General features: G+C 36.2%; 3 pseudogenes across 2 annotated transcripts; all 3 read left to right on the top strand.

Annotated features, from left to right (window-relative positions):
- Positions 1–16,801: 16,801 nt before the first annotated feature.
- On the top strand, positions 16,802–24,670 carry LOC149851359 (signal peptidase complex subunit 1 pseudogene; annotated as a pseudogene). Its single transcript, XR_016433386.1, has 2 exons — positions 16,802–16,883; positions 24,186–24,670. The product of XR_016433386.1 is annotated as a signal peptidase complex subunit 1 pseudogene (transcript).
- A 14,468-nt stretch (positions 24,671–39,138) lies between these two features.
- LOC149851358 (uncharacterized protein At4g15970 pseudogene) lies at positions 39,139–41,972 on the top strand (annotated as a pseudogene). Its single transcript, XR_016432248.1, has 3 exons — positions 39,139–39,336; positions 40,235–40,600; positions 41,484–41,972. The product of XR_016432248.1 is annotated as an uncharacterized protein At4g15970 pseudogene (transcript).
- An 8,392-nt stretch (positions 41,973–50,364) lies between these two features.
- On the top strand, positions 50,365–62,067 carry LOC149851357 (ATP-dependent Clp protease proteolytic subunit-related protein 2, chloroplastic-like; annotated as a pseudogene).
- Positions 62,068–72,089: the final 10,022 nt, after the last annotated feature.

Here is a 72,089-nt window from a genome sequence, read left to right as displayed (position 1 = left end):
ATCACTGATTGAAATTAGTTTCACTTTTATTTGAGAGTCGTGAAATCTATCGCAGACTTATTTTATTTGATAACTTGATTTAGGGAGAATTGGCCTAGAACTACCTTCTTTACAATTTTTTTCTTAATAAAAATTCCAATAATTGTTTCTTCATTTCAGGATCAATAACTTGTTCTAAAATTTTAAAACATCCTACTGATTGTTGGTTAAAACATTTAAGTTATTCATGTCTAATATTGCTTTCTAATAGTTACTTTTATTTTTGCATTCACAATCTTCAGGTTCACATTTTGATTGTGAATCAAAAGATTCAGATGAAATAATTTCATTTAATTCATTTGATATATTACTTTGAGACTCTTATTCTTCTTCATAAAAGTTGTTTAACATAAGCTTTGCTAACTGATTTTTTAAAGAATCACCAATTTATAATTCATTTAGCTTTCTTCTAGTCAAACATCTAACAGCATAGTGGCCAAATTTGCCACACTTGTAACATTTTACATCTCTATACTTAACTTTTCTTTTAGCTTTCTTTTTAGGAAAATCTTTCTTTTCACTTTTCTTTTAGCTTTCTTTTTAGGAAAATCTTTCTTTTCCTTATTTTTTCTTCTATGATATTTTTTTAGAAGATTTATACGGTTTTAAAGAATGTTTCTTCTTTTTTGTTGAACTTTCTAGTTCCAGCTGCATATTATATGCAAATTGATCATAAAATTCTCTTCATTGGTGTTTTTTTGTGAGTCTTTATTTATTTAGTTGATTTTTTAGCTTTAAGTCATTTCATAAAGCTAACCCTTCTTGGACACAAATATTGATTAAATGTTCATAAGTATATTAATTGCAATTTATAGAGACATCATCATTTTTATCCCTAAGAGTTCTCATAAACTTTACTGCAAATAATGAGGTAACCCATCTATGAATTTTAATTTCCAATGTTCATAATTGAAATTTGCCAATTGCATAACTCTGGATAAACATGTATCCTTATACCATCTAAAATGTACAAGGGTGTATAGTTTTAATTCTCTATCCTAAGGGTATTATATACCCTATAAATTTTTATAAGATCATAATGTATAGATGACATCCTGCTCATTGCTCTGAATTTGGGCACTAGTTCCTGGTTCAATTTTGACTATAACCTTTTTATGAGACCAAATTTATGTTCTTTGCCTTTTATTAAGATAACTATCCCACCAACCGCGTAATTGGCCTACAAAGCTAGTGGTTATGAATTTTGCAATTTCATGGTTGCCACGTTGTTTGCAAACAATAGAATATATCATTATTCAATGTATTGTATCAATTTTTTGCTTATCATTTAAGCCATCAATGTTTCGTTCATAAATTGATTTTTCATAATAAGAATTTTGGATAGGTTATTGTTCTTCATATAAAAGATCATGTGGGGATGGTCTTTTATAATAATACTTTTTAAGGGATTAAATCATGTCAAATTTTATTTAAATCAAATTCTTGGTGATACAGTTGAGCTAATTCATCAAGATTTCCTAATTTTGATTTGTTTTCATATTCGGTTTCAAGCTTATTTGAAACCACTCAAAGATGTATATTTTTGAGTTTTTGTTTCAAGTATTGTTGCAAACTCGTTAGTAGATTTTAATTTAAATCCCTTAATGTCTATAGGTGGTTGAATTATGGTAGGTTTCATAAGTTGTTCTTCAACTACTTTTTTGTTTTTTAACTCAGCCAACTGTTGAATATCATTTTAACCAACTCATGTATTTGAGTTATTTTCATTTCAAGATCCAATATTTGATCTCCTATACATGTTAGAAATGCATTTGTATAGTTTTGTGATTTAATTAAAGAATTTACTTCTTTAATTAAAATTATGCATTTTCTAACTTGTGTAAATTCAAGTGAGCACATGTTTCAGTCGATTCTAGTTTAATTGATTATTCAGGGCAAAAGGTGATATTATTTTATCATCTTTTAATGTTGTGCATGTTTTCTGCACAACTAAGATTTCATTTTTTTAGGTAAAATTTCACAAACCAGGAAGCAAATCTTTTTATTTCTTGTGTTTCATTGAGATCTTTGTAATATTGATCTTTATAATATTTAAGTTTTTATTCAGGAAATTTTTTAAATACCATTCTCTAAATTTCTTATATTTTTTTAGAAAGAATTCTTTATTTAGAACCCTTCTTAATTAATTGTCTTCTGCTAAATTCATGGTAGATGAAAACTCATTTCTGATTGAGTAAGTGAATTCCTACTTTCTTTTTTCAGTTCTTTATGGTGGATTTCATAAGGGACTTGGTTTTGACTTAACCTGATTCCTTCCACAACTTCAATTTCTTTCCTTTTTATTTGGGATGTGGAAGCCTTGGATGGGAGAATAGATTGAAGTTTTGTCATAAAAGACTATAATGACTTAGAAGAATTAGACCTAGTTATATTGGGCATTCTAATTCTTTTACTGAAATTGAACATCATTTCTAGGTCTCCTTATGTAGTACTATTTGATTAATGTTTTGATGAACTACAGTCATAGTGACAAAAATTAAAAATAACAAAATCTTGGTAGAAAAAATATTTGGGAGATTTTGAAAATTTTCATAAATCTCGCATTTTTTGTCAAAATCTTGGAAATAAAAAATAAATTTAAAATATATATAATATAAATTTTATAAGAAAATAAAACTATAACACATTTAGAAATAAAAATCTCAGAGGTTTTCAAGATAAATATCTTTTGAAAATTTAAATATCGCGATATTTGTCATGGTTTGAAAATCTCGCGAGAAATTGTCGTTATAAACTTTCAAGAAATTTCTCGTGATATATCAGCGAGATTTTTATAAATATCACGATATTTATCACAGTGACTACAGGTTGGGTGTTACTACTTGTTATAGAGCCCATGATTCTGGAAAGTTAACTTCTTCTCATCTAATATTCTTATTTGTTGCAACATTAGATGTCAACAAATAGATTTTGTGAAAACGTAACATGCCTTGCATTAGGGGTTAAGGTTTTTAAAATCTTATAATGAATCATATAATAGATTGCTATAGGTTCAGATCCCAGATAAAAATTATATCCATTTGTATGAACAAATAACTATACTGCTTCTAATATATTTTTATTTGTGAGAGAAATATTCAAGTTTGGATAAACGTTGAAATAGACTCGTCTGTGACATACTCATTTCTATAATGGTTGCTATAGAGGGTTGAAAGTCCATACATCTTTCATCACTGACATAAGCTAGTATACTAGCATTAAGACTAAGTGCAATTAAGGGTTTAAAGGCTACTTGGATCATTTGAATGAAGATTCATACAATCAAGGAATTCCTATATCAAGAAACTTATATTTTACATAATAGTGTTGTAGATCTCTTAGACATAGAAGTCTAAGGGTCCGTGAAGATTCAAACAACTGAATCGTTTGTTCTATAGTTTTAATAGTCATTCGATACGTATAGTCGAATATTCCTATATTATAAATATGTTTAGGACTAACATGCTAAATTATTCATTTATTGAAAGTTTCCAAATATTTTCAAGATTCAATTACCTTATCATTTTTTATTAATGAATTCTTATTGTTTTCATTGTCAGTTGTGGTGACTTTCATAGAAGAGTTAGGTGTGTGATGTTTATTCATGTTACTTAAAAAAATATTTTTATAAACTTCTAATATTCATGCTAGAACTATAGAAATACAAATGAATTCTTGAAATGTTCATTGTATGTAAAACAAATCGCTCATTTCCTATGCAATAATGATTCCTATTGTAGCTACAATGTAGTTGAATACAGTTTTGACATAATCCAGTGACTACTACCAGTAGCCTCATCATTGAAGGACTTAGTGATCATAAAGCATTATTCCCCAAACCATACGATGTGTCTCCTAGCAAAGACTCCATCAATAAGTCTATCTTGAAAGTAGTCATAATACACCGAACACATGCGATCCCGATAAAAATAGGGCAAAACATGACCATCCTAGTAACTCAGTCTTGTTGACTAGATTAATGTCATCATTTAATGACACAATCTTACTATGAATATTTCAAAGCTTATAAATTTACTTTACTAGTAACATGAAGACATCACCAAACCTACTTAGCCAAACATTGTTGGCTCTAATACCAGTTTTAATCAATGAACTATTTCAGTCTGACAATCTAAGCGAAGAGTAACCCTTCTTGCTTTACAAGTCAAAGAGTTTTCATATACTTTCCTTATAGGTCTTTTATTGGCTTTGATACCAAGACAACAATAAACAACTTATACAACAAACAACTTATAGTAAAGCAACAATTATGGTGTGGAACTTCAGCGTGAAAAAGAGAGAAAATAGTAGAGAATAAGGGAGGAGAGGAGAAAGATGCCCCAAAGAAACTTCAAAAATATATTTTTCAAAAGAAGTATGCTTGAACAAAGGGTTGAGACTCTCTTATATAAACCTAAGACATAAACTAATTTAAATAAGTTTTGAAATCCGAAGTATAATAATTGCAAAAGTAAAACACATTAAGGACAATGCATACATAGAACAAACTACTTTATCAAAGTAGGGACACCTAAGACAAAATACAAAAAAGTAAAAGTGACTTTATAAAAGTAAAATTGACAAAGCAAATAAAACTAAAAAGTATAATTATTACAACACGACAATCGACTTTAAACAAGTAAAGTCAATATTATACAAGATGATAAAAAACTTTAAAAAAGTAAATAGTAAAAGGAGAATCTTTGTGACACATCGAGTGCAATATTTGGGCCTCATCGACATGTATGTCTTGTCAGATTCTCCTCAATTATTTACTTATATAAAGTATATTCTTTTGTTGTTTAGCAGCAAGTGGAGTGTTGCACTGACAAATTCTTTATTTTTTATAGAGCAATAATTTTGCTTTTTATAAAAAATGATTCCTTTTTATCATATCCTCTTGTTGTTTTGTGGCAAGTGGATGGTTAAGTCATCCCATTGACTTTTTTTTTATGTCCTTTTGGGAAAAAAATTCAGTCATAGTGTACACTCCAGATTTTCAAAACAACACTTTGTCTAAATTTCATGGATTATTATTATTTTTTTACAACGAAATTTAGAAAAAACTTTAGCAGCAAAAATAGACGATAGTTAATCGTCAGTTTTAGAAAATGTCGAGCAGGTCACAGGTATGTGGTCAATCACTCATTGTCCACCAAATATTTCATTTAAGCAAATCAAAATGAGTTATTTATTACAAACAGTATTGCTCATTAAAGCAATACTAAATAAACTGAATTTGTAAACAAAATGTCTAACGAAGTCTGGAGAAACTCTGGATCTTAATATCACCTTACTCTGTATCTTGCACCACAGGTTCACTAAATATATCTCCCATAAAGCGGGGCAAGAACCATTTTTGGTCTGGTAGAAAAGCATTTTAATTCTAACAAGTATAATATATTAAAGACATAAAGGGTCACTCTAAGGCTATAGTTGAAAACATCGTAGCTCAAATCTTCATGAATTAGCATATAGATATCAATGGACTGAAGCAAGAGTTCCTCAAACCTAGCTTAGCTATACAAATACAATTTGGGTTATTCACCCAATCGGTCAAATAGTGTACCAAGATCAATACCTTATATAAGGTGATGCATGAGTAGTACTAACATGCATTTATCCATTCATTCATTTGTTAGTGTACCTATGACTAATGCATTGCTTCGATAATTATAAGTTCACCCCTGGTACACATGAGAACCTAACTTCGACATCAAACGAAGCCATCTGGGTGTTTCTTATACTATGTATTTTTTTACCCAGACACCTGAATAACCCTTCATAGTAGGGCAATAGATTTTTGTTGGGATAATCCCATACAATCCAGTTTGAATGCATTCTACTACTGCAGTAGCGGGTTTAATCCTTAGGTCTTAGGTATAACCCGATCTCCGAACCTTCGAGTGACTGACAGATCGCCTGAACTCTTTGGTTCATAAGATAAAGTATCTCACTCGAGGTGGTATCATCATCATCTTTATCGATAGGCATAAGTCCTAAAAGGGTTCGATAACGTAATTTATATTATTAGAACATAGAGTGCCACATAAGCAACCAATGCATTATGCACAAAGGAAAATATAAACCCAACCCCAACCAATTTTTTGAAGTATGGGTTGGTTCCTGTGTGGATATAGACTATCATTATGTTTGTTTTTATGCGTGTAGACATCACTCTTGGTGCCTACGACCTTCACAAGCATTTCACTCCTTGCTGGTGGATAACCAACTTTGACACAACGACACTTACAAGTACTATTATTGTAATAGTAGTTTACAAAGGTAGGATTACTTTTGTTCGACTACTTGAATGTATTCAACCGCAATGAGCACCATCCTAACAAGGCGCAAACTCTGGCGTAACGGCCCTTACCAGTACAATGCTTTTGAAGGCAAAAATGGAACATGTCATCCTAGCAGGGTTAAAATAATGAGGGCATCATTGTGCCATCCATACTAGCTTAGCTGAGTATTTTGCTAGAATTTTTGACAGCATCTCTCATGTTTAACGGAGAAAACATCACGCTTGTTCAAGGGCACAAATATACTATTTAGGATTCAGATAATCATTTTTCAAAATTTTTGGAAGCATCTCCCATATTTTAACGAGAAAAATGTTGCCTTCATTTTTTGATAGATGTGCACCATTGTGCATACGTTGCATCTCTCATAGTTTATCGGAAATATAGGCCTTACGCTGGTGACTTAAATGTTTACGTAAATATGGTTTTGCTTAAATTTGAAACATTTTCAATAAGAATTTTTTCACCAAACAATATTTTGAACGCGACAAGGCTTTTGAATCACTTTGAGCGATAGTGATCAGTCACCATTTGTACGCTTATTACAACACAATTATATTTATTAAATGCAGGAGCCTGTGCACATAACAGTACGACGACAAAATAAATAATGTAATGCAAAAGCATGTGCATATAACAACGCGCCGACAAAGTAAAATGCACAAAGCAAGGCTCGATGAATAAAACCATGTATCAGGCCAAGTAACTTGCATAAAAGAACACACACACACACACACACACACACACACACACACACACACACACACACACACACACACATATATATATATATATAGTAAATGAAAGAAATAGTTGCAAGGATACGTGCGTGAAAACTGAAGCAAGCTTGTGGCAAAATAGAGGGCGTGAACCAAGGATTATGACCCTATGACACGTAATTCACTATAAATATCGAGAAGTAGTCACAAGAATACACACATAAACACCAAAGCAAGCTTGCGGTGGCCTAGTGGGCATAAACCAAGGATTAAGACCCGATATCATTTAGAAAAGTATACTATAAGAAAAATCTCACCGTACATGACAATTATTTCAGCAAATATAACTTGAACTAGGAAATGACGTGCAAACCAACAAAAATCTGTTAGAAGTGGTTTATAGCAAGCGTAGAGGTGCTCCAAAGTTGTGGTTGGCACGTCCAGTATGGTTACAACTAAGAGTGTCTCATGTAGAACTCATTAGTGCAAAGAAACACGAAAAAAACTAAAGAGAGCTCTTCTAGAGAGAGAGCAAGACTAGATAAATGAGAGAAGAAAGAGAAATATAGAGAGAGAGGGGGCAATTTCTCTAAAGAGGGAGGGGGTCCTATTTATAGAAGATTTTTTTGGTGTAGGCTCTACCTCAAGGAATAAGCATGCCCTTCTTTTCTTGATTTTTCTCTACTGTTTTTGGATAAGGATAGACATGTCCCTGGTAGGGCTCACATAGATATTTATGTGGGATCTATGAGATATTTTTGCGGGGCCCACAATTATTTTGTAGGACCCATATATTTTTGGGGTTTCGTCGACATTTTTTATGGAAAAAGTGAGTACGCCATTCTCTTTGTCTCGACGCGACGAAACAAATTTTCTCTACAAAATTATATTATTTTACCAAATGAGCATGATATGACTTTCTGAATGTTTTGAGTATATTTCCTTGAGGATATACGCGTCCTAAGTATAATTGGCTCTACAAAATTTCTTTGTTTTGCATTTCAGATCAATACAATAAAATTACATAAAAATACCTCATATTTTATTCAAAATTTTACTAAAAAATTACGGATCTTACACATAGTCTCACGCATCAACAATAATAGTCACTAGCTCATCATCACTGTAAGGATTTTATGATTCGCCAACAAGACATGAATAGTGATTTTCATGATTTTCATGATCTTTCTGAGTGGAGTCGCTAGAATCAAAATTTCCAAATTTTTTGGTATAACTTGATATCATAGTAATGTCTTTAGGAAAATTGAAGGAGCCTAAGAATTGATTCTTAACGTGGTCTATGCATTTGACCAAGTTTTTGTTCTCAAATGCCTAAAAAACTTTTTAGAAAATATTTTTTCAATTTGACAATAAAATTATTCTCATTGGATTGAGGGGATGAAACACAAGAATTTATGCTTTTATGTTTAACAATTGTGCTATTAATGGTTTTTTTTCAGCTTTTCATGTGGAAAGCCTATCCACCATTTATAGCAATTTTTTTTAATACTGAAATATGAAATTCATCAAATCCTATAGAAATTAACCATCTTCATATCCATGGTAACTTGAATTTTATGAAAAACATCATAGGACACTGACCAAAAAGGATTTCATGGTCCTTTATGTTGGAAATGATAGGATGTTGAATAACCCATTTATCCTATAAATTTCAAATTTCTTTTGGAAGCATATCCAAATTGAGCTTAAATTTAGACCACCATTTGTAAAACCATACATGAATAGTTTTCTAGAGTACATCCGGATTGATGTGAAAAAGACCAAAAATGTTTTTTCTTGGAGTTTTTATAGTAAAATGCCCATGTAAATGCATTTACATAGTCCTACTAATTAAATGATACTATTTGTTCTTTGAATTAAAAATGCCCGCCTTTATTAGGGTCAAGTCCCCACTCTTGAGTAAGGATGATCTTATTTATAACACATTTGCTATAATTGATATGAATGTTTACAGATTCTATTAAAATCAAAAGAACTTCCATAAACAACCTCCATTTATCATTTAGACTAACATAACTCAATTGATCAAAATATTTTTGACATATAAATCAAGGGCCTTTCATCCATTGGATATCTGTATCACCTAGATGAATAACCTTAGCTGTTTTCTTTTTTGAATAAAATTGTTCAGAAGTTGATTCTTGAACTACTTCTTTCATTGAAGGTTTCTTGGAGGATGATTCTTCCTTAAAACTGTTAGCAAATTATTGTTGCTTTTTCTTGTTTAAAAATATATCATAATCCATAAATTATGGCACTAATTCCCTGTGAGGTAGCATATTGTTATGTCCTCTTCCACTTTTGAATGCAGAGAATATGCCTTTTCATCTTCCTCTAGAGGATATTTTCTCTGCAAAATTTTTTGAGTCAAATAATCAACAAGAGAATTATTTTTGCCTTTAATATGTTCTATATTAAAATCAAATACAAATAATTGGGTTTGCCATCCAACAAATATTTGCTTTAAACAAGATTCTTAACATCCTTCTCACTGCAATTAATGAGTAACAAAAATAGTTGATTTAATAAATCATCTTGGATTTTATAAATATAATTCACAATAGAAAGCATTTCTTTCTTGACAATGGAATATTTTTGTTGAGTATTATCTCACTTTTCTAAAGTAAATCTTACTAACACTTCTCTTGACATGGTTGGATCTACTTGCTCAAGAATACCTCCATAACCTAAATTAGAGGCCTTAGTTTCAACAATTTTAAACCAGTTCAGATTTGCTAAGGATAAACAAGGCAATCTTTTTACCTTAGCTTTAATTTTCTTTGTCTTATTGATATACTCTTCACCCCAGGGAGAAGGATTCTTCTTTAATCTTAAATATAAAATAGCAATGCCCTATGCTAAATCTTTATAATAGTCTGAAATATAATTCAGAATGCCAAGAAATCTTTGTAATTGTTCATTGTTTAAGATTTTATCTTGAAATTTAGAAGCAAATTCAATACTTCTGTTAATGGGAACTACTTTTCCTTGATTAATTATATGACCAAGAAATCTAACATTGGTCTAAAATAATTTCATTTTAGGAGTAGATAAAACTAATCTAATATGTTTAATAATATATTTAAACTTTTTTAAATATTTAAAATATTGATGGATTGATATGGTGAATATTAATACATTATCGATGTAGACTATAATATATTCTCAATAGAAATTGAATATATCATGCATAATATTATGAAATTCAGAAAGCACATTTTAAGACTAAATGGCATTACATTCCATTCATAATGTCCAAAAGGGACCATAAAAGTAGTTTTATACTTGCCGGGTTTATTTGAATATGCCAAAATCTTAATTTTAAATTAAATTTTGAAAAGATTACTGCATTGTACAGTCTATCTAATAAATCTTTCTTATTGGGAATTGGATATCTTATCTATTTTAAGCCTTATTTAAAGGTTTATAGTTGATTACTAACCTAGGGGCACCTCGTTCCTTTTCTACATTTTTATTGACATAAAATGGTGTACAACTCTATAGGATTGAGACTTTTTTATTAGTTTTTTAGCTAGAAGGTTAGTTGTTTCATTTTTACATAGTTTGAAATATTCTTGATTCGTTTGAGTTGGTCTTCGCTTAGAATATTTTTTTCATTGAAATCATCTTTGTAAGGAAGACTAACATGTTTTTTTCTAATCCAAAAAATATTAGGAAGTTCATTACAAATTTCTAATTTAAATTGATCTTCTAGCTTTTTCATTTTTTTGTTGGTAAAACTATCTTAAAGTTTTTTTTATCAATGTCAAGAACAAATATTTCTTGTTGAAGAAATTTATTTCTTTTTCTTTCTTAATTAAATTTTTTTTATCTCATTCAACATTTTTATTTGCTGATCTATAACAAAGCCAAACACTATTTGTTTGCATTTTCTACAAGAATAAATTTATGTATGATCTATCTTATGGATAGGCATGATATCATTTAGGAAAGAAGTCCCTAAAATGATACTTTGTGTTATATTTTTTACTAATAAAACAGATATAGGAATGCATACATCTTCGTTGCAAATATAAGTATTGGATAATTTATACTTAATATAAAGTTTATTACCTCTTGCAGTAGTCAAGGACTACATTGCTTTCTCAAAATATATTGTAGGAATCATTCCTTATTATATGAGTTTAGGCCTGCACTGCTGTCAACAAGAGTTATAATATTTTGTAAAACATAATCATTATTGATTATTAAGGTAATATCAATATACCATTTTTTAGAAGTAACCTAATTTAATATATTTAAATATTTATGTAATGGTTCCTCATTTCTTACTGGATTAACTGTTTTATTTATGTTATGATTTTCTAGACTTATTATTCTAGAATTTATCTATCTACTTTCTTCTTTTAATAGAGAAATCACTATTTTAAGATTGTTTACTTTTTGTTTTAAATCACTGATTGAAATTGATTTCTCTTTTATTTGAGAATCGTGAAATCTATCTAAGACTTTTTTTATTCGATAATTTGATTTAAAGAGAATTGGACTAAAAGTACCTTATTTAGAATTTTTCTTAATAAAAATTCCAATAATTGTTTCTTCATTTAAGGATCAATAACTTGTTCCAGAATTTTTAGAACCCCTTACTGGTGGTTTGTTAAAACATTTAACCCATTCATGTCTATTATTGCTTTTCAATAGTTATTTGCATTTTTGCATTCACAATCTTCAGGTTCACGTTCTGATTGTGAATCAGAAGATTCAAATGAAATAATTTTATTTATTTCATTTGATGTATTACTTTTAGACTCTTCTTCTTCTTTAGAAGTGTTGTTTAGCATAGGCTTTGCTAATTATTTTCTTAAAGAATCATCAATTTTTAATTCATTTAGATTTGCTCTAGTCGAACATCTAGAAGCATAGTGGTTTGCCACACTTGTAACATTTTACATCTTCATGCTTAACTTTTCTCTTAGCTTTATTTTCCTTATTTTTTCTTTTATGATATTTTTTATATTTCTTCTTAGAAGATTTATAGGGTTTCGAAGAATGCCTCTTCTTTTATGTTAAACTTTCTTTTCAGTTGCATATCATATGCAAAGTGATCACAAAATTCTTTATGTGAGCCTTTGTTTATTTATTTGATTTCTTAGCTTTAAGTCATTACATAAAGCTAACCCTTCATGGACATAAGTATTAATTAAATGTCCATAAGTATATTGATTGTAATTTATAGACACCATCATTTTTATTCCTACTAGTTTTCCTAACCTTTTCTACAAATAGATGAGGTAACCCATCTATAAATTTCAATTTCCAATGTTCAAAATTGAAATATGTCAATTGTATAACTCTAGATAAAAACATATCCTTATACAATCTAAAATGTGTAAGGGTTGGACATCTTGGATTTTGAAGTAAAGTTTTAATTATTTCTCCTAAAGGTACTCTATATCCTACAAAAATTTGTAAGATCATAAAACATAATGTATAGACAATATCCTGCTCAATGGTCGTAACAACCATTTGAGACTTGAATATTCCTATATTATAAATTTGTTTAGGATTAAGCAGCCATACTATGGCAAACACACGCCATCTTGGCAAAAAATAAGGCAAAACACAACCATCCTAGTGACTTAGTCGTGACGACTAGATTAATGTTATCATTTGATGACATAATCTCAATATGAATATTTCTAAGCATATAAATTTACTTTACTAGGAACACGAAGACATCACCAAACCTACTTAAGCCCGACATTGCTAATTCTAGTAAAGTAAATTTATAAGCTTAGAAGTATTCATAAGTATGGTACCTGCCTAATCTTAAGTTTACTTTAATATTAGTATGAATACTTTTTCAAAAGCATGGAACCTACCTAGCTTTGGGGCCTATTTTTCATATACAATACCCAATGTCATTGTATTAATTTTCATTTTTGTAGTTTTCTCAAATTTAAGGTTAAGAAATGAGAAGCTGCTCATGGCTCGGCTTAAGTGCTTATTTTAACTCATAACCGAAGTAGGGTTACCAAAAATGCTATGGTACCATTTGGATGACACCCAAAACCCAGTTTTCAACTGTGTTTTGGGTGTTAATTCGATTTTCAACCCAAAATCTAGATTTTGGTGTGTTTGGGTGACACGTGAAAATGGATGGAATTTTTAGTTTTTCTTTTGCATTTTTAAAAGAGGTCGGTCATTTTCCGGCCTCCCTTTTTAATTTTTTATGGTGTTTCAGCCATTTTTCGATCAAAAAATGACTGAGATGGTGTTGTCTTTCATAAGCGACACCATCATGTTTCCTGTTTCAAAAATGATTTTCTGAAAAAAGTGTTTCCCATTCACTTATAGGGCATGTTTGGATGACAGGGGGAACAACCAGGTTCCTGAACTGAAATTACAAGGTGTTTGGGTGACAAACCCCAACAAAAAAATGAGGCCAGCCATTTTCGGGCTAGCCACCGGCCGAAAAATGGTCAAAATATTAAAAAAACAAGCTAAAAATGAAACAAAAATGAGGCCAGCCATTTTTCTGGCTACCCACCAGCCAGGGGCGAAGCTAGGATTCATGTGAGGGGGGGGGGCAAATAGGGGTGTAGAAAAAAAAATTATTTGTGTGATAGTCGGGGGTTCGGGGGCAGCGCCCCCGAAAAAAAATTTGAGATAAAATAAAAAATGGCTACAATTATTAATAAAAATCTATTTCATATGGACAAATCAAACTATTTGATGCAGTAAGGGCTGGGCTAGGACTGGGCTGGGCTAAAAAATGGATAAAAATCTATTTCATATGAAATCAAGGCAGGGCTAGGACTGGGCTTTTAATTTTTTTTTTTTTAACTGTTTGGGGAGGCAGGACCAGTCCAGCCCCCCCTAGCTACGCCTCTGCCACCAGCTGAATTTTTTTTTTTGGAAAATGCCAAGAAAATTATGAGTAATGTGTTTCTCATACTAAGTGAAACACATTTCTCTCATGTTTTCCAAGCGTTTTTCTTTTGTGGGACACATGTTTCTCATGTTTGGTTTCATTAATTTATCATGTTATTAAGGCTTTTCTTTTTTTTTAAATGTTTCCCATACGTTTCTCAGAGTTCTTTTCTTGATTCATTTCATGTTTCCTGTTTTATATGCGTTTGAAAAACCTCATTTTCTGTTTTGCATTTCCCTTTTTCATTTTTCTTTCTAGCAACCTTGGGCAGAACACACAAGAAACAACTTGTGTGGTAGGAGCAGCTAGTGCACGTCACCTTGTGTTGGGATGTTGCTGGTTCAAAACCCAATGGTATAGTTGTAAGGGTCTGCCTAACCCCAGTTGCCTTTCAACAAAAACACACACACAAGGAATATGTGTTAGACTCAAGTTGGTTTGTATAACAACATTAAGTAACAACAGATATAGGGAGCTCCACGTGGTTGGTAGGAGCTGTCAGTGCACGTCTCCTTGTGGTGGGACGTTGCAGGTTCAAACACCAGTGGTACGATGAATAGTAACTGGTGGGCAGAGCCGTACCTGTGTTTTATGGGGCCTGAGGCGGAGGGAAAAAATGGGCCCCCTATTAATGGTAGGAGTTTGGGGGCAGCGCCTCCAATTTTTTTTTAAAGAATAAAAATAACAATAAAATTTGCATTCACATTAAATAAATATAATATTCCAAATATTTATATTATATTAAATAAAATATATAAAATATTTATATAAACTACCTAAACAATACTCATTGGCCTTAAAAATGGGCCCCTAATTTTTTTTGGGGCCTACGGGCCTGAGGCCCAAGCCTCATTGGCCTCTTTACAGGTCCGGCTCTGCTGGTGGGCATAGTGACAAATATCGCGAGATTTATGAAAATCTCGCTATAATATCATGAGAAATTGCCTGAAAGTTTAAAACAATAATTTCTTACAAGATTTTTAAAATATCTCAAGATTTATGAAAAAACATAAATACCGTGATTTAAACATGATATTTACATTTTAAACAGCTATTTATCATGAAAAACTATGTATTTTTATTTCTAAATAATTTTTATAGTTATTTTCTTATAAAATTTTTTTTTTATATTTTTAATTAATTTTTTATTGCTGAGATTTTGCCAAAAAATGTGAGATTCATGAAAAAATTTCAATTTCTCGTACGTTTTTTGAAAAACAAGATTTGCTGAAAAAAGCCTTTGTCACTATGCTGGTGGGGGTCTGCCTAACCCCAGCTTGCCTTTAAAAAAAAGTATCAACAAATATATATATTTTTGATACGTTTTAAGAGAAAAATATTGGCTACACTCATGTATAATCTCGTAGATGCGAGATTTTTTTTTTGGCCAATGTGACCCCACAAATTTGTTTTGCATAGTCGACTTACAAGAAAATACAATATGAATTGGGGGGTTAGATATAAAAATATGATCTTTTGATATTTAAGTTCCAAAGAATCAGAAACAGCTAAATTTTGTATCCCTTAAAAAATCTACACCACCACCAAGGGATGATGCAAAACATGTTTTTGATTAAGCAAATCATATAGATCACTTTCATAGGCCTTGATTTACAAAAAAGTCAGAAAATGTGAAGGAATGAGTGATTTTTACTAAAGGGTACGGTACACTCCAAGGTATTCAATCTTTTTCTCATTTTAAGTAGGGCTGGTAAACAAGCCTAACCAGCGAGCTTGAAGTGTTCAAACTTGGCTCATTCTTATGGTGAGCCAAGCCAAATTTGAGCTCTTAATCAAACCAAGTTAAACAAGCCAAGTTTGCACTTGCTTGTTTATAGAAAAAAATACATTGTTTTTTGGGCTGAAAGAAATGAGATTAAAAAAAAAACATGTAAAATATATTTCTTAGTATCTAATGAGCTTATATAAGTTGAGCCCAGTCAAATAAGTATTGTTCATGTTCATCTTGCCAAGCTTATTTTAGGGGCTTGAATGATATCTTTACAAGCCTAACATGAGTCGAGCTATGATAGGCTTGGCTTGTTTACCAACCCTAATTTTAAGTGCATTGAATAATGCATTTTTTTGGTAAATGAGCCGAGTTTGCGCTTGCTTGTTTATAAAAAAAAGTACATTGTTTTTTAGCTAAAAGAAATAAGATTACAAAAAATGTAAAAATATATCTAAAATATATTTCTTACTACCTAACGAGCTTATACAAGTCGAGCAGAGCCAAGTACATATTGTTCATACTCATCTTTCCGACCCTATTTTACGAGCTTGAACAAGATCTTTACAAGCCAAACATAAGTCGAGCCACGATCGGCTTGGCTTGTTTACCAGCCCTAATTTTAAGTGCATTGAATAATGCATTTTTTTGGTAAATGAGCCGAGTTTGCGCTTGCTTGTTTATAAAAAAAAGTACATTGTTTTTTAGCTAAAAGAAATAAGATTACAAAAAATGTAAAAATATATCTAAAATATATTTCTTACTACCTAACGAGCTTATACAAGTATAGCTGAGCCAAGTACATATTGTTCATACTCATCTTTCCGAGCCTATTTTACGAGCTTGAACAAGATCTTTACAAGCCAAACATAAGTCGAGCCACGATCGGCTTGGCTTGTTTACCAGCCCTAATTTTAAGTGCATTGAATAATGCATTTTTTAGGTAACCAAGCCGGGCTCAGTTTCGCTTAGTTCGGGGCACGTGAAGAGCCAAGCTCGGCTCGGTCCACACATGGTCAAGGTCGGCTCGTTAAGGTCGTTGACCAGCCCGACCCTCGTTTTCGATATATAAAAAACGAGTTCTTCGTCTCCTCTTGTATTAAAACAGACGAAGTTGGCCGGATTCCGAGTTTCCGTCCGGTGATTGACGGCGATTTTTCGGAGAAGAAGGAAAGGTATGCGTTCCTCTGCTCCAATTTACTTCTCCTTTTCATCAATTTCTTTTTTTGCTCGAAAGTTGAAGAATTAGAGATTTCTTTCGACCGCTATCGTGATATTGATTCCGTCCGGCGAGATTTTGTCCTAAGTTTATAATCCTTAATGGATACGCTCTCGATCCGGATTCTGATGGTCTTCCGGCTGAATCCACGCGATGGATCTCGATTTTTTGGGATAGGAGCTCTGCAATATCGTGATCTGCGCGCTTTTGGGTTTTTTTCTCATGATTTAATGTTTTTTCACGGCAAAAAGCCATAGTTTGTGTGCCGATCTTGGTCTAACTTCGGGTTTAAGATGATTTTAGGCTTTCTGGATTTGAATCCTGTCCTTAAGAGTGCACAATCACAGTTTGATGATGTCATTACGTTCTACCGGTGTAAGGTCATATGGCCATAAGTGACTGTTGGAGTGACTATTCCAATAGTCACGTTCCAAGAGAAGTGTCTCTTGAACAGACACATTTTAAGAGAAGAGTCTCTTGAGGGATGAAGGGATTTTTCACAGGGGTTGTGTCCCCAAGCTTGCTCTTCTTTTTCTATAAATGCAAGTGAAACAGTGTATCGAAAAACAACACAAAATACCCAGCAATTCATAGCAAGTAAAGAAAGAGAGTTGACAGTTCGGACCCCCTTGGCGATTTCGAGAGTAACTGTGAGGCCTTCATCCCGCCCGCTGTAATTTCGGATCTTTGCGAAGTCGCTTCCCAACATTGGTATCAGAGAGCTAGGTTGTGCGGGCATGACAGATCCCTGTCAGTGAAAGTGTGCACGCCGGTATTTCTGCATCACCATCGTCATCGCCGGGGAAAAAGAAAAACAAATAATTCAAACAGGAAAATAAGCGATTAAGGTCATTGAAGATTTTTTTTTTGTTTGAGAAAACTCAGTTTATCAGGATAAATTTTTTTTTTATTGTCGGACCAACTCTGGCTTGCGTCGAAACCGCGCACACCCAAATCGGGTTTTAGTGGTTTCCTCCATCCTATAGGGTTGCTGTCAGAAAACCCAAAACGTAGCAGGCGACTAAAGAAAGTCGGGCCAACGTTGGTACGGGTTGATCCGGCGAGCCATTGTCGGAAAAATCGCAGGCGGTGGCAGCCGCTAACGCCCAAACGGAATAGGAACCGGCAACTCAGCGAAAATCGCACCCGGTTGCAACCCGTTGCCGGAAAAAGCATATGGTTTCCGCCCGTTGCCGAAAAAAAATGAAAAAGAGGAAGGAGAAGGGGGGAAGAGTAGAGCCTTACCTGTGCGGGCTGGAGGAACCTGCATAAGGAACCCTTGTCGGAGATTCCAGCAACGGCGGGCTCCCTCTTCTTCTTCAGACTGTCGGGGTTAGTCGTCGGGTACTGCAGAGTACGACGACCGCCGCATAAGCCGTCTGCAACATCGTGCAACGGTTGCCGGACAGGATGCCTGTAGCGGCGTGCATCGACCGCTGGTCACCCGGTCTCAAGCGGCATCCCACCGCCAGTTGATAGCCGAGTGCTATGAGCACTCGCTGGAACACCGACCGAACCCCCCTTTTTCCCTCTACAAAGGCATCAAACACGAAAAAGAGGAAGGGGAAAGGGTTTCTGGTTACCTGAGAATCGTCGACAGGCCGGAGGGAATCGCCGAAAAAATTGAGCACTGCTTCGACGGGCAGCGGCGGCGGCCCTTCTCTGAATTTTTTTCCTGAACCTTTCTTTTAACGAAAAGGAACCCTAATCGGGTTCCTCTTTGTTTTAACATATAAGGTAAAAAAAAAAGGTTTCATAATAAACCTAAAATTTTATTAAAAATTCTGAAAAAGGGGTTACCTTTTCTTGAAAAACAAAAAAACCGTTTCTTATTTTTCAAAAGGGTGGTTCCTTTCTTTTTTGTTAAAATCAGAAAATCTCTTAATTTCGGAAAGGCATTGATTTTCTCTAAAATTATAGAAAGAGGATCAAACCTTTCTATTTAACTCAAAATTTCTATTATGAGGTTTTTATTTTCAGTTTTGCTTAAAAAGGCTTTTGCCTTTCTAAAAATTGTAGAAAAGTGTCTGAACTTTCTGATTAACTCAGAAAATTTGCAGAAACAGGTTTCTGTGTTTTTGTTTACACATAACCCCTCTTAAATATTTCTGAAATTGCAGAAAAGTGGTTTTGAGTTTCAGAAAACCACCAATTACTTATCTTTGTCAAAAAGTGCTTAAATTTAGCAATTTTTGTGAGTTTCTTGCATACTTAAAGATCGTATTGCATGATAAACTAGTTTAGAAAGATTAAAATTAGTTTTAGTTACAAATATCAGTTGAAATATACTTTATTAATTCTTATATTTGTTCATAATTAGGAAAATGGCAAATCGAATAGTCATGGCTGAGTTGTCCAAAATCGAAAAACTCAATGGGACGAATTTTGGAATGTGGAGAAGAAAAATGGAATATCTATTGACACATGACAAGACCCTATACGTATTGAACAATGCAAAATTTTCATTAACTGATAAATCAACTGAAGAAGAGAAGAAAACTTACAAGTTTATTGAAGACGATCAACTTGCTCGAGTAACTCTTCTAACATTTAGGCAAGATGATCTCATCCGAGTATTTGAAGTTTTTGACACTACAAAGAGGATGATGGAAGAAGTCAAGAAAAAATATGATATGATTTCAGAAACCCATATTCAACTTCCTCTAAAGCAGTATAACTCTTGCAGGATGAAAGAGTCGGATAACGTAGTCGATCATGTGAATCAAATGCTGGTAATGGCTAAGGACTTAGCCATAGCAGGAAATGATATTTCCGAGCGCATGCAAATTTTCACTATATTAAATAGTCTTCTTCCAACATGGAAGATGGTGTCGATTGCCATGAGGTTAAACTAGAAAAGCCTTACTCTAACAGAGCTCCCTCTTCAATTAGCTCTTGAACAAGAGCACATGTCAAAAGACAAAAAAGAAGAAGTTATGAATACTCAAAAATCCTTTCCAGCAAATTCTCACAAGTTCAAGCCTAAAGGCACATTCTTCAAGAAATTTAAGAAGAATAAATTCAATAAGAAGCGTCCAGTGCAAACCAAGAACTCCAAGACTACAATCATGGGAGCATGTTTCTCTTATGGAAAAGTTGGGCATTTCAAGAATAATTGCCCAAATAGAACCAAGAAAGAGACTCCAGGAAAGCAAATAAACAGAGAACGAGAATTAGTATGCACTGTATCTGAATCATTGATCGCAGATAATGATCTCCTAGGGTGGTGGATAGATTCAGGAGCGACGCGATGTGTGTCTAAGACAAAGGAAAGACTTGTGGAAATGAAGGAGTTGAAGTCTAGAGATCATAAGGTGTATATGGGAAATAACACCTATAATGATGTAGTTGGGATAGGGACCTATAAGCTTCAGGTAGAAGGGACCAGTCTCCTCTTAACAAATGTACTTTATGTACTTTCCATGAGACGAAATCTTTTAGCAGTGACAGATTTTGTTAAAAAGGGCTTCGAAATCCCCTTTCGGGGTGACAAGGTCACTATTGAGAAAGATGGAAAAGTGAAGCTCAAGGGTCGCTATGATGCTGACCATGGTCTTTTTCGTCTTAATGTAACTCATCTGCAAGTAATGCAATGAATATTTCTGGTTATATTGCTGTGCATTTAATGTAGATGCATATTTATGGCATTTAAGGTTAGGGCATGTAAATATCAATAAAATGAAAAGAATAATTCGCATGGGTTTATTACCTTTCCTTAAAAATATAAAATTTGAAAAGTGTGAACCATGCATATCAGGAAAAAATGACAAGAAAACCCTTTCCTAAGGAAAGTAGGTCATGTGATTTGTTAGTTTTGGTACACACAGATATTTGTGGACCTTTAATCGTAAAAACACATGAAAGAAAATCATATTTTATCACATTTATAGATGATTACTCTAGGTATGGATACATATACCTAATTTCTAAGAAATCAAATGCTCTAGAAAAGTTTAAGGCATACAAACATGAACTTGAAGGATTATTAGGAAAAAAAATCTAGGTTATCAGATCAGATAGAGAAGGTGAATATAACTCTGATGAGTTTAAGACCTTCTGCACTGATAATAATATAACTCCTCATACAACGATGCCTACGCCACAACAGAATGGTGTAGCAGAACGAAGGAATAAAACTTTAATGGATATCACAAGATCCATGTTGGCCCATGCAAATCTTCTCAAGAAATTCTGGGGAGAAGCAATTTGCACTGCCATGTATATCCTGAATAAGGTTCTTTTTAAAGTTGTAGAGCTTACTCCCCATGAATTATGGACTGGTAGGAAGCCAAACTTGAGTTATTTACGAAAGTGGGGGTCACCTACTCATGTGTTAATTTTTAGTCAAATGACAGACAAGTTAGATAGTAAAACTATCAAATGCATCTTCATGGGATACCCAAAGGGATATCGTCTATATAATCCTGAAAAATGATTTATAGAGAGTAGAGATGTAAAATTCTTAGAAACTCAAGAAAGCATTTACGATCCTGAAGATGATGATGTCTTTCTGGATATCATAAATGATCCTGGGATACCCATTCAAGATCTAGAGCATAACGATCCAGTTGTGAATAATGAACAAACTTCACAACCAATAATTGGACAAAAAAGAACAAGAACTCCTCCATCGTATTTGAATGATTATTATACATTCTTGGGTGATGAATTATGTTATTCCATGAATTTGGATGAAACTCTTGATAACTTGAGTTTTGAAGATGCGATTGCTTTTAATGAGTCTGAACTCTGAAAGGAAGCAATGAAAGATGAGTTGGACTCTATAGAAAAGAATGGAGTTTGGGAACTAGCTACCTTGCCTAATGGATATAGAGCAATTGGTAGTAAATGGGTTCTCCAAACTAGCATCTATTCGTATTATGTTGGCTTTGGTAGTTTATTTTGATCTTGACCTATATCAAATGGATGTGAAAACGACCTTCTTAAATGGTGAATTAAATGAAATTATTTTCATGCAGTAACCAGAAGGTTTTGAAACTAAAGGTCAAGAAGATAAGGTATACAAGTTAAACAAATCCTTGTATGGACTTAAGCAGTCATCAAGACAGTGGTATTTGAATTTTCATAATGCTATAACCAAATTGGGTTATGAGGCAAATAGTCTAGATCACTGTGTATATGTCAAGAAAAGTGAGAGTAAGTTTACTGTGTTATCCCTATATGTTGATGATATATTAATTGCAGGGAATGACATAGACATGATAAGTTTGACTAAATCATGGTTAAATTCTCGATTTGAAATGAAGGATATGGATGACGCTTCATATATGTTTGAAATTAAAATCCAGAGAGATAGAAAATCAAGATTGCTATGTCTGAGTCAAGGATGATATTTCGACCACATTCTAAAGAAATTTAGGATGGAAAGTACCAAGGCAAAAGGTACTCCTGTAATAAAAGGCCAAAAACTAAGTAAGAATGACTGTCCAAAAGATGGGCAAGAAAAGTTGAATGTTCTCTATACTCAGGCAATTGGAAGCTTGATGTATGCAATGCTTTGTACTAGACCTGACTTAAGCTTTGTTGTAAGTCTAGTAAGTAGATATCAAAGTAACCCTGAGATCTCTCATTGGGAAGCAGTGAAGAGAATTTTTTGATATCTAAAAGGAACTAAGGAACTTAAGCTATGCTATCAATAAGATAGTTTAAAGCTTGTAGGATACTCAGATGCTAACTTTGCTGGTGATAGAGATGAAGCAAAGTCCACCTCTGGTTATATATTTATGTTAGGAGGTGGAGCAATTGCATGGTCTTGCAAAAAACAAGGGCGTGTGGCACAACATACCCAGGAAGCTGAGTATATAGCTTGTAATATGGCGGTCACATCTGGTGTGTGGATAAATCGTTTCTTAAATGAGTTGAAATTGAACATTCCAAAAAATTCAGTTCAACTATATTGTGACAATAAAGCTGCTATAAGACTAATACAAACAAGAGTAGATAGCTCTAAAAGTAAGCATATTGAAGTTAAGCATCAATATATTCATGATATGCTTATGAAAAAGAAAATAGCAGTGAACTATGTTCCTTCAAGTGACATGGTAGCAGACCCGCTAACCACGACAGTCACTGAGGATGTTTTCACTAGACATGTAAGTCAGATAAGACTCAGATATGTCTAAGTGATAAATGAGTAAAGATTACTCAGAAAGTGTGTATGCAAGGTTCCGGTTGAGGGCAAGCATATAAACACAAAGGTAACTAAAGATTACTCAGAAAGTGTTTATGCAATGTTCTGGTTGAGAACAAGCATATAAACACAAGAAGTCCCTTATGGCCAAGTGGGAGATGTAAGGTCATATGGCCATAAGTGACTATTTCAACAGTCACGTTCCAAGAGAAGTGTCGCTTGAACAAACACACTTCAAGAGAAGAGTCTCTTGAGGGATGAAGGGATTTCTCCTAGGGGTTGTGTCCCAAAGCTTGAACTCTCTTCTTTGTCTATAAATGCAAGTGAAACAGTGTATGGAAAAACAACACAAGATACACAACAATTCATAGCAAGTAAAGAAGAGAGTTGAGAGTTCGGACCCCCCTTGGCGATTTCGAGCGTAACTGCGAGGCCTTCATCCCGCTGCAAATTCGGATATGTGCGAAGTCGCTTCCCAACAATCAGACCATTTTCTTTAGGGTTTTTTATTCTCCGTTTAGTGTTTCCAGGGCTTCTGCGATGGGAATCCTCACTATGACGTCGATCACCACCCATTCTACATGGAACAGGATTATTGCGACGGTTGCTGATAGTAGATCATTATTTATCGTGATCGTTGACATTGTCATCGTCATTCTACTGTGCATTACAGACTTCGGGGATATAATCACATGTACTCACCCAGTTTTGTGTCTAGGTTTCATCTTGAATCCTTAACTAGAGTTTATTTGTATCGATCTTGATCTGCCTTGGGTGTCACTCTGACTTTAGTGTTTGTAGACTAGAATCGGGATCCTGATGGTGCACAATGCATGTTCATAGTGTCATCCATTCTACCTCTTAATTTAGGGTTTTTTGTTATTTTTAGTTTTTTCTATGGTATCATGTTAGTCATGGCCCGTTCATGGATTGTAATTATCGGTACAATTTTGAGAAGTAAATTACTGTCAGAATATTTCTTGTCATAACCTAGAGATGTTATCCTGCTTTGTCTGACTAGTTTTATTTGTAAATTTTCATTTTCGAAACCTTCCATGCTGTATGGTAATGCTATTGTTGTTGTTGTTTTTGTTTTAACCATTTTAGATGGATTGGCAAGGGCAGAAGCTTTCAGAATATCTGATGCAGTTGATGTTAGGGGTCTTTGCCACTGTTGCGTTTATCACTGGTTACGTGATGAGTTCATTCCATAACATGCTCATCATCTATGCAGCTGGTGTTCTCCTGACCATGCTGGTCACTGTTCCCAACTGGCCTTTCTTCAATCGCCATCCACTGAATTGGTTGGATCCTTCAGTTGCTGAATTGAACCAGAGGCCAAGTGTTCAACCTCCAAACCCCAAAAAGAAACCTGCCAAGGGCCAGCAAAAGTAGAAAATTAAGGGGGCTGTAAAGTTTTTGTAGGGCTTCTTCACTTTACATGTTTTGGACAGGGTGACAGTTTTCCATTTCATTTCTCTGTTTCTTTTCTTTTGATTGAAGCCAAACTCTAGAAATGGAAATGCTAGTAGACATGATTCACTTATTCTATGCGTTTCATCTCTTGATGCATCTTTTTTCTGATTTGTTAACTGTTTTTTGATGTTGTGGTGAAGATTAGTGCTTTCAACTATAAAGAGATCCATGATCCTGATTTTTGAATTCATAATGCGATGTTTGCAATCCTAGTTCAGTGGCTCTTTGTTGATTAATAATTGCTAGTGTTGTAATGAATACTGATAACTTGGTGAGTTTCAAGACCTGGGAGCAGTACAAACCTATCACAAGGCCTCAGAACAAGTCATCCATAGAATTGCTAAACTTCTGGTTCTATGTATAATTATATATAGCTTTGTACCTATTAATTTGATTCTCCATAATAAGACCTAAGAAGTTTTATTGTGCTATTATTTGTATCTGGTGATTCTCCATGGTAATAAGTTTTATTGTGCGGTTACTTGTATCTGGTACTCCTGATGCACAATAAAATGTCTCATTGACGAGTAAGCGGTATTTGAATCTGACATTGACAAGAAAGTCATGTCACCCAAACACACACACCAAGAGTGGATTATTCCCTATTGAGTGCCTGTTTGTTTGGACTTTGGATGATATCTGCTATATATTAGGTTGTGGCTTTAAGCTAGAGAAACGTTAGGTACCAGCATAAGGAGATCTTCAAGCAGTATAGTATACTCGAAGAGCTCATGGCAGCATACCTAGGGTCTTTATCTCATCCTCCGGTCCACGTTCATGCTGCTTTTTCTGGCCACCCAAGACTTTTAGTGGCATTATCAAGAGATCCTGATTGCTATTCAAGGATATACTGTTCCTTTAATAATTACATTTAGCAAACTTGGGCTTACCTATGAGCTTAGCCCGATCACAATGTTGTTGGTTCCCATGGTAAGCTTTGAATGCTTACCAGCAGTTATCACCTGTGCATGTGGTGGCAAGTTATCATATTCACATTCATGTGAAGTAGCGCAAGGATGGACACATTAATCGATGGTCAAACTATAAAAGCATACAAGACCATTTGGATAATTTTTGTCCATCCAATATCGTTGCTTGTTCTCATGTGTATCTTCTTGCAATTGCACAGGATTGATAGTTGGTTGAGCCATCTTCAGTGGACTGCATTGTTTATCTTGTCTATCAATTTTCCTTGCTTGTACATGCATAGAGTTAAAATAAGCTACCACATGCATTATATGACAAATCTCAAACCCTACCACATGATGAGAATGCCTTATTATTTTTGGATAATTATGGATTATTTATGCTGGACTTTAGACTGTAAATCTATCACATGACACAGAGGAAGAGGAGAAAGATGATTTTAATATTTGTAGAAAATATTTTCTCTAGGGCTTATAAAGCGGATTAAGGGAAGAAAGAAGATAACCTGCAGAAATTTTGAGAGTGTGAAGGACTGTGCGGTTACTGATAGATGGCTTGTCATTTGTTTCAACTGTCATCCATGGTAAACTGGCAACATTTTGTGCTGGTCCATTCTTGATGTGTGCTGTGTGGCATTTGCAGGTAGTTGTATACCTATTACTTTGGATCTTTAAATCTTAGCATTTGATGTTGATAATTAAGTTTTAGAGATGTGGGATTGCGCATCAAGTTGGTCTGCCAACATTTTGCACCCAGCCTATTGAGATGTGGGATTGCGCATCAAGTTGGCTCAGTGAATCCACTCTCACTCGTTGTTTCTGTTGCTTCTTCACCCACACTCGGCAGCAGCACTCAATTACAACCAGTTAGTAGTGCCTAACTGCCTACTTCCCCATATAGAGTGAAAAGGGGAAGCCTAAAAACTACCATTAAAGCAGCCCAAACAAAGCCCATTTTATCCTACTGATGATGGAGTCGACAAAAGTTTAAAATGAAAAAATATCAGCACCAAAAAACTCGTGAGAATTTGATTTTTTTTAAATATTGCATTTTTAGCAATTTATTTTTATTTTTATAAGAATATGTATATATACTATTTAAAAATAAAAACTACATGGTTTTTCATGATAAATAGCTGATAAAAACATAAATATTGTGTTTAAAACGCGATATTTATGTTTTTGATGAAAAACTCACGAGATATTGAAAATATTATGAGAAATTACCGTTTTTAACTTCTGCGTAATTTCTTGCTATATTTTTGCGAGTTTTTCATAAATCTCGTGAGATTAATAAAAGAGTAATGACACACTTGACCTAGGACTGAATAAAAAACTCAAGTCTGCATCATGTTATATTGCCAGTTGTGCAACATTTTAGTTTTAACAGATAGGTTTGAGCGATTTAACTAAGAGAAAACCTTTAAAACCTTGCATGTGGTAGTGAAGTGCTTCCGGGACTTATTTCTCAAACTCACGAATATATAGGTTAAGATGTCATTTTCCATCTTGAGTTTGGATTTTTTTTTTATCATTCCTTCGATCTCTGTCCTGTCAAGTCTATCTATTAGTCTATGTTACAAAGATACGGGTATCGTTCAACATACAAAGAGGTTTTAATGTGAAAGAGGGCACATCTTTTTTTATTATTTTTTAACCAATAAAAAATTATATTTTTGACATGTGAATATTTAATGTATATTTTTTGTCAAAATATTATGAGGGTACTGAGATGAAGGCACCAGATCAAACCCTGCCGAGGCAAGCAAAGGCGTAGCTAGGAGGGGCAGGACTTGGGCTGTAGCCCAGTCCTGCCTCCTGAAACAGTTAATTTTTTTTTTTTTTAAAAGCCCAGTTCTAGCCCAGCCCAGCCCTGATTCCATATGAAATAGATTTTTATCCATTTTTGTAGCCCAGCCCAGCCCTGACTGCAGCAAATAGTTTGATTTGTCCATATGAAATAGATTTTTATTAATAATAGTAGCCATTTTTTATTTTATCTCAAAAAAAAAAAAATTCGGGGGCGCTGCCCACGAACCCCCGACTATCACACAAATAAATTTTTTTTAGCTACACCGCTGTTTGCCCCCCCCCCCCCCCCCACATGAATCCTAGCTACGCCCCTGGGCGCTTATAGGTGGGCCAGGTAAGGCAGGGTGGTCGTAGACCCCACCTGCGGTTTTCTTAACTTCGGCGAGGGTTCCTCATCATAAAAAAAAAAATTTAAATAATTCCATATGCATCATTGTCCGTGTCAGCACGTCATAGCATGTTCAGTCGTGGCCTAAATGGTGTGTCCCTGTGAGGCTGTGACATGGGTTCTAGTTATTGCAGAAAACAGTCCGAATTCCCCCAACCCCCCCCCCCCCCCCCCCCCCCCCCCCCCCTCGAAAGTGGCATTTTGGAAGAGTAGTAACATGCGACTGCACATTCTTTAGCAGTGTGGTGTAATGGTGGCTGATATTTTACTTTTCTGCCGATCACAACATCCTTACTGTGGCCTTCTAAGATCTAGATCTCCTAGCCAGTGTGACAAATATTGTGATATTTATAACAAAAGTCATTATTTGTAAGCAGCATTTTGTAGTGATATTTTCAAAACGTCATGTTTTTTTTTTATACAACAACTACGCCTTCATCCCAAAACAATTGAGGTCGGCGACATGAACCAAAAAAGAAAATCATTCTGGGTCTTCCACATGAATCCTTCTCCTCCAATCATTTTTATCCAATGCCATGTCCTCGGTGAGGTTCAAAGCATTGATATCCTTTCCTATCATCTCCATCCAAGTCTTCTTAGGCCTACCCCAACCTCTTTAAACTAATATGTTTTCCCATTTCTTCATCCTTCTAACCGGAGCATTATTAGGCCTTCACCGAATATGTCCAAACCACCGTAAACAATTCTCTCTCATCTTATTTTCAATGGATGCAACGCCTACCTTCTTACGTATCTCCTCATTTCGAATCTTATCTTTTATTGTATTTCCACACATCCATCTAAGCATACGCATCTCAGCTACACTCATTTTTTGAATATGATGTCTCTTGGCAGCCCAACATTCCGTACCATATAATAAAGCGGGCCTAATTGTCGTCCTATAAAACTTTTCCTTCAACTACAATGTCATTCTATGATCGCATAACATTCCAGTTGCACTTTTCCATTTCATCCACCCAACCTTTATCCTATGATTTACATCTCCATTAATTTCTTCATACTTTTGAATGATAGATCCCAAATATTTGAAACAGTCATCCATCGGTATTTCTTGCTCACCAAGCTTTACTACACTCCTATCACTACTTCGTTGCTTACTAAACCGACATTCCATATATTATGTCTTACTCTTACTCAACTTAAAACCTCTTTCTTCCAATGTCTGTCTCCATAATTCTAACTTAGCATTAACCCCATCTCTAGACTCATCAATCAAAACAATATCATCAGCAAAAAACATACACCATGACACATTTTCTTGAATTAATCTCGTAAGCTCATCCATCACTATAGCAAATAAGAAAGGGCTTAATGCAGATCCTTGATGTAACCCAACCGTTATAAGAAAATTGGTTGTCACCCCTCCACAAGTGCGAACATAAATATATCATGAACGTGATATTTATGTTTTTAACGACTATTTATCTAAAAAAGCACATGTTTTTTTTTTTTTAATATATTTATTTTTATTTCTTCATAATTTTTTAATTCATTTATTATTATCGATATTTTACTGGAAAACATGTTTTTTTTATTTTTTATTTTTTATTTTCTATATCTCGCGAGTTTTTGGGTGCCAATAATTTATCGTTTTAAACTTTTGTTGTTGTGCAACTAACATCCTAAAATAGAGAAAAAAATAGTTAAAATAAGTCATTTTACTTATATAAAAAATGAGAAAATTGTATCTTTGTGCCGTCTAAGTAGAATCCAAATGAAGAAATGTATTTGATATCTTGTTTCTCTACATGACATGTAATCGTTGTGTGAAGAACTATTGGGTAATGCTTTCAAATTGGGCAATAATTAGCGATTGTTAGCTTTTGCAAATATAGTTTGTTTCTCTACATGACATGTAATCATAGTTGTTCTTGTTGAGTCTCAAGGTAGAGGAACGGAGTCACTGGGAGTCACTGGAACATGAGAAGTTTTGATATGACAATTTTTCTAAATTGAATTTTTTTAACTTGTTTGGGTAGCATGTGAAAAATAAAATGAAAAATCTTAAAAAATGAGAGAGAGGAAGAGGGGTGGTGGTGGAGCTTCTCTGGCATGGTTTTTCGGGAGGTGGGTAGTGGTGGTGGTGATGAAAAATCATCGTTGGGGGTGGTGGTGGAACTTATTCAGCACAAGTTTTTGGGAGGTGGTGTGTGTGTGTGTGTGTGTGTGGAGGGGGGGGGGGGGTGATAGATGTTGGGGGGGGGGGGATAGATGTTGGTGATTGATGATGGGGAGGGTCATTTTTTGGGAGGTGGGTTGTAAGACCCACATTTTTTTGGGTAGAAATTCTGAATAAATTCACAAAGGTTTTTATGTAAAAATAGCATATGAACCTGAAATAAGAAATAAATCAATTTCAATGAGCCAATTATATTTATGACGTATGTATCCTCACAAATTTATGTTCAAACAGTTGGGGAGCCATAACTTTATTCTTAAGTAAAATTAGGAGATTTGTATTAGCCAGCTTTCTTAGTTTTGTCGAAATGAAGAAAATGTCGTATTCAAATTTTTTTGAGAAAAAAATCATCGAAACCCCAATTTTTTTGCGAAACCCACAAAAATATTGGTAGGCGCCACAAAAATATTCCTCAGAAAATATCCTGTGGGACCTACAAAATATCCCATAAAATTAATTAGGTGAGTTCCACAAGGATATAGAAGTTATTTTGTTACTTTATCGCCAAGTTCGGGTCTTGGATCAAGTAAGAGATTTTGGATTAGACCTAAACCCTATGTAAATCCATTATCCACATTTTTGCTTATAAATAAGAGGAGACCCCCTTCTTTTTAGAAAAATTTCAATCCTCCCTCTCTCTCCTCTTTCTCTCTCTAAAACCATCCCTCCCTATCTTAATTAGCCCACTTGCAGTGAGCATGGACCTACTTAGCCCAGCCTGAGCCCAGTTGGTCAAGACCCACTTGACCTACCAGGTTAGCTTTTCTCTCTCCTCTTTAGTTTTGTTCTTAGCCTATGTCAAACTCACTTGCCCTAGATTTGGCTTAGTTAGACCCACTTAACCCAGTTTAAACTCAGTTTGAACATGACCCCTTAGTCCTGCCGACTTGATCTTCTAAACCTTTTTCTTGCCTAAACCTAACCCATCCGACTAAACCTAACCTAGTTGAGGTAGGTTTGAATCCAGTTGGACCTAAGCTAGGTTCAAACCGGTTCTTAGTCTAGACTTCGTCAGATCATCATTCCGTTGAAAGTTGTAATGACACTCTTAGTTGTGACCGTATCAGACATAAAGGATGTGCAGACCACGACTTAGGAGTGCATCAACCACTTCGTTGGAGCACTGCCACATATCTTTGTAAGTTTAATTCGTCAATCACTCTCTCACAAGTATTTATTGATTTGTATTATGATATATATCATATATGTTCTGAAAGTAGTATCTGACCCTAGTCCTTGGTTTATGCTTTCTGGAAGACTTCGGTGTTCACGTGTGTCTGCTTGCAACTATTGTTGGATATTTACGATAAAAGCTCTTGCGTATTGTAGTATATATGTATTTGAGATTGTCGTTGTGTCGAACGATGCCAAAGCTCCTGCTTTTTGCAATTTAAATTATGGATTTAAGATTGTCGTCGCGCCGAATGATGCTAAGGCTCTTGCTTTCTGCAAATATATATGTATTTGCTTTCTACAAGTTATTTAGTTCAGTTTCTCTTATCGAACATTAAATATGTCTTCATTTATGTCGTCACACTATAAATCACAGGCGCCTGCTTATATTACATATAACTGCGCATAAATGAGCATTAAAATGGAAATCAACTCTAAATCGCCAATGCGATTCTATATGTCATTCTTCGATCAAGATTCTGCTTGACGAAAGGAATCTTTATTGAAAAGACTTTACTCTTGCGTAAAATCATTTTTTCATAAAAACTTAAATCACTTACGCATGGCCTGGCTAACGCTCAAGGTTCCAATGAACCTTGATGGATGCGAAGTACGTACAACGGTGCACATCCATCCCTGAGTTAAACATAGCGATTTCTCCATCAAAGATGAGAAATGTTGCCAAAATTTTTGAAAAGATGATCACCGAGCTTAAAGGAAACACACGTTTTCTCAGTCAAAGAGAGCAAGTGATGTCGAAATTTCTGAAGAAGCTCAACAAAGGCTCAAAAAAAATATAACATGTTACTCTGTCATACAAAGGAGTTCCTACCGAAATTCTGTCAAGTACTTTCTATAAAGTAGAAAGGGTCGTCACACTTCTGCCGTCAAAGTAGGAGAAGTAATGTCGAAATGGTTGACAAAAGAATTGCCTGAACCAGTTTAATGGCACGAGGATGCCCTGTTGTCGGAATATTGCCAGAATGACTCATTCTCATATTCGTCTATAAACACACTTTACTCGTAAGGGCTAGAGTAGTTGTTGTGTCTTGATTAGGCCAAGTGCTTGTTGCAGTGATATACGTCGAGTTGTCGATCTGTTGAGATCGTGTCATATGCATGCTCATAGAAAATATTATTGCACAACTAGACTCATAAGGGCCGAAGATCCAGAGTTCTATATCCACCCAAAAGAGGTGAGATGCTCATGATGAAAGTAGATGCTGAGAGCAGAGTCAAGCATGCATATGAATAAAACTTAATATCACAGGAACCCTACGGTTGGACCGTGCTTGAGAATACTAAATGGGGCAAGGTACATATTTTCTCAGTGTGGGATGCACTGTCTTGTTCGAATGACATTCAAATATCCGATAAGTAATGGTTAGACCGTCGAACCCCTTCAGAACTATTGTTCATCGTGGAAGACGATGATGGTACAACCACGAGTGACATGTATTTATCATGAACCAAAGAGTTCAAGGGGTCTCCCGTTACTAATGAGGTTTGAAGGTCGTGATTATCCTTAAATATGTAAAGATTGAACCCAACTACTGCAGTAGAGGATGCATCCGAGCCGGCTTGTTAGGGTTATCCCGATATGAGTTCTACTGTCCTATCATGGACAGAGTCAACATGCTTCTTGGGTATCTAAAATACATAGAATAATAAACCCCCAAAACATGGCGTTGATGCCAGAGTTCAAGCTTCTCCCATGTACGAGGGAGTGAACGATTAATATCAAAACAATGCATTAGTTCTAGGTTCAGCAATGTATGAATGTATGAATGAATATGCGTTATTTTGATAAGTATTGTATAACCTTGACAAATGTGTCAAGATTCAGTATACTATTGGACCGATTGGGTAAAGACTCATGTTGTATCCGCAGGACTAAGCTAAGCTCGAGGAGCTCGCACTTGGATTCGTGGGATACAGATGTGCCCAGTCTTGGAGACTTGAGTTTGATGTCTTAATTCAGAATCTGAAGAGGCTCACGCTAAGTCTTGAAGACTTGAGCAAAATGTTCAACTCGTAGCCTTGAGGAGGCTTTCACGATATATGCTAAGGCGTAGAAACTTGAGCGTCGTTGTTGTGAATTATGACCCTGAGTGGTCTGTGCATTTTCATGAGTTGATACCTGATTGAATGCGTGAATGCATGCTTTCTTATCAGACCAGTAATGGTTCTGATCCCTTTTAATGGGGATTACATGTGTTGAACTTGCGATGTGATATACAGAGCAAGACAACATCGAGTTTTAGGGTTTCTCTAGACAGTGTTGTACTGCTTTCTTTATAAAACTAAATACTGTTTTTTCAAGCAGTGATATTTGTAATAAATAAGTTGTTTTGATAAATGAAATACCTTTGTGGTCAATGAGTGCTTGGTCACATACCTGTGACTAGCCCAAAGTTTTTTAAAACTGACGACTCATTATCGTTCATTTTTGCTGCTAAAATATTCTTTAAGTTTCACTGCAAAGAAAAGAAAAAAAATCATGAAATTTTCAACTTAGTATTGCTTTAAAAATCCGGAGTGTTACGTGGGTGATGGTGATGGTGGTGGTTATAGTGAGATGGTGGGTGGTAGCCAGTGGTGGTGGTGAGATGGAAAAATATTTCTTACCACCAGAAAATAGTGATTTCCACTCCTCACCTCTTAGTTGAAAATATTCCCCCACCTCCCCCATAAAAGAATGTTTTCTATTAAAAGGTATACTTTTTAGAAAAAATCTCTTAGACAAAGTCTCTTTCGTTTAGAAGGGTCAAAAAAATTGTACGGATTTTTTTTATTTAGTATCACTTTTACTGCATCTTTCCACTTCCAAACGTGTCCTTAGTGTCAACTAGGCTCTTCTAATGTTTTTTTCTTTTTATGTCAATCCAACTTTGTAAATGCATACAACATAATTCATTTGCTAGGAATTGACCGTTGGACCATGCCTTTTCAATGAAAAAACATAATTTTCGGATGCTTGAATATTTACAAAATTTCTAAGTTGTAGAATTTCGAGCCTTAAAAAATATTGAATATGCTTCACAATCAGATTATTCAAAAGCCACTCCTTTTAAAAACGAAAAATGTAGATCACACATCCCTATGGTCAGATTTAAGAAAAAAAAAACATGAAAATCTCCGTTAACTAATTCTCATATTCTAGTAGCCTTATGAACAATCTAGCTTTATGACCATCATATCCATTTTATAAGTAGGGGTTGATCAACCGGCTGTATTTAGGCACGCTTTTGCGAGATTTTTTCTCAAAAAAAAAAAAAAACTTTTGCGAGCTTAGATATAAAACCAGGTACATGCCTGTTGATTCATTCTATTATGCAAACAAGATGGGCCCAGACTGGGGTCCAACCTGATAAGATTGAATTATGGCTCAAGCTCTTTCTCTTTTTCCCCCCTAAGCTCGATACTGGGTGGACCATGGGGTTCATAAGTAGGCTGATCCGATAAATTGTTGGACCACCTTTGAACCCATTTCCTTTTTAGGTTTGGTCATAAACTGGACCTGAAGTCGGCCCCAATGTGGATGATCCATAAAAAAAAAGAAAAATTCCATTTATGAGCCAAATTTTACCGTTATTTTCAATAAAGGCCTCACATTTTTTAATTTGCTGATATGGGTTTCTGTTTTTCTTGCACCATTGACCATTAATTCAAGTTAAATCTAAACTCATGTTTTTGTTTTGCAGTTTTTGAAAAAAACAGAGGCTCATATGAGAAAATTCAGAAATATGATGCCCTTTTTTGAGATTAGGGGCAAAAACATTGGCCCTACATATATTTTTTCCTAAATAAGATCCTAGCCCAAGCATATAAGGAGAAAAAAAAAAGAGTCCAACTTAATGCGGTGCCATACTTGGGATCGATATATATAAAAGGAAAATTTCCATTTATGGGCCAACTTTTTGTCCCAAATTGCAAATATGAGCCTTACTTTTTTCTAAATTCCAAATATGAGCCAAACCTTTCACGAAAACAGTGAAACAGGATTGCAGCGGTCATGCGATGGCACCTGATCCTGGCTCATCAACATCTATCATCCAGAAAAAACTTGATTTATTTTTGGTATTTTATAATGTCCCTTGAAATTTGAAAAATACTCATTCATTCTTATAAAAAAGAAAAGTAAATAGATTGAACTCTTAATGATAAGGTTACTCTTGTAATTTAAAATAAGTTAAAATGACACTAATAAATGTATTTTTTTTAGAGTGCACTATTGTATTTAAGTGACCCGGTTCTTGGTGAGGGTTTCCCTTATAAAAAAATGTAGGTCCTTGTTTGACAATTGTAAGAAACATAGAAGGGCATATTTAGAATTAGGGATGGCAGTGGGGCGGGGCGGGGCGGGGCGGGGGACAAGGTTTCCACCCCCGCCCCGCCTCAAAATTTTATCCTCCACCCCCGCCCCGCCTCCGCGGCGGGGATGGATTTTATCCTCCACCCCCGCCTTCATCCCCGTTTCATGTCCTCCACCCCCGCCCCGTCCCCGTCCCCGTCCCCGCCCCGTCCCCGTCCCCGCCCCGCCCCCGCCCCGTCCCCGTCCCGACCCCGCCCCCGTCCCCGACCCCGACCCCGCGGGATGAGCGTGCTCGTCACCGGCGCCGCTGGCTTTGTCGGCACCCACGTCTCGCTCGCCCTCCGGAAGCGCGGTGACGGTGTCGTCGGCCTCGACAACTTCAACGACTACTACGACCCCTCGCTCAAGAAGGCCCGCCGTCGAATCCTCGGCGACCACGGCGTCTTCGTCATCGCCGGCGACATCAACGACGCCCGGCTCCTGGCCAAGCTCTTCGACCTCGTCGCCTTCACCCACGTGATGCACCTCGCCGCCCAGGCCGGAGTCCGGTACGCTATCGAGAACCCGGCGTCCTACGTGCACAGTAACGTCGCCCGGCTCCAGGGTTAGGAAATTAGGGAAGGGAGTTAGGGTTAGTAAACAGTTCATCTGAGTTGGGGGCGGGGATGGGGCGGGGCCGGGACGGGGATGGGCCGGGGGCGGGGCGGGGATGGGCCGGGGCGGGGATGGGGCGGGGCGGGGCGGGGCGGGGCGGGGCGGGGGAACGTGCCAGTCCATCCCCGCCTCCACCCCCGGACGGGGATGGATTTTAACCTTCATCCCCGCCTCCATCCCCGTTTCATACCCTTCATCCCCGGTCCAAACGGGGCGAGGCGGGGCGGGGCCCCGCTTTCCCCCGGTCCACTGCCATCCCTATTTAGAATCTTGAAAACATGAGGCCCAGATTTAAGATAAAGGGTAAAAAGTTGGCCCTTAAATGAAATTATTCTTAAATAAAGTCCTAAGAAAAAGTACAATTTAAAAATGACAATGGGGGTGGGGTAAGGTCAATTTGCATTTCTATGAGATGGTCCTTTTGGTGCAAAGAGATCATAGTAAAGGTGAGATTCCTTGACCAGCCTTTTGGAGGACACCGGTTTCCACATTGACAAAGAACTTTACTTTTTCACCAAGCAATGATCTATGCAAGTTTGGAAGATAAAAAAAACTCTCATAGGAAAAGAAAGTTTTGCCTATGAGGGTTTTTGATATGAGAATTTTTTCAAAAGAAAGTTTTTTTGCTGGTATATGCAGCATGAGAAAAATAGATTGGGAAAATGTGAAAAAATGAGAGAGAGGAGGGTGGTGATAAAAAAAAAAATTGGTGGTGAAATGTTTCCTATCAAAAAGTGTATTTTTTAGAAAAACTCTCTCAATAAAAAAGTCTCTCTCATTTGGAAGGGTCGGAAAATCCACACAGTTTTTTCATTTTGCAACATTTTAACTACATGTTTTTCGCTTCCAAACGTGTCTTTAAAATCTAGGCATCCCATTTGTGCTAAATCAAGGTTCTTTTAAGAAGTGTAATGACAGATGACTCCAAAGACCTTGCAAATAAAGCCTGCACTATCTTGCTGCTTCTAGTGAGGGTGAGGGTGAGGGTGAGGGCAGGGGACAAGGTCTCCACTCTCAACCCGTGTCAAAATTCTGCCCTTCATCCCTGCACAGGTTTTGATTTTAACCTCTATCCCCGCTTTTATCTCCGTTTCATGTCCTCCATCCTCGGTCCAAATGGGATGAGGCGGGGCAAGGCCTGTTTCTCCTTGGTCCAGTGCCATCCCTAAAGAAGGAGAGGAAGGTTTGGAAGTCCATCTCCACCTCCATCCCCTCACGGGTTTAGATTTTAACCTCCATCCCCATTTCATGTCCTCCATCTCCGATCCAAACGGGGAGAGGCAGGGCCCAGTTTTCCCCGGTCCACTCCCATCCCTAGCTGCTAGTACAAATGTAGGGCCCTTTTAGAAATGAATAGAACTATAATTTATGTGAATATAAATATGAATCAGGTATGTGGGAAGGAGAACCATCCAAAAAGAAGGTATTAACTATACAAACCAATTTTAAAAATCATATTTAGGCAAATCTGATGGTACGGAAGCAATTTCCACAATAGAAAATTAGAAACCCTATGAACCAGATCTTATAGCATTTTTTTAGATGTACAAAATAAGATTTTTATAATTTAAAAAACTTCAAAATTTTCAACCGGTTGATTTTTAGCACATTACAAAATCGTATATATGCATTGAAAAATTTTGCTAGAAGAACCGGCTCTTAAGTTTTTGACCATGGAGATAACATTTGGGTAAAAATTGTCAACAAATGCTTTTAAAAATGAATTTTAAAAGAAGTTTAGACGATTTTTATCTTTTGGTGGGACGATCAATCTCTCTCTCTCTCTCTCTCTCTCTATATAGAGAGAGAGAGAGAGAGAGAGAGAGAGAGAGAGAGAGAGAGAGAATAGGATGATTTTGCGATGAATAAGTTTTTTGGCGGTGCGGCTAAAAACACTTTTTTTATGCACAGCGGACGCTTATCCCGTCCAAATTTGTTTACCCATTCTTATAGAGTTTTTCAAACAAAAAAATCGGACCCAGGCAGAGCCAGATTGGACTTGATTTCGGGTATGGTATTGGGTCCAGACTTGGGTCTTGTCAGGTCCACTATAAGTGAACCATGCCCAGACCCGATAAGAACTATATGAACCAGACCATTGGATCATGTTTAGCATATACTACCAACAAGGGCTCTGTGTGGTTGGAAGGAGCTGTTAGTGCAGGTCTTCTTGTAGTGGAACGTTGCAGGTTCAAAACCCACTTGTACGTTGAATCATAACCGGTGGGAGTCTGCCTAACCCTATTTTGTCATTCAAAAAAACTGTTTAGCATCTTTTATTTTATTATTTTCATGTGTTAAAGTTGACTCAAATATGATCTTTTATGTCATTTTTAAACCTCCTTTATTTGCATGAATTTGAGCCGTTGATTTTCACCGGTGTCCAAAATGAAACCTTATGATGTATTAAATATGATAAATCCTTAGAATTTCAAAAAAAAAAAAACATGTTATGTAGGTTTCTATTTCCTTGAGCCCCAATGCCGCCCGCATGAATTTATTTATACACATGTAAGCATGAACTTGATGGCTTAATCTCTAAATACTCTCCCACGTCGGTAAAAATGTCTCTCACGAAATTAGTCATGCAGACCAATGAGCTCTCTCTCTCTCTCTCTCTCTCTCTCTCTCTCTCTCTCCTGCTTGCAAGATCTGTAACCGCTTTAACACCACCATCATCATGTGATAGACTGTTCGGGACATGGTGGTCATTTTAATTCAAAAGGCTGCCTGAGTTTTCAGTTACTCAACTCAGCTCCACTACTTTTCCCTTTTAAAAATGCACCACTATGGCCAACCATTTGCATATATTCCCAGCCCCCTCATATTCCCATCTTTCCAGCAAGGCTTGTATTCTTATGTACGTGAAAAAGCTACCAATAGAAAATCAATCAATTGAATGGAGCTTTCCCGAGAAAGGCTCACACCATTCACTGTGTGGGTTCTCACCAAATTCAGAAGGCATCAGTGGAAATCAGTTAAGTGCAGATTTCCTATATCAAGAAAGAGATCACAATATCATAAAAAGGTAGAAAGAATTCGACCAAATGGAGGTTCCACACACCAAAAAAGAGGTCTCTAACACACCCTTCTCATCACATTCATTGGGAAGCAAGATGACTCCTCAGGCTGTAAAGAAGATCTGCAACTCATATGTGTTTAGATTTTTCACTCTGATCATGATGCTTTCAGGCTTCTTGTTCTACTTCAGCTTCTACCTCCCAAGAGTTGGCAGCTTGCAGGCCACCTCAGGCTGGAAATTTAGCTTCAACCTTGGAATAACTGAATCTCCATGGCCTTGGGGATCTCAAACAGTGAGTTCACATTCTGATATTGTTTATCTTCTTTTTTAACCATTGATGGGGAATTCTTGGTTGTCTTATCTCTTTTCTCACAATAAATTTTGCCACCATTTTTTTTTTGTATTCTTGTCTTTACTTTATAATTTTCTTGATACCATTATTGGGGAATATTCATGGCTGTTTTCTCTCTTCTTACAATTAAATTGTCACCAAAATTTTTTTTCATTCTGTTGTTTGCTTGTTTACAATTTGTTCTCGAAAACATTAGTGGGGAATTCATAGTTATTTTCTGTCTTTTCTTGCAATAAATTTGTATTCTTTTTTGTGTTCTCTACAACCAATTATCTGTAAGTCATTCTGATCTAATACAATACCTGGTTGTTTTATATTTTATATTTTATATTTCTCCTTACATTCTGTGAAACTTTTCCTTATAATTTGTGATTGAGTAGCGGTGAATTTTCTTTTCCTTTTTTCTTTCTTTGTCGTAATTTGTAAACTGCAGTACAGTCCAATATTTGTTCCACCATTTTGAAGCTTGTTGGTAATTCCAGTTGTCGTGTTGTTTGGTTACAGCTGAAAGGCCACCTCAGTCATCCTGTCGTTTATAGTTGCATTTCCATGTTATGTCACAAATCCTACCTTGAAAATATCTTTTTTTTATTGTGATGTTAACGCAATAAAAAAATTTAATGTCTGTAATATTTGTGTTTTAAGTAGATGTATATTTGATGCAATTTTTACATTTTATACATTTTGGTATTTTCTCGAGAAAAACTAGAATATTCAAACTATCACGAGATTTTCCCTTGCTGAAGTTTTCATAGTAGAGATTTGTGGCATTGGAAGAAAGTGATTGTTCCCAAGAGTTCGTTACAAAGATTGAACTTCTGTACGATATGGTGAACAGGACAACCAAGACAAAACTTTGAAAACAGTTTTGAGCAGAGCAGCAATGAAGAACAGAACAATCATCTTAACCACATTGAACAAAGCATGGGCAGCTCCCGGTTCAATCATTGATCTTTTTCTTGAGAGTTTCCAAATTGGAGAACAAACTAGTGATCTAATAAACCATTTGGTCATCATCTGTTTGGATCAAAGTGCACTCGATCGATGCAAATCGATACATAAACAGTGTTACTTCCTCAGTACCAAAGGCACAGACTTCTCGGCCGAGACGCGCTTCATGACACCTGATTACCTAAAAATGATGTGGAGGAGGATTCGCTTCCTGCAGACCGTTCTGGAATTGGGCTTCGACTTTGTTTTCACAGTAAATTCCCCATCTCTTAAGCTTAAATTCTGAAACTCTCATTAGGGTTGAGAAGCTAAGTACTAGGCATCTAATGAAATTAGTCACATGAGCACCATGCTTATGCATGCTCCATGGTGTGAGCCACCCAACTTGGTTCTTGGATGCATAGCATCAACCAATTGACTACATCCTGCTTTTGGTTAAAGAATGGTCCCATCACATCTCTGGATTGTTGGTTTCTTGGTAGACAGTCCAGATGAGAGGCTCATTCAAATGGAGCTCAAGTGATGATCATAGGAGGCCCACCAAGCCCACATAAAAGCAGGCAAAAATACAGTTGATGTGAAATGGATACACATTCAGGAAGAGTTGCATTTTCTCACATAAAGCAGGCTGTTCCTCTCATAGTGATATCTTACAATTGTATTTGAACAAACGTTTCACAAATTCCCACATCAACTATAGCTTTCCTTGCCTTTAAAAAAAAAAATACTGTAGCTTGCCTTGTCTAAATGCCAAACCAACTGTAGTTTTCCTTTTTCAGTGTTTTGTTTGAAATTTTTTTACCATTGATAATCTAACTTGATGGGTTTTGCCATGACCATCTAGGGGACTTCTTAGAAATTGATGTGGAACTCAGTTAACTTGATAAAAAGGTTTAGGATGCATTCAAATGACCCAGCCCTCAAATCTGAGGAATTGTATTTGAGAATGGAATATCTGAGCTTCACGTATCTCTTGCCACCATTAGATCATCGAAAAACAAGGATCTAAAGTTCAGCATTTGAATTTCTCGGTTAGGCATGTGCCCCACGCCAAATCCGATTGCTCAGATCTCACATTCAAACATACTGTAGCAAACAAAAGTACTTGTGTGTAACTTTGTTTTTCACTCTTGTAGGATGCAGATATAATGTGGTTTAGAAACCCATTCACACGATTTCTACCGGATGCAGATTTTCAAATAGCTTGTGATAAATTTATGGGCAATTCCTCAGACATGAGCAACTGGGTCAACGGCGGATTCGAGTATGTGAAGTCCAACGATCGAACAATTCGATTCTATGAGTTCTGGTACAACTCAGGGAAACAATATCCTGATCTCCATGATCAAGATGTGTTGAATATCATAAAAAAGGGCACTTTTATTAATGAGATTGGCATGAAGATGAGATTTCTTGATACTGCTTACTTCGGTGGGTTCTGTGAGCCAAGCAAGGACATGAACAAGGTCTGCACAATGCACGCAAACTGCTGCATTGGCCTTCAAAACAAACTTCGCGACTTGAGAATCATCCTTGATGATTGGAGAAACTTTACTGCACTGCCGACAATGGAGAAAAGAGAGAGATCTCCAGCTTGGAGGGCACCAAAGTTTTGTGGCTGGTGATCATCTATGACAATAAACTTCAGAGTGTCCTCATGATACTTCTACTGCCTACAGAAGGTCAGAATGAACAGGAACCAGAATCAATGAATTACAAGATACGAATTGCTTCGAATTCAAATTTGATCTCCTTCTGAGCCCTATGAAGTGAAAATCTCATGTACGCTTCTGTAGCGCAACATTCACGTGGATCAGCTTGTTTGACTCCCATATCACGCATCTTGTACCTGCACAACTCATGAGATTACCAGAAGTTGGTAAAATCCAGTCTATAATGACTAAAACACAACCATGGCTGACTCAAAAGGTCACCTGTGGATCAGTGTGATATCTGAATTAATGTTGATAACAAAGCAGTTACAGGTTTAGCATTTCTTTCAGTTTTTTTTTTCATAATTAAAGAAAAAAGCATCACCCATTTCTTGCTTCATTGAGCACTTCAAAAATCTTCAATCATGGGCTGACATTGAGCAGCTTATGAAAATGACTAGGAGCTATTTTAATTATATCTTGGTATGGTCCAGAAAAAAATTTATAACAAGTTCTATTTTAATTATATCTTGGTGTGGTCCAGAAAAAAAAAACTATAACAAGTTCTGTTTCTCTTATAGAGGTGCTATAACAAGTGTAGAAACTCTTTGCACCAAGGGGGGTTGGCATAGTGGAGTGGGGGCCTTGGCGGGCAGTCAAGGTTCAATTCTCATTGGGTCACCCCTCTGTCCAAGCCAACACTTAGCATAGTCCCCGGGGGCAGGGGTCCTAGCCTTGGAGTTTTACGCTGCCGGCACGACGACCGTAGGTATGACAGGCTGAGCCAAAGCGACCAGGTCTTCATGCCGAGTGCTGTTTCTTCAGGTTATAAATTCAAAAAAAGAGAGTATAGAAACTCTTCTCACTTTAATCTCATCAAGTAGCTGAAAATAGTATGGGCATCTTTTCCAGTCTCCTTTCACAGCAGTTCCTGGTTCACCAACAAGCAAGCAATCACTGTGGGCACTTGGTTGACGGAGAGCCATGGTGTCCTGACCTGTCTGCTGTCCTTGTCCAAGGCTGGATAAGGACACTTTTTTTGGGTTTTTTCTTTTCAAAGGTGTCCAGGGGTGTCCTGTCCTCCCCTGTTCCAGGGGGAGGGCAAAACTCCCCCGGAACCAAAAAGAGTCTCAGAGGGATGTGTGGGGCGAGTCAGGGTTGGACCCCACATTTGCGCATGCTGGGCCCTAGTGTGGTTAGAAACTTGTTGGCCGGCTCAGCTTAGATTGTTAAAGAAAAAGGGTTGTTCAAGCTTGGCTCGAGCTTGACCCTAACATCTTTATTTAATAAAATTTTTAAATCAACAAAAAGGAGGGTGGGATTCAAACTCGCTGGCTCAGGTCTAACGTCTTACCCAATATTATATGACCTTTTTGAGCCAGGCTTAGGTGCCATCACATGGCACACTTTGATGAGTGTGCCTCTGCACCTGGCTGCCCTTTATCTGCTTTTTACCCCCACAATTATAGGACGGTCAGCCAAAGAAAGAGGTCATCAGGTGCAGCGGCACACTTCAAAGTGTGCCATGTGATGGCACCTCCTGGCTTTACCCTTTTTTCTTGCTATGAAATAATTTATCCATATACCAAAACTTGGTGCCTTACATAATTACGTGAGCCAAGCTTTGTACGACCCATAAATTTTTAGTGAAAATTCTAAACAAAACTAAGAGGTGTTTTATGTAAAACTATCATATGAACCCGAAATGCGAAACTAATACAACGAGTCAATTATACTTAGGGCGTATATATCTTCAAAGATATATGATCAGAGAGTCATAACTCTCTTCTTAGACAAAATTAAAAGATTTTAACGAGACAACTCACTTTGTCTCGTTGATACAAAGAAAATGGTGTCCTCAAATTTCTTTCGCGAAAAATATCAGTGAAACCACGAAAACATGCGGCTTCCACAAAAATATCTGGCAGGCCTACAAAAATATCTCACCAAAAATATCTTGTGGACCCCACATAAATATCTCATGAAATCATTAGGCGGGCTTCACAGGGACATAGAAGTCATTTAGTTACTTTACCACTAAGTTTGGATCTTAGATTAAGTTGGTCATTTGGATCGGATCCAGACCCATAAAGATCCAAGACCCAAAATTTTGCCTATAAATAAGAGGTGACCTATCTTAGAAATAGTCCTTCCTTCATCTCTCTCCTCTTTCTCTCTCTAGCCTTTCTCCTATCTCTTGGTTCTAGCCTAGACCAAGCCCACTTGCAGTGAGCTTGGACCTGCCTAGCTTAGGTTGAGCCCAATTTGGTTAAGTCAACCTGACCTACTAAGCTAGTTTTTTTTTTCTCCTTCCTTGTCTTGGTCTTACCCTAGGTCAGACCTATTTGACCTTGACTAAGCCTACTTGACGTGAGCTTAGACCCACCTGACCTAGACCGAACCCAGTTGAGACAAAACCCCTTAGCACTGATAGTTTAACCTATTCTACCATTTTTTTACTAGATCTAACCCATTTGACCTAGCCTAGCCCACTTGAAGTAGGTTTGAACCTAGTTGGACCTAAATTAGGTTTAATCTGGTTTTGGTCCAAATGTAAGACCCGTAAATTTTCTGAGAAGAAAATTCAATTCATGATAAGAATTTCATATGTATTTTTGAGGGCATACATATATATTTGTATATATATGAATATACATGTGTATGTATTCGTATGTATATATATACACAAATATGTATATAAAACCCTAGAATAAATCAATATATATATATATATATATACATACATCGTAATGATATTATACTGAATCCTTAAGTTTTTATTTAAAATGCATAGAAACATTTGAATTGATCCACCGAAAAACTTAAATGCCTAAGTTCAATGTATTTTAAGAAATTTTGACAAGAATCGAGGTTTTTACGAGAATGCTTGAGTTTTTTGAAAGTTTAGAAAGACACTTTCAAAACCTAAATGCAATTTCACAAAAAAAAAGATGGAATGAATAAAATAATGAAGGTTAGTGGGGCCCTTCATGAATAGTGCATGAATAGTGCCTTAGAGGGGCACTATTGAAAGATTTTTAAATTAATTCAAATGAAATAAGTCTATTGGAGCGTTTTTAGCCTAGAGAGTTTATTTACAAAAGTGTCACCGCCTAGAAGGATGTGACACTTAAGTGAAAGAACCACAACCCTTCATTTTCAAGATTAAAACACCACCGTTGGATCTAAAGCCTAACTTATAAAACCTTGAGAAAGAGAAAGAAACCTCATTTTCTCTCCTCTCTTTCTTTCTCTCTCTCTCTCTCTCTCCCACTGAATTTGTGAACCTCTATTAGACCTACCTTGAGCTTGTGTGTAGGGCTGGGTACCGAAGAGAGACTCCTCTCTACACTCTAAGCCAAGAGTAGAGTTTGGTTTCCTCCGTTGCACACATCAAAAGTGAGATTTTCTTTCATTGTCCATTTGCATTTTTGTTTTTGTAATGTACTCTTCATTTCTTGTGTGTACATAAAACCAGATTCCACAATGCATACATGTGAGTTGCAAGTAGAATCGGTGGATTAGATTCGTGTGGCCGCTCTTTACTTTCTTTTCGTAGCACTAGATGTGATGCATTACATGTCACACACACACGGTTTCAAAAAAAAAGTGTGCATTTTGGTAGTTAAGGCATTCAACTAATTCATTTGTCTTGATTTTCTGTTTGTGGTTGTTTGCTGGCCCTGTCCAGGGTCAGAACCCTATGGTTCAAACCTGGTCTGTTAGCCCAGTTCATACTCGGTATTTTTGTCATGAACGAGCTTTATGATTGTAGAGTTGTCAGAGACACCTCTAAAGAATCAATGATATCTCACTAGATACTGGTCGGTTTTTAGTGTTCTTAGACATTCTGGAAAGCTAAGACACAGTCCTCCAACTTTGTAGTTGAAGACTTTGCTTGATTAGGTACGTCGAGTCCTTTAAATTCCCTATAAAAAATATATTTCTTGCATGCACTGGTTTTCCCAACTTTCCAGGTTGTCAGAGACAGCTCCAAAGAAACGTCTGTATCTCTTTAGATACAGGTTCATTTTTGGTGTTCTTGGACATTATGAAAAGATAAGACACAGTCCTACAACTTTGTAGTTGAGGACTTTGCCTAATTCGGTCCACAAAGTCCTTTAAATCTCTTTTAAAAATGTCAAACATTCAAATCTTTTTGTCAATCCTTGTTCCGTCCAGAATGCCTTGGACAATATCTTGTATTTTTGAGTTTTCTCCTGATTTTTTCTATAAAAATTTGATTGGTTTGATTTTGTGGAAAGCTAAGAGATAACTCTACATCTTTTGTGTTTAGGGTCAGGGCTGAATCTTCGCCTAAATATCTCAAAAATATTGATATTTCTGCTGTTGTAGGAAGTCATGGTATTATTTTTTTTATCATGTTTAAATCTTTCTCGTTTTTGTCTGATATGGGTGCAGCCAACCAAGGTCCCTAGCAGCCCAACACTCTGGAGTCTGCTCCATTGCGAAGTTACCTACAAGAGCAAACAAAAAAAATGTATAGGTTAAAGTACGACAGCCCCGAGTCAAACCATTTCTTCAAATAACCAAAGAAATGCATGCACTTTCGATAGTCGCTTTTCCGTTGCTCCCATACCTTAGGGTTTAGTTGGGAGGCATGGACTGAGGACTGAACCATGTGGTTCAAACCTGGTCAATCCATTGGACAGGCCCTATACTGGTTCAAATTCATTCAGTTCAGACCAGGGCTCTTAGGCAACCAGTTTGGGCGGTTGTCGCACAACGGGTGCACCATCCGACTGGACCGAGTTGGGTGCACCAGCTTGCTGCCTCGAAGGCAGCTAAACACCTTGGAGATGTGCTCAGTTCGGAGGTTCGTCAGTGGGAGTTGGCTGCAATCGAAGTTACAAAAATATATTTATAGAGATATGTATTGCGAAATGCGATGACAAGGGAAAATCGCGTAGGCTTAGGCAAATCAGTTTGCATGCAATCAATTTGTACCCTCCGAGTTTTGGCATTTTGGTTGTGATGGTTGAGTGGGTGGGCTCAGTTCAGTTGATTTAGACCAAGTGGAGGTCTGCCCCTCCTTGATGCAAAACACGTACGACACACTTAGTTGGCACGATTCATTGAATACGTTTAAGAAATTGTCAATGGCATGTCGATGAAATTGAGACACCTACCCAAGCTCTTGGTTCATGAAATGTGTAAATGAAATTAACGCTCTTTCTACATCACACACGTTTATATCATATCACTCGAGCACGTCTTGACATGGTTGCGAATTTCTATCGTGTGCACGATTATTCAAACATTGTAGTGTTTTGAATTATGCTTAATGGCACACCTTACATGGCATAGTTACTTTATAAGCATGATGGTTTAAGTTTTGTAAGTTATTTAACATGTCTTATGAATGATAGTGATTGGCAACATGCTTATTGATAGTTCACGTGCACTTGTCGCACATTCTGACATGTTTGTAAGTATACAAAAGAACTTAGACGTATTGAATGAATTATGTTGATAATTCAAGTGTCTTATATTCAATAACGTTTCTTAGCATTCAATGAATGCTTGAATGTTTTCATGTACATTTACTTTGGAAACACAATTCACCCTTGACACTTGTTTCGTTCCAAAGGTACAAAGGGGACTTGAAGTGCATTGTAGAAATATGCTTGTCCTCGAGACTTGATTGGATGTGAGAAACTCTGTGGCGAGTTAGTGTGGGCGATGGACCCACCTCGTAAGTCGAGCTCACTTATGTTAGAAATGTGGGGTTACACATACTTTCACATCTTGTGTGATATGTTTCATAAATTCTCATATTAGGGTTATGACACTGGTTTGAAAGATATTGAATGTTTGAACTTCGTGGCGAGTAAGTATGGGCGATGGACCCATTTTGTGAACTAAGCACACTTGTCTAAGAGTATCACACCCCTGAATATTAATTTATTGTTATCGCCATCACCGGTGAAGTACTCCTTTTGGTTTGTAGAGCTAGAGCTCTTAAATGTTCGAATGTGACCTCGACATTTTGATCGTGTTGCCCTGCAGAGAACACAAGTCCGGATGAGCCTAAGTACCTCGGAAGGAGGGAATGTTGCTAGATATGCCTAATTAAGATTAACAGTTGATTTATGATATGATGATTTCCATCATCGTAATTGCTTAAATTGTTCAGTTGCTTATTTACATAATTGTTTAAGGGCTAAAATGCTCAAGTACACTTGGTTATGCACCTAGATGCATATTTGCTATCTAATGATGTCATTCATTGTTTAATATCAACACTGTGTTTTAGGGTTGTATGTTTCTGCTCCTAGTTATAATTAATAAGATGTTCCTTATTGCCATTGACTTCTAATGTTAATTACATATATAGTCATGCTAGCCATTTGATAATAATTCGTACTGCTTCTTCACTTATCGCAATTACACTTGTTTAATCACTTTAAATATGCTAACTTTCTCACTACAATGCGCATATATGCCCACTTGTACATATGCATTGTTTGCGATATTTTATTTGTTCTATCATGATATATTCTCTTGTGTTGTTACCTTGGTTATTTATGTTATTGGATGCATATCATGTTATAAATGCTATATTTTTCGCAAATGGATAGTCGTGGATAATATCTCACCACCTCGCAAGAGTACTGACCCCGTTTTATGAGGATGCAGGTGATTGACTTCTCATGGTGTGATGGAGCTCGATGTGCGGCAGAGGACTGAACCCACACTCTAGAACTCGAGATCTTGGCAGTTGTCTTTTGAAAAGAGAAATGATGTATATTTCTCCTGTATCATTTTGTAAAATGTGATAAATAAAATGTTTCTTTTGGTTGTTCACTTTGTAACCCGCCCAGAACTTCTAACCGGTTTTTCATTATGTTTTTTCGCTTTGTGTAATGTTTAAAAAAAAAAATCCCTAAAAATCTAAAAGATTTTCCAAGTTGGGATTCTGGGGAGTTACAGAACTGGTATCAGAGCCGTGTTTTAGGAGTGTGGTTCAAGACACTGCAAGTATCGACCATCACACTGTAAGTATGCCTAATTTAGTATAATTGTGTTTATATTGCTTTATTGCTATTTCTGCATGCTTAGATATGTGTGTTATTTTGGTTGTCGTCGGATGTGAGACACAACCTCATGCTTAAAGCCTTACATGAGTTGGCTCAAGGCATCAAGAGCCTGAACCAAGTGGTTCAGACTAATATGCGAAGCATGCAAGTGTTGTGAATCAAGCACTTCCTAGTGTGAGACGTAAGATGGAACACGTGAGGCGAATCTGTCTCCGTGAACTGAGTTTATGTGCCTGTTGTGGTTGGAGAGGACACTTAGAGATTAAGTGTCAGTTGAAATTTGGTGTAGAGTTCTCAGAAGGTTTTGCTGCTACGTGTGTGGATGTGGGTTTCTAAGCTAGTTCGTGTCAACTCCTGTGAGAGTTGAAGTCATTGATATAACCCAGAGACCTCTTGCATATTTTACCTTCTCATTCCACATTACTTGAGTGGAGACGATTGATGAATCATAATGAATATCGAAACTATTACACCAATCGTATTGAAGATGATGTGGTTTTGATAAGAGTCGTCTGATGAGGCTCTAAGATAGTGTTTTCTTCTTGCATTCCAACTACGTTAGAAATGTTCGTAACCCTATCATTGATGAAGCGTATCTTTTCAGATGTGATGATTTGGACAGAAGGCAAAAGTTTTATCTGTGCCAGTTGAACGCTTGATTTATCCCGTTGGAGGATGCTGTCTGTAACGCCTCAACTTTTTATAGTAAAAATTTTGGAGTAAATTTTTTTAAAAAAAAATTAGCAAAAGTGTGAAAACAAGAGTTGGGTGCATTACAGGGTAAAACAGAGAATACTAAAAGCATACCATTTATTAATTAAAGCATTAATGTCATTAATTACATCTCATAATAGAAATATAGATCTACTAATCAGAGTTCGAATATAAAATACTGAAATAAATGAGATCTCTTGGCTACATCCATAACGACTCCCCGATTGCTCTATTTTAGTTGTTTCCTGAAAAACATTTAAAGCAGAAGGGTCAGACTCTCCTGTCTGCATAAGAAGCATTATGTTTATATGTGGTGCTTAGTGTTCTGTGTACAAATATGTGCAACATTTGCAGATATAACTAGCATGAAAATTTATATTATTCTAAGAAAATGATTATACTTTCTAATTCATGATATAGTGCAAAAGATAATTAAACTAAAGGTACATTTATTCACATTATCATAAGTTGTAGATTCCACAAGTTTTACGAAAGTCATATCAACAATATACAATTCTTTAAAAATAAGTTTTCCGTCAACTTAAATTATTTAATGATTATCTTACTCTTACCATGTGGGTACACACAGGATGCCAATAGGCACACCCATAGTACCCTACAGAACTCTTGGTGAAGGTACGTGGCAATGGGTTGACTTGTGGAACACACTTATAAGTAATAGCACACAGTTGAACATATCTTTGATGCTACAGGTTGCAGGATAATTTAGACCTTTGGAAAATTTTACTTGCAGTACAGGGAGCGTGTCATTTTTATTGAAAAACATATTGATGAGGAGTTCAGTAATCAGATACTGGCTACAATGCTCTACCTAGATAGCTTGGAGTCTTCTAAAAAGTTGTACGTATATATCAATGGTCTTGGTGGTGATGTGAGTTTTTGTTTATGCTAAGCAGGTTCTTTTAAGATATCAAATTATGGACATATGTTCATCAATGATTTCTTTTTCTTTTTTTCTTTGGTGCTTTTGACAGTTAACCCCTAGCATGGCATTATATGATACCATACAGAGCTTGAAAAGTCCTGTTGGCACGAGGTGTGCTGGCTATGCTTATAATATGGCAGGGTTTCTTCTTGCAGCTGGAGAAAAGGTCCCACTATTATTTGAGAAATCCTTTATGCAAACTTTAGGAAATCAAATTTCGGAAACCACCTTGATTTTTTATCCTTGTCATGCTTCATTAAATAGGGTAGTCGCCTTGCCATGCCTCTATCTAGAATTGCATTGCAGTCTCCTGCTGGGGCTGCTCGTGGTCAGGTCTGAAGGAATTTTTATCTGTTGAGTTGGAGTCATTCATACTTTGTCTCAATAATTCCCTTAGCATCTACTGTGGTCTATATTTTTTGTTTCAACAGGACGATGACATTCGAAATGAAGCCAATGAGCTCCTTAGAATCAGGGACTATTTGTTTTAGAAACTAGCTGCAAAGACTGGCCAACCTGTGGAGAAAGTATGAGTTCTATTTCCCTGCAATTTTATAAAGTTATAGTATATATTTTTACCTTCTGATGGAAAATTTATTTATCTTTTTTTATTTTTATCTTTTGTTTCAATATTTTTTTTCCGACTAGTGCAATTGTAACAACACTTTTCTTGGCACACCTTTATGCTATAAATTGCCTTTATGAATGGCGGATCATGTATTAGACTTTCTGATGGAAATTTCACTGAATTTCTCTCCGCTTTTGTTTTAACAATCTATCTCTAATTTTTTTACAAAGTCAAATAGTATATACTATATCTCTTGATGGAGTTCATTTAATTTTTTTGTTCTCATATATACTTCCAACTTGACACATTGGTTTGGAATTTCAATGTGGTCAGAGGAAAGTATTAAACTTTTGTTTTATATATATATATATAACTAGGATAGTAACTAGGTTAGTTTAGTTTGGTTCCTTTTTGTTTTTTAGTTGGGATGAGACTAGTCAACCCATAGAGTCGGGAGTCCAACGACTCTCCCTTTTGGAGCTCCAACTTTGTGTATAAATAGGGGGCAAAACCACCACAATATGTATGTTTCTTGCATGAGTCTTGATCAATAAAATATTATTTTTATTCCTTGTGTTTGCCCCTTTAGTGGGTGTTTGTGTGTGAGCTCATTTTATGACTTGTGTATGTTCTTTTGGTGCTTTGGTGGAACTCTTTTGAGTGTCCACTTTGTTGTTTTGGTGAATATCTTCGAAGGACCTTGTTTCTTTACATGGAATCAGAGCTTTGAAATCAAATTGATTTTTTGGTGTATTGAGAAGAGTGCTACTCAAGATTTGGAAGAGATAAAATCTTTTTTGAAAAATCCATTTAAGTGCTTGTGAGATTGTAGTGCCCTCTTGGTGGTGAAGTGTTCATGTGTTTGTGCTGTTCATTAGAGGCGCTTTCTTGGTAGTAAAGTGCTCATGTGTTCGTGCTCTTCATTGGAAAGACTCTCTTGATGGTGGAGTGCTCGCGATTCTTTTCTTATTATCTCCTCTCTTTTTTTCTTCCTCTTAATCTTCTATTCTCTTCCTTAGCCCGTGTAAACATGGATGACAATGATAATGACACCTTAAAACCCATCAAGCTCAATGACACAAACTTTGTAACATGGTCTTCAATCATGAAGCATTATATGGGGGAAAGGGTTGTGGAGTGGTGTGAGTTTTGAAAAATGATTTTTAAAATGATATTTTTAAATAAAATCAAGTGAAAGCCAGACACCAAAAATATAAAAACCGGCTCGCACGAGTGGTGGAGTCCAGGTCGATCTCAGGGAACGGAAAAATACTTCATATTCAAGCACACAATCTAACTACGCTTTATTGCAAAAAAAAATCAATTAATTGAATGAATAAGGGAAGAGAGTGCAACCCTCTGCGGAGGACTTTAAACAAATGAATAATGACCTTATTACAAACCCAATTAAATGAATAAAGTAAAATAAACCCTAATCTAAAAATAAAAGAAAGGGTCTTCAATGCTTCGAATCCTTTGTTACTTGTGTCCCTTCTTTGCCTCTTTGTTCACTTTTGTATGGTTTGATAAATGACTTTCTGAGGGCTCTCTGAGGGGCTCTTTTGAGGGCCTAAAGGGACCTCAGAAGGTACTTTGAGGGCTCGAAAAGGGGCTCACCGCACGTATGCACATTTTCCTTCAAAATAAAAACACAAAACACAGCAGAAAAGAGACAAAACTAAACAAAATCTAATATTTGATTCCCCCAAAAAAACCAACAAACAAGAATTGAAACAAGGTAAACAAACTAACTACACTAGAGGCCGAAATAGCAAAACAACCTTTAACAAATTATGAACTAATTTATGACAACTATTAACAACTTAACGATATTACAAGAATCAAGAATTTACTAACTACTTTAACATTAATAACTAACAACTTAAAACAAGAAAACCGTACACTATGGATTAAAATGATCTAAACTAACTAAATGCCACAATAAAATAACTACTAACTAATTATTAACAAACCTTACAAAAGCTACTAACTATCAATAACGAAAGAAATACCCGACTGTGCAAGAAATCAAGAATTACTAACCATGACACTATGACATCTAAATGAATAAATAAACTACACGACCAGAATGCAGCCTAAAAAATCTGTTTATAAACCGACCTACATGCAATACTAGCCTACTTGACTCAAACACACCAGCTGGACAAACGTCAATACCCTCTTATCCCTCTTTTTTTTCTTTTTCTTTTAAACGTTACTACACACGCAATGTCGCCCGAGTATGTGCTAGACCTGTGTGAGCTGAGTTTGGTTGCTCCGAATTTGAGTTCTCACTGATGCATGGTTCAGCTTAACCATGTGACCTAGTTCCAATGGCTCGGTTTGGGTGTTCTAGCTCCAGCCGACTAGCGTGATCGTACTAGACATGATGGTTTGCTCAACGATCCTGATCAGATCTGATCAAGATTCGCTCTGCGTGTTTGCTAAAAAAAAAACTAATAAAAAAACTAAACTAAAACACCAAAGAAAAAAAAATGACTAACTAGATGTTATCTTAATATGAATCCTATTAGAATCTATATGCGCTTAACGAATGAATCATGCTATGTATTATGCAATGCTAAAGCAGACTCGATGCATTTAACTAAATTGAATTCTAGTTAAATATGAAAAAAATAAAGAAGCGAGGGAGAAGAGACTTACCGAACGGCTCACCTCCGACAGACGGGTTGAGAAGAAGAGCGGCCTCTGCACGATATGTGTGGGTCACGCTGCACCCCTTGATAGAAGAAGAAGAAGACACTGACGAGGAAACATGGTAGAGGAAAGAAAGAAAAAGAGGAAGAGAAGTGGAAGAAAGAAGAAGAAGAAGAAACCGACTGGGAAAAGAGAGAGAGGGAGAGAGAAAGAAAGGAGAACAAGAGGAGAGAAGAGACAGAGGGGGCATGAATTTCAAGGTGGGAGACACCCCCCCTCCTTCTCTTAATCTCCTATTTAAATCCAAAAATTAGGTTAAAAACACATTTTTCAAAAAGAGTCCAATGATTGTTCAAAAATTTCTAAAATAGTCTCTGCTTAGAAAATGTGTTTTTCTAAACTAAATATTCCTAAACAAACTAAAAATAGTTAATTAAAGCCTAACCTAACTAAACTACAATTAAGAAAAGTCTAAACTAATAAAAACGCAGGGCTAGACCAGAAAATGCGATGTTTTTCCAAAAATTCTATTTAAACCAAAACCTCAAAAACAACAATAAAGATAGATTTTTAATGCACTTTTTACCATGGATCATGCATAAATAGAGATGAATGACATGTGAATATTATGCAAGATCATGGAGATTAGTGGATGGGTCAGATTTGAAACCCAAACTAATTCTTATTAAGATAGAAGGAGAAAAAGTACCTCTTATGGAGGTGGAAGAGATCAAGGCTATGGTCACTTATGAGAAAAAAATGGAAAAAATGAATAATGGGGCATACCAAGATTATGTATTGGCTCATTAGTAGTGTTGATATCAAGAAGTGCTCGAGTCTAGCTAAATTTGAACATGCAAATAAAGCATGAGACTATCTTAAGAGAATGTATTCTCTTAAAGATATTGCTCACATTTGCAACTTGCAAGACAAAGTACGTACTATGACTCAAGGAGAAAAAGTATTAGAGAATACTTTAGTGAGTTGTTTGACCTTTGGAATGAGTTGGCTCTTCTTGATCCACAATGGCATTATCTCGAAAAAATAGAACTCCGTTAAAAACAAATTAATACAAAGCATTTCTATCAATTCATCAATGGTCTAAGACTGGAATTTGAGTCTACTAAATCGGCTCTTCTTCATAGAGGAAAAATCCCTTTTATTGAGGATACTATTGAAGAGTTAAGTATGGAGGAAAATAGAGTAAAAAAGAAGACGTCTAAAGAGATGATAATTCGATCTTAGCCTTGTTTAGACCAGAAAACTATGTCCATTCTTATAAACCACCACATTATGGGAGATCCAACAATGGTAACTATAAAAAATAAGGCAATGAGTTTGAGAAGAAGAAAATTATTTATTATTTTCGTGAACCAGGACATGTCAAGACTTATTGCCCTAAATTGAAGAAACCCTATGAGAATAATGTAGCCTTGGTTTCATAAGAATAAAGTGAGTTCAAAGCTACACAAGAATGTCCTTGAATCGACTTGTAGAGGCTCTTCAACCACTACTCAAAGAAGCTTCATCAACTAGAGCGACAATCTTTTTTGTTAGCATCTTTGACCCTGGTAAGTCTCTTTGGCTTCTTAACTTAGGTGTCTATTTTCATATGACACCAAATGGTGATATTCTATATGAATGTCATAACTCAAGCGAGTCAAATGTTTTTACTGCTTATGGGACATCCCTTGAGATAAAGGGAACCGAAAATTTTGAAAATATTTGAAAATATTTGAAAATATTTGAAAAGGTTTTTGTATTCCAAAAATTAGATATATTCCTAAGCTAAACCTAAATCTTTTGTCTGCCTCCCAACTATCTGACCATGGTATAATGTTTCTTTTTCTTCTATTGGTTGTTGAGTGCAGGATTGTCAGTCAGGGAAGCTGATTGGGAAAGGCCATAGAGAAGGAGGCTTATACTACATGGATTTTTTGAAAATACCTAAGAATACCTTTTGTTTTAATATTCAGAAACTGGATTTGGATTTATGGTATAAAAGACTTGGCCATTCTAATGTATCCAAAATCCAACACTTTTTAAATATGAATTTTTTTTGTAATCTTGAAAATTTTGTGTGAAAATTGTATTCTTGGCAAAATGAAAAGATTGTCATTTCAAGAAAGAACTTTTGTCCAGAGTTGCCAGTCGAGGAAGCGGGAGCGGGAAGCGAGGGACTTTCAAACTTTTAGGAAGCGTGGGGCGACTTAGAAGCGAATCATGAATTGTCTCAGAAGTGAACCGGAAGCGACCTAGGAAGTGAACCAGAAGCAAAAAAAGAGAAAAAAAAAAAATAAAAATACAAAAAAAAATGAAAAAAGGGGGAACCGTGCTTCCCAAAAAAAAAATATGCTTCCCAATGCGTTTCAGAAGCGCCACGTTTCGCGCTTTCGAAACACGCTTCACCAGTTTTTTTGGCGTTTCTTGTAACTCTGCTTTTGTCTCTATACAACCATTTGAGTTAGTGCATTCAGATGTTTGGGGTCCAACACCTATTGTATTTAAGGGTGGGTTTGCATATTATGTCATCTTTGTTGAAGATTTTACTAGATACACGTGGATTTATTTTTTCAAACACAAGTCTAAAGTCTTTTCTTATTTTCAAATATTTCACAAATTGGTAAAAAATAAATTTCAAAACGATGTCTCTATCTTTCGTACTAATTCAGAAGAAGAATTTGTATCAAAGGATTTTAAAGATTACTTGTAATCAATGGTATTACCTATGTCACATGGGTGCGGGTGCGGGCGCGGGGATTCGACACTTCCAAAAAAACTGAGTGCGGGGGTGCGGCAGGGGCAAAAATGTAATATATATATATATATATCATGTATAGTGTATATGTATGAATGTATGGTAGTCGTTAAGGTCCATGACATTTATGCCCAACTTACTTTTTACCATTTTTTTATCTTATATGGTTGTCCCCAAAGATGAAAGTGATGAGTTGTGGAGCCTGATTCATTGTTTTTGCACTTGCAGGAAGGGGGGTCCGGGGGTGCCCCCCCCCCCCAAAGATTTTTTTTTAAATTTCGCAGCCCATTTCATAGGGCAAAAAATTTAAAAAAAAAAATCCAAAAAATGGACAAAAATGTCCCTGGGTGCGGTCAACGCACCCAGGGTCAGGTTGACCGCACCCGCACCCGCGTCGACGTGGGTGCGGCACCCTGCTAGCCAAATCCCTGTGACATAGGATATTACATATAAAAAATCTTGTCTCTACACTTCACAACAAAATGGCTTGGCTGAAAGAAAATATAAACACCATGGAAACCGCAAGAACTTTACTTATTTCAAATCAAGTCCCTAAAGAGTTTTGGGTCGAAACCACATTGAGTGCAGTTTATCTTATTAACAAAATGTCATCTGTCACCTTGAAAAATATATCATCAGTTGAGAAACTTTTTAAACTTACTTCCGACTATTACAGATTAAGAGTTTTTTGGTGCAAATGTTTTGTTTTCATTGATAAAAATGATAAACTTTCTCCTCGTACCATTTCTTGTGTCTTTTTGGGATATGCAAATAACCAAAAAGGCTATGAATTATTTGATTTTAAAAATAAGAAATTATATGTTTCAATAAATGTGTCTTTCTTAGAAAAGGAAAAATTCTTTGAATTTGAAAATCCTAAAGAAATAACTGAGTATTCATTTCTGTTGGATTTAATTCCAAAGTTTGGTGATTGTGATGAAGATCAAGATATCAGGAATGATATGGTAAGTGGAGAAAAATGTTTTGTTAATGAGATAAGTAAAGAACAATCTCAAAATTAGGAGTATATTCAATATTCATGTGCCCTAGAAAAATATACGAATGATGAAAACTATCTAGAAATACAAACTAGAAGGTCATCTAGAGTATCTAAACCTCCAGAGAAATTTGTGTTTTATGAGTCATTATCGAGTAAGTATCAAGCTTACATTGCATTTATTACATTCTTATATAGAACCCTCAAAATATGCTTAATCCAAGAAACATTTTGAGTGGGTAAAAGCCATGAGAGTAGAATTTGATGCTTTAGAAAAGGCGAATACTTGGACTGTTCAAGATATTTCCTGAAGAACGAAACTCATAAGTTGTCAATGGGTATATAAGATAAAAGCCAAGAGTGATGAAACTCTTGAAATATACAAAGTTAGGTTAGTTGCCAAGGGATACTCTCAGAAGTATGGAATAGATTATGAGGAAACCTTTTTTCCAGTTGCTTGGATGACCACAGTTAGAACTGTAGTAGCCATTGCTTCTGTAAAGAAATGGCCTATATATCAAATTGATGTCAAGAATGCGTTTCTAAATAAAAAATTAGTTGAAGTATATATGCAGTCACCGCTTGATATAATTATTCCTAAAAGAAAAGTTCTTCGGTTAAATAAGGCTTTGTATGGCTTCAAAAAAATTCAAATGATACCGAGTTATAGCTACAACCACTATGGAAGTGGTCTGACTGAGAAGATTGTTGATTGATATAGGCGTTCAAATTCATGGAGCATCATGACTATGATGTGACAACAAAAGTTTCATCTACATCGCCAGCAACCAGACTTTCCATAAACGAAACCAACACATTGAGATGAACTGTCACTATGTACGAAGGATTACCTACATGGCACCATTGATCTTCCCTATGTTACTTCAAAATATCAATTGGCAGACTTCTTCACAAAACCTCTTTTTGCTCCTAGATTTCACTTTCTCTTAGGCAAACTTTCGGTTATCAAACCGTAAGTTTGAGGGAGAGTGTTTATATATATATATATATATATATATATAATTAGGATAGTAACTAGGTTAGTTTAGTTAGGTTTCTTTTTGTTTTTTAGTTGGGATGTGACTAGTTAGAGACGTTGGGTTGGACTCCCAACGACTCTCCCTTTTGAAGCTCCAACTTTGTGTATAAATAAGAGGCACCCCCCCCCCAATATGTATGTTTCTTGCATGAGTCTTTCAATAAAGTATTATTTTTATTCCTTGTGTTTGCCCTTTTAGTGGGTATTTGTTTGTGAGCTCATTTTATGGATTGTGTATGTTCTTTTGGTGCTTTGGTGGAACTCTTTTGAGTGTCTACTTTGTTGTTTTGGTGAATATCTTCGGAGGACCTTGTTTCCTTACAACTTTCACTAAGCTATTCTCTGAATAATTACAAATACTTAAGATCTCTTCATTATTAAAGTCCATAACAACCAATCTTTATAAGAAACATTGTTTCTTTGCCGGCTTGCCATTGAGGTGGGGCAAACAGTAATAATGTATAAAAGTTCAGTCTCTCTCTGGATGACTTGGTTGGAGAAGCTAAATAAGTGAAGAAGCTAAATGTGATTGTTTGAGGGAGGCATGTAAATAGTTGCCAATGCAAAAAGCAGCATGGGAATTGGGGGCGGGAAGTGACAACTGATAAATTTAAGTTTTAAGAGGATTTGAGGAGCGATAATGAAAAATGAATGGGAAGGGGTTGGGGAGGGTGAAGAATAATTGGGAAGAAAAATAGGATTTGTGTGCAAAGCGATGGTGAAAGTAATCATAATCCATAAATTATATTAAGAAATCTTCAGATCACTTGAGGGAGGCATGTAAATAGTTGCCAATGCAAGAATCAGCATGGGAATTGGGGGCGGGAAGTGACAACTGATAAATTTAAGTTTTAAGAGGATCTGAGGAGCGATAATGAAAAATGAATGGGAAGGGGTTGGGGAGGGTGAAGAATAATTGGGAAGAAAAATAGGATTTGTGTGCAAAGCGATGGTGAAAGTAATCATAATCCATAAGTTATATTAAGAAATCTTCAGATCACTTGAGGGAGGCATGTAAATAGTTGCCAATGCAAGAAGCAGCATGGGAATTGGGGGCGGGAAGTGACAACTGATAAATTTAAGTTTTAAGAGGATTTGAGGAGCGATAATGAAAAATGAATGGGAAGGGGTTGGGGAGGGTGAAGAATAATTTGGGAAGAAAAATAGGATTTGTGTGCAAAGTGATGGTGAAAGTAATCATAATCCATTAGTTATGTTAAGAAATCTTCAGATCACTTGAGTGAAAGAATATAATGAAAACATACTTGCAACATCTAAAAATAGTAATTATATATGATTTATTTGATTTAAGAATGACCTTTGTGAACAATATTCTTACTTTGTACATCAAGGTACTAAAAATAACAAGAAAAAAGTTATGCAAAAATTAATGCATGTTCTATAAGGTTTGCTCACATATCTAAATAAGCATTATGACTATGTACTGTACTTTCTATGTTGAACAAATGTTAATAAATTTAAGAAGTTAATGCATGTTCTATAAGGTTTGTTCACACATCTAAATAAGCATTATGAGTATGTATTGTACTTTCTATGTTAAACAAATGTTAATAAATTTAAGAAACCATTGATTTGGGCATATTGATACCTCAATCTCATGAAATTCACATCTATAATATCATTAGCCAAGTTCCTGGCTGCTTCCTTCAGTTTAGGAAGCAGGCACTGCCTAGTTCAAAACACGATTTCCAGGAAGCAGGCTTCCCACTGCACCTAAGTGCTTCCTTTGATGATGTATAGATGTTCCCATATATTGGTTCCGGCCAAGTTTAACTGGGTAGTCAAGTGATGCACTTATGTATCTGTTTAACTGGAATATGAAAATGGAAGTTAGATGAATGGAACCAATGCACCTGTTGTGGTATGGCTCATTTATCTGAATAGTGGTTGTTGGTTATGTTTCTCTTCAAGAGAAAACACCTTGCTTTTCTATCATGGTGCAGCCCAATCTCTGTTATGTCATGGAGGTGGCCAAAGTTTTGAGGCAAATAGAGGCAGCAATGGTTAAGGAGAAATAGATGCAGGTCCCATGTGACAGGACCATGATACAAGCGGAAGCAGATCAGATCATGCTGAACATGAGCGTTTTTGCTCATGCCAACATCGTGGCCGTCCGATTTGTATTTTGAAAAGCTAAAAAGTCAACAAAACTACGTGGCATTCATCCAAAATGCAAACAGACGGCCACGATGTTAGCATGAGCAAAAACGCTAATGTTCAGCATGACCTGATCTGATTCCGATACAAGCACGTTGGGGCCATGGCATGCTGTGCTGGATGGTAAAGAATGGTGCAAGACACATGGTTTTGGTGCAGCCTGATGTTGCAAAATGCTATGTGGTATCTGATTGATTTGGAAAATGGTTAGTTGGGCCTTACAAAAACTAGTCAAGCAACAATGGGATTCACATTGAGGAAGTAATATTACCTGTTAATGATGTTGTTGATGTGGTTTCTGAGTTTTTCTCAGACTCAGGCATTAGAGGACTTGGTTTTGTATTGAGTCAAATTTTTGGTATCTGCTATTGCTGGAGTGCATAATTGAGTTTAAGAGAAGGAATGAGATTGAGGACCGTTTTTGTAGATGAAACTGAATTTAGCAACCATGTAGATGTGAATGAGAGAAACCTTCATTGGTAGTATTAGTTCATGGGTTGTTGCAGGATTGGCCTTACACTGTTTTCTTCTGAAAAGAGATCCACTGATCATGTTGTGTAAATGCCTCTATGCTTGAGTCTATTGCCTTATGCAGTAGGGAATTCACTCAATTGTTTCACTTTACTGTTGTTGTTTTGCTGCCAAGACTGGTGGTTTCCACATACACAAGTAACTTGGTTTCACCATTCCCATAGTCGTCACTTATATTAAATACTAAATCACTACATTGAACATTAGATCATAAATAATAAAAATCAAGTGATCTTTCAGCATCAGATGTTCAGGGATTTGACGTTTATTGTATCAGGTACCTTACACAATATTTTTCAGTTGTGACTGCAAAACCTGCAGCCCTATCATGAACTGTGGGATATATTCTTTATTTTTTACAACTTGACTAATCTGTTTCTCCATGTTACCTATGTTGAATTTGAACTCTTCTGTATCCACACTTGCATTTGGATGATGCAGATACACAAGGATCTTAGTCGAATGAAGCGATTCAATGCTCAAGAGGCTCTGGAATATGGGCTGATTGATCGTATAATCAGGCCATCTCGTGCCAAGGCTGATCCTCCACGCAGGCAACCAGCAGGAGGCCTTGGTTAAACGCCTGTCATGCAGTGACTGCATTTGTAAAATTGGTGATCAAAATTACCTCAGCATGCATAGAAACATCAACAGCTTTGACTTTTAGCCAGTTTCCTGTTTCATTATTAGATAGATACACGTCCTAATTTTCATCATCGGTAGTTCTGGTGGAAACAGTAATGCCAATGGCGTCGGATTTGCTAATGCATTTCCTGTTTCATTATTAGATAGATACACGTCCTAGTTCTTGCTTGTTTTGGTTTGCCCTATTATAATATAAGGACATGGAACCTGTAATCAGCTTCATTATCAAGCATTAAAACCAAAATCATGAATGGAAAACATGAAACCCCAGAGAGAGAGAGAGAGAGAGAACTTTGCGATCACTGCAGGCGCTATTCATTCATGCAAAACAGAACGTCACCTTGTGTTGGGAAGTTGCAAGTTCGAACCCCAAATGGTATGCTTGTGTAACTGGTAGGGGTCTGCCTAACCCCAGCTTTCTCTGTCGAAAAAGAAAAAGACAAATGAGTGAAGAAACCAAACAGATACCATGGGCTTCTGTGGTTCGTTAGAAGGTTCTGGATGACCCCGTTCATCATAAGTCTCATCCATGCCCGAGCTAGAAATCGGAATTGCAGCTGTTGGTGTGACTGATGTGAACATCTAGGGCAGGCCTCCTGCTGTTTCAAGCTTTGGTTTTTTAATTTGCTGTCCCTCCTGATGGTTCGGCATAAAACTCCCTACCACAATCTGCCAGATACAGAAATACTAAATATTACAAGTTGCCGTTAAGTAATTTGTACTGTAAGCTAAAAGAGATTGAAACTTTTGTGTCGCAAAGCTAGCCATAACTATGAGTCCAGCAATAATTGGCTGGCATGCATAACAAAAACAGTTGCCATGAAAAGAGAACGTACTTAATTAATGACAATAGATAGGGATGAAAGCTGATAAATACAACATTCCATCAATAACAGCCTTCATTATAGATTAGGACTGGGCAATGTGCTGGCCTGGCCCACATGGGCCATACAACCTGGCTAGCAAAATGGTCGGACGAAGGCAGTACTAAAAAATCTGGTTCATTCCAGCCTAGATGAGTAAGCCATGGAATGGCCTGCAGGCTGCCCACCTAAATAGAAAGAAAAGACTGCCGGACACACTGACCCAGCCCAGACCCAGTTGATTTTTGAGTAGGCTTTAATGGCACAGCACTTCAATGGGCCAGACCTGAGCTCAATCTGGGTTGGGCTGTGGCTCAAAAACTGGGCCAAAAGGACCCGGACACAGTGGTCCATGGGCAGCCCGGTGTGCTGGCTAGTCCTATTAGACATCTGAGGGAAGCAAATCAGGTGATGGCAATGAAGTATATAACCAAATGGAAATGCTTTTTTTCTGCTATATAATATAAGGTTCCTTCTTAAACAATGGGCATGAGGAGAAGAGGAAGTAAATAAGCTAGTATTTTGGAGAGATCAACATGGCCCAGGGCGGTAAACATAAAGTCTTTTTTATATAATTTTTTTGAATAATAATTAGTAATTAGGGTTAATACTTAATAACCAATAAACAAAGTAGGATATCAATATTCCATACATGTAACTCTAAATTGAAGCCAAACATAACCAAAATATATAAACTATGACACTAATAGGTGGTAATTGAGGATGCCCTTGACCTAGACATGTTCATCTTATTTATAGAAACTAAATCATGATATCTTGTTATCTGCTTCAAGACTTACATATCAGCAGAACATTTTTGTAACAGAATGTTTCCATTACCATGGAAAATACCTGAACTGAACTGGCAGCCATTAATAAACCTGCAACACCTCCTCCTACAACCCGTCCATCTGGACTTGCCAAAGAAACACTCAGACCTCCAGATCGGCTCCTAGGTCCACCGTTCTCTGTCAGCATGAATGACCCAGACAAGGAAAGTATTTCAAAGCGCCCCTGGCAAAAAGAAAAAAAAAGAATCCACATCCTTACAGATGAAGCAACAAAAATGAGATCCCCATAGAACCAGGAACTCCAGGAGAATAATAAAGCCACATTATACGCATGAAATATGAACTAAGATGTCTAATATTTCTGGAGGCATAACATTACATAATGGATGCATTTATGCTTAAGCTTAGTAGTGAAAACTTAATGATAACAATTTTCGCAGTCAAACATATCGCTGAAGAAATGTTAACATGGGTTCATGCATGAAATTCCAAAAAGAAAAGTTTGGTGATAAATGCCTGTTGCCAGGAAAAAAACAAGTTCTCACACAAGTTCTTAATGCATGAATGAATGTTATAGGCAATTGAAACCAACACTGGATAGTTCTGTTATTCTAATTTATCTATCAGATTGCTTTCTTCAGATGTAACAATCAGAAAAACTGCATACTTCCTTAAGATGAGAATTATCTGACTACTGGAAAAATCTAGTATATATCATCCTTCATAATATGAATGAGGTAACAGATCATGTCTAAATTGATGCTTGTGTAGGCATCTCCAAATGTATTGCCAAGGAAAATGAATAACTAGATAACAAATAAAAGAAAGAATGAAAATATCAATTGCAAAACTGAAATGAACTGCAGAGGGGCGGACCTAATTAAAAATCATTTCCAATTTCTTGACAAAATTTCATAGGTCTACAAACCCAAAGTTGAAATGGATTCTTACAATGAATTGTTTCGTATTTACAGACACACCAGATCTTATCTTTGATCGATAAACACATTTTAAACATTTTTAAGCTCAAACAATGGAACACAAAATTCAAATAATGAAATAATCTACGTGGCTGCTGCATCACACTGTTCACAGGGTGATACACCATGTTTTAGCAAGAACAGATGCCAACTTATAATGAAGCATTATTTGTAACAAGGAATGACCATACCTCGTAAGTCAAGGTCCCACCAGAGGAATCAGGTTGGCGAAGAGTGACATTAGAAATGACACCATTGGCAGAAAGAACACATATATCCCGGGGCCCTTTTTGTGAAAAAGACATTATCTTCATTGTTATATCCTATGATGGTAAAAATGTTACCACCAAGCAAGTATGAATCAGTGAAATATCTGGAGGTGTAAGAATATAAATCTAAAGTTATTCAGACAGCTGCCCGCAGTGTTTTCACAACTCTATACCACAATCAAGAAAAAGAAAAATACATTGCAGTGACACATTAGCTGTAAGTCACAAAATCTGGTGAAACAAGGAATAAATCTGAGTTAAGCATCTAATTGAAATGATGATACACAAATCAATTAACATAATCCACAAAAAAAATCATATTATAGAATCCACTAACTTTTGTTTTACCCAAGGTACCCATACATAAGTCCACGCAGGTCAGGATGGAGCTGGGCTCAGACCCGATAACCAGAGAGAGAGAGATGTCCACTATGCCACTGCTGATATATATATATATATATCATTCTCTGGATCTTGGAGACTTTTCAATTCCTTTTCATGAGATGAATCGTGACTTCATGCGCAAGATTTAAAAGAAAGAATTTGCAGAGGCTTTGAAGAAAATGAAATCAAGAAGGGCAGTTGGCCCAGATGGTATACCTATCGAGGCTTGTAAATGCTTGGGAGAGAAAGGTTTAGAATGATTGACAAATCTTTTTAACAAGATTTGGCGGACAAATAAGATGCCTAATGAGTGGAGGAAGAGTACTTTGGTGTCTCTATATAAGAATAAGGGTGATATACAAGATTGCACAAACTATCGTGGTATAAAACTCATGAGTCATACTATGAAACTTTGGGAGAGGGTGATTGAGTCTAGGTTGAGGAAGATTGTCATGATATCGGAGAATCAATTTGGTTTTATGCCTGGAAGATCAAGAAGCTATACATCTTCTTAGACAACTTATTGAGAGAAATAGAGAGATGAACAAAGATTTGCATATGGTTTTTATTGATTTGGAGAAGGCTTACGATAGAGTACCTAGGGACGTTCTCTGGTGAACAATGATGAAGAAAGGTGTTTCTCTCAAGTACATTAGTATAATTAAAGATATGTATGAAGGAGTAATAACCAATGTCCGCACTTGTGGAGGGGTGACAACCAATTTTCCTATAACGGTTGGGTTACATCAAGGATCTGCTTTAAGCCCTTTCCTATTTGCTATAGTGATGGATGAGCTTACGAGATCAATTCAAGAAAATGTGCCGTGGTGTATGTTGTTTGCTGATGATATTATTTTGATTGATGAGTCTAGAGTTGGGGTTAATGCTAAGTTAGAATTATGGAGACAGACATTGGAAGCAAGAGGTTTTAAGTTGAGTAAGAGTAAGACAGAATACATGGAATGTCGATTTAGTAAGCAACGAAGTAGTGATGGGAGTGTAGTGAAGCTTGGTGAGCACGAAATATCGGTGGATGATTCTTTCAAATATTTGGGATCTATCATTCAAAAGTATGGAGAAATTGATGGAGATGTAAATCATAGTATAAAGGTTGGGTGGATGAAATGGAAGAGTGCAACTGGAGTGTTGTGCGATCGTAGAATGCCATTGCGATTGAAAGAAAAGTTTTATAGGACGACTATTAGGCCCGCTTTACTATATAGTACGGAATGTTGGGCTGCCAAGAGACATCATATTCAAAAAATGAGTGTAGCTGAGATGCGTATGCTAAGATGGATGTGTGGAAATACAATAAAAGATAAGATTCAGAACGAGGAGATACGTAAGAAGGTAGGCGTTGCACCCATTGAAAATAAGATGAGAGAGAATCGTTTACGGTGGTTTGGACATATTCGACGAAGGCCTAATGATGCTCCAGTTAGAAGGGTGGAGAAATGGGAAAATATATTAGTTAAAAGAGGTCGGGGTAGGCCTAGGAAGACATGGATGGAGGTGATAAGAAAGGATATAAATGCTTTGAACCTCACCGAGGACATGGCATTGGATAGAAATGAATGGAGGAGAAGGATTCATGTGGAAGACCCATAATGATTTTCTTTGTTGGTTCATATCGCCGACCCCAATTGTTTTGGGATGAAGGCGTTGTTGTTGTTGTTGTTGTATGTATATATATGTGTGTGTGTGTGTGTGTGTGTGTGTGGTCCATTTTCTAGGAATCGACTGTTGGATCGTGTTTTTTTTATGAAAAACATGATTTTTTGAGACTTGAATATTTACAAAATTGTGGACCATTGATTTTTAAGTCATTAAAAAACCTACTCACTTGCTGTAATTAGATGATCCAAGAGCCAATTCCTACAAAACCAATCATGTAGATCATATCCGTAAGGTTGATTTCACAAAAAATAAAAATAAAAAACTGCCAAAACTGCCCCGTCCATTCCTAGGTCATACCTAACCTAAGGTATATAACTATATATTACCTACACCCTACGATACATCTTGCCAGGTGTCAAACATATTATCTTAGTAAATGATTAACTACCACAAACAGGTAATCATAACCAAGGTTGGCTTAGGTGATCTTCCCAGAACATCCATAAGGGTAATCTTCTAGGGTTTGTCAGACATTGACAAAAATTTGTGAAGACTTAACACTTGTTAGAAGGTTTCAAAGTGTTGCACAAGAAACATCCCTTCATGGACTGAGCAACATCTTATTGCATCTTAGGCCAGTACATATACCTCTCCATATTAAGAAAATCTTGTTAACTCCAAAATGTCTTGCAGTCTTGGAAATATGGCCTTCACTAATCCATCTTACTCGGTCAATAACTTGCAGCATACACAATTACACACCTCGATATAGTAGACCATCCTTCAATGTGAATTTATACCTTTGTTCCTTTTCAGCTTTTCAATCATTTTATTGAAATCAGGATCTTCATCATATAATACTGCATATTTTGGGCGGTATAGAGAATAGATTTTCATAGTAAACTGTAAATTATTGGTACCTAGGGTCTAAACAACATATCTTCCTTCTTGCTGTTCATGACCTTTTTAACATGATCATCAGTGCAGATAGGACATCCACTTCATATGACCAACCTGCTGCAGTTTATTTCAGTTTGGAAAAACTGTAAGAGTTTATGTTCTATGCACAATACCACCTCTTTATATAACAAGTAGAAATATCAATGCTTCACAACCTAATGAAGTGTGTATAACTCATTGTTACAATTACAGGTCTGATATTTGAGTTGTCCTTAAACAATTATGATCGATAGGCATAAATGTACGGATCTGAGAGAATATGGTGATACTCTATATTAATATACTTCCCCCAAGAAACTCCATTTCTGCAAAGGGAATGATAATCCACATATCACAGTTACATAGTGGAGGACCTGCATTATGATCTCTGTCTCACTGAAAATCAACTAAAGCATACTCTCTTTAGTGGTTTGACTCATGTCCTTATCCTCTGCTTTAATAATGGGTTCCTGATAAGCACTATAACTCTAAACTCTTGAACATAACAAAGGACTCCCGTGAGAAAATCTGATGTTAAAATGATTTATTTAATACCACAAACTGTAACACGTATCTAATTTTATGGAGAACCATGTCATGAAGATTGAAATTAAACTAAATGGAACAATTTTCAATATAAGGTAAAGCATGTCCCTTATAAAGTCTCAATTTTGCAAGATATGACCTGATCATAATTTAAGTCAAGGCCCTGGAGACAGATAATGAAGCAAGTCTAGTAAGTAGATCTATACCCTTTTGTGGTGAGCTGTGCTTGGGAATATTGTTCACAGCCACCATCAACTACAAACAGAGTACACAATTCAAAAGTATAAAGTGACTACAAGAGCTTCACATCAAAATTAGGTAAACGCTGAACACTATAGCAAGAGGGTAGGTGTAATACTACCAATTCCCCTACGCTTAAGAATGACACCGTCATCATTACAAGGAAAACCTGTAATTGGAAAAAAAAATCTACTAAAACATAGTTATCCACCATCAAATGGTATTAAGGCCTGTTGGCCTATCAGAAATATCAGCAAATGAAATGACCTAGATACCAAATAAAATGTAGAAAATGATAGTGAGTGGCAAGATAGTAAAAAAGACAGGCAAGAGACACAAACGGTCCTAAACAATTTCAATTGAGGCCATGTCCTTTATCCTTAGAATCATTTTTTTTAGAGAGAGAAGTATATTGATATTAGTATAACAGTACAGCAGAGAAAAAACAGGATATCACATTTGGGGTCTGGGGAGTGATGAGATATCCCACACCCTATCCCACAAAACCCGCTACCAACAAGTACAGAAAAAACAGTGAACAGGGAATAAAACTAAAATTACAGATCTTTAGGCCGCCAAGAATCATGTCTTCATCTTCATTATATAGAGCAAAAACTGAGATTGAAAAACAAGAATGTCCACTATCAGACATATTGACCGAAAGCAATCTAGGACCAAACTGTTCAAAGCAATCCAAATTGATGATTAACATCAATACAAAGACAATCTCGAGGAAGAAAACTGAACAAGTACATATTGTTACAAGCCAACCACGTAAACAACTCTAAATGAAAATTATGCCAAAATAGCTACTGTAAAGTCTTGAAGGTAATAAAAAATCAAGGTAAGGTTGATAAGCATATATAACAAACTGCATTTCATTTGGGCATTTCATTTTGTTGAAAAAAAAATGTAAGAAACTCATGACAGACACCCTTCTTCAACGTCACAGTTTTAAAGACATTGTACGCGTTCAAGTGATCAATGAATCAGTCAAATAATATTAAAAAAAGTTTATTTTCTGACAGCTAAAACATAAGTGAGACAAATCATAAACATCTTCTGAATATTCTATGACACCAAACCAACCCTTACGTTCACTCCAAATTCTTAAAAGAATGATATGTGGCAACCCAGAATGTGCAGTATAAAATCATGTAAGCAGACAAAGTTTGATGTACTAAAATGAGCAAGACCACAGCACAACTGAGAAGATCTCAAACTTGAGGGCCAACAAAACCTAATGTTAAAGAGCTCCTACATCCCTGCCCATTTACTCAAGAAGGCCCAGCCTTCGGATAGCCTGATTGAGATGACATTCAAAACAACGGTATCCCAGAATGTCAAACTTACAGCTATATGATGAAGACCCAAACAATCAATGTCAATTCAAAAAACCTCATAGATCGTACAAGGAAGACTCATGTAATAATATATTAATAGAGATCAAATGCATGTCTAGTCATAACTCATAAACTACATAGAAACATGTACTATGGACTGTTGGCTCTAAAACCAAAGAAGAATAAGCTTGAATGAGTTAAGGTGTATTGTGACAGATGAATATAACTTATCTCATGATTATGTAAATGCATGACTTATAATGGATATAACAAATTCGCCAACTTTTGTCATCATAAACAAAACATGTACCAATAACACAAGTAGACACTTCCATGACGAATTTTGCTTGTCCAGAACTAGGGAACCTTTTCTAAAAAAATCAATTGCACGTTCCATAGATTATGCATATCCTTGTGGGACTCCCTATGAGTGAATACGGGTCCTTGAAAGAACACTAAAGAGGACCCCATCGCCCCTATAGACCTTATAGGCATGTTGTTAGTCCATGAAGCACAATTGCATGAACTCAAAAAACTCAAACCACTCTCATCCAAGTTAACATATAAACCACCAAATCAAGGTCAGTCTCAAGGAGGTTGTGGCACCCTGACTCAGTTCAACCCCTCATAAGGCAGAAGAGGGGGTGTTATCATAATAAGTGGTCAAAATAGTTTATATAATCCAACGACTTCCATTGGTCCATCAAATCCCATAGTTTGTCATGCATTTGGCAATCAAGTCCATATTGTGCCAAGCATGTCGAAATCAAGGACATGGTTCTCTTCAATGCAAAGTCTTTAAATTTCAGAAAGAACCTACCACTTCTGAGGCATACAATGCAACCATGATGAATCATATAGATGGTGCATGATTTCCTGACTTGAGAGCTACTCATCATGTGATCGCCGTTCTAAACAACCTATCTTTTCAGACATCATAGCAGAGCAATGAGCATGTTAAAATTTGTAATGACTCTCACTTGCAAATAAAGAATTTTGATAATACCATTTTCAACACTTCAGATTCTAAGTTTGTTCGGAATGATATGCTTTATATTCCCATAACCTTTTATCTATTCAAAAATTTACTAAAAATAATGATGTATTTTTTGAATTTCATTATGATCTGTGTTATGTTAAGGAACTCAAAATGGGAAAAGTAGTGTTACAGAATACCAATGATCATGACCTATATAGACCGGATGTTCCTAACGGAAAAGGGACAACGTATTGTGCATCCGCTTATGTTAGAGAATGCACATCTATTGGGCAGTGGCATGGACAGATGGGACATCCTTTGTTTCACATAGTTCATCAAGTTTTGAATAAAAATAGTCTTCTTTTTTTACATAATATTATTAGTTTTATGTGTGAAGTGTGTTAAATGAGTAAAAGTCATACTTTACCTTTTAAATCGTTCACACATCAAGTTGATGGACCTCTTGATTTGCTTTATTCTAAACGTGTGGGGGCCAACGCATGTCCCAACACTAGAAGACATTTATATTATGTTAATTTTGTTTGATGCTTTCTCTAGATTTACTTGATATTTCTTATTAAGAAAAAATCTCAATTTTTTTTCAGTTTTTCAAAGTTTTTAAAAATAAATGAAAACTAGATTTGGTAGATGAGTGATTGTAGAGGAGAATACAAACCCATTTCCACATACTTGAAATGACGTGGTATTGAGCATCATATCACTTGCCCAAACACATGAAAAAAATGAGTGTATTGAATGCAAATATCGACACATTATTGAGACAATCTTACACTCTTGGCTCAAGCAGGGTTACTATAGAATTTTTAGGATTGTGCCTTTTTAATTGTTGTTTACTTGATCAATAGGCTCTCGTTTGATGTCACCCATAAACAATCTTTCTTCCAGATCTTGTTTCAAACAAACCCTGATTATAAAATTTTTAAAACTTTTGGGTCTGATTATTATCCTTGCCTCTGACCTTTTAACAACTACAAACTTCAATTTAGGAGCAAAAAATGTCTTTCTTTGGGTTATAGCTGTTAG

Source organism: Nuphar pumila, chromosome 1, assembly GCF_984573655.1.
Source record: "Nuphar pumila chromosome 1, dmNupPumi1.hap1.1, whole genome shotgun sequence".
Taxonomy (NCBI): Eukaryota; Viridiplantae; Streptophyta; class Magnoliopsida; order Nymphaeales; family Nymphaeaceae; genus Nuphar; species Nuphar pumila.
The sequence above is the reverse complement of the archived record's forward strand: the minus strand, read 5'-3'. Positions and strand labels throughout refer to the sequence as shown.